The sequence below is a fragment of the Impatiens glandulifera genome, chromosome 1, assembly GCF_907164915.1.
Source record: "Impatiens glandulifera chromosome 1, dImpGla2.1, whole genome shotgun sequence".
Lineage (NCBI taxonomy): Eukaryota > Viridiplantae > Streptophyta > Magnoliopsida > Ericales > Balsaminaceae > Impatiens > Impatiens glandulifera.
The window spans coordinates 159,995,024-160,055,971 of NC_061862.1; the positions used below are offsets into that span (position 1 = coordinate 159,995,024).

Sequence of the window (60,948 nt, forward strand, 5' to 3'; positions counted from 1 at the left end):
TATAAAAATATATAAGAATAAAAAAACTTTCAGTTATCATATTATAATTATCTATTAATTTAATTTAACATTAAATAATGATTATATCAACCGTTATCATATTATAATTATCTATTAATTTAATTTAATATTAAATAATGATTATATCAACCGTTATCATATTATAATTATCTATTAATTTAATTTAACATTAAATAATAATTATATCAACGTATATAACTACAGTTAAACCAATATGTTAAATCAACCCGACTTTTCATTTTCTTCTCCACCAAAATATTTTCTCCTATAAATAATCTTAGATCAACAAGGTTCAATTGAAGAGAGAATAGTCATATCGACTCATAATATTCTCAATTTCTCTATCAATATCATGTTTTTAATAATTGAATTTGCATTATGTTATGTTTCAACAATTCGTTGTTAATTGTTTGGCATTTTTTTCCATGAATTTGATCATTTCAGGCAGCTACAACAACAACATCGGTCTCCAAGCGTGTTAGGTCTCCAAACGTGTTATATATGACTATTCTCTCTTCAATTGAACCTTGTTGATCTAAGATTATTTATAGGAGAAAATATTTGGGTGGAGAAGGAAATGAAAAGTGATTTAATTGTTGTTATATACGTTGATATAATCATTATTTAATGTTAAATTAAATTAATAGATAATTATAATATGATAACTGAATCTATATATATCTAATAACGCTTAATTTGAAATGTTGAGGGTGTACATTACGCTCTCTCCAAAATGATTCTCATATTACAATGTATTTTTTCATATTTCTCTCTTCATTTATGAATTGTTTTTTTTTCCTCAGCAAATATATATTTTCATTAATTCTATTAATTAAGTTTCATCATTAATTATTTTAGATCATTTACTCCTTTGTATATATACTTATATATATATATATATATATATATATATATATATATATATATATATATATATATATATTTTATTAATTATTTTAAAAGTAAATCTAATAATTCTCCTCTAAAATATTATATATATTAATTGAATTTTTATAAAAAAAACTGTAAAAAGAATAAGAGTTTTATTTAATATATTATATTAATTATAAAAAAAATATTTATATTAATTCAATTTAACATTAAATATAAAAATATACAAGAATAAAAAAATTTTAAGTTATCACATTATAATTATCTATTAATTTAATTTAACATTAAATAATGATTATATCAACGTATATAACTACAATTAAACCAATATGTTAAATCAACCCGACTTTTCATTTTCTTCTCCACCCAAATATTTTCTCCTATAAATAATCTTAGATTAACAAAGTTCAATTGAAGAGAGAATAGTCATATCGACTCATAATATTCTCAATTTCTCTATCAATATCATGTTTTCAATAATTGAATTTGTATTATGTTATGTTTCAACAATTCGTTATTAATTGTTTTGCATTTTTTTTCCAGGAATTTGATCATTTCAGGCAGCTACAACAACATCATCGGTCTCCAAGCGTGTTAGGTCTCCAAGCGTGTTATCTCTGTATCGACTCGTAATCTTCTCAATTTCTCTATCAATATAATGTTTTCAATAATTGAATTTGTATTAGGTTATGTTTCAACAATCTGTTGTTTACTATTTTGAAATTTTTATTAGGAATTTGATCGTTTCAGGCACCTGCAACAACGTCATACACATTTCATCTATCTTCTTTTGAATCCAATCGTTTCAGGCAGCTGCAATAACATCCTACGCATTTTATCGATCTTCTTTTGAATCCGATATGGTCAAAATATGAGTAATGATTAAATTTTATGACTAATTAATAAAATAAAATAAAAAAAATTAAATGCATATTATCTCTATATTCTTAGCCTAATATTTTTTACTATTTTTCATTTTTTTTTGAAATATTATTATTATTTGTTATAACATTTAATTAATTTATTTATTATTTACATTATTTTATAATATTTTTTTAATTAATTTATTTATTATTCTCATTATTGTATAATATTTGTCTTGATTATCCTATTTAATATATTCATATTATATTAATAATAATGTGATTTAGTCTGAATTTAATCATAACATGTTGTTAATTCTATCATCATTTATTATTTGGTCATGCGGTGTTATTCTATTTGTTCTTCTCGCTAGATACCTACTGTTTTAAGATAATAACGTGATGGCTATGTATAGGAAAATTTGTAAAGGGGATTTCAAATGCCCGCAAGAAAAATTGGAAGCGAAAGAAGACAAGGATTTGAAATCAAGAGAAAGCCAAAAAAATTCTTTGCCTCCGTGAATTTAGAAAAAAAAAATTTAAAAATTTAAAAATTATTATTTTTTATTTAATTATTTATTTATATTATTTCATAACACAGTCTAATAAGATATTTTATAATAAATTATAAGTAAAATAATATTAATATTTTAATTATATGTATATAAATGTTGGCAAGCTCTCTCCAAAATGATCCATCATATCAAATGTATTTTCTCTTTCTTATATTTATATATATATATATATATATATATATATATTCATTAATTCTTAACAAAATTTCATCATTAATTATTACTTTTTTATATATATACTTTTTTATATATATATATTAATATTTTTTTATTAATTATTTTAATAGTAAACCTAATAATTCTCATCTAAAATATTATATATATTAATTATAAAAAACTGCAAAAATAATAATAAGAGTTTGAGTTATCATATATATTAATTGAGGAGTGATAGAGTGAGGGAATTTAATGAGGGAATTTGGTGAGGGAATGACGTGGCATCACTTCATTGGTTGGAAAATGTAAAAGTAGGAGGAAAGAGAGAAAAGAAAGAAATTATTTGATTTTTTCAGCGAATAAAATTATGTCACGTCATTCCCTCACCAAATTCCCTCACCAAATTCCCTCACCTAATCATTTCTCATATTAATTATATAAGGTAATGACTATGTATAGGAAAATATGTAAAGAGGATTTCAAATGCTCGCAAGAAAAATGGAAGACAAGGATTTGAAATCAAGAGAAAGTCGAAGATTCTTTATCTATGTGAATTTAGAAAAAAATTAAAAATTATTATTTTTTGTTTAATTATTTATTTTTATTATTTCATAACACAGTTTAATAAAATATTTTATAATAAAATTATATTTTAATAAATAATATTTTAATTATATGTACATCAAGCTCTCTCCAAAATGATCTTCGTATATATATATATATATATATATTATACATCATTTCTTAACAATGTTTCATCATTAATTATTCTATGTCGTCAGTTACTTTTTTATATATATACTTATATTATATATATATATATATTTATTAATTATTTTAAAAGTAAACATAATAACTCTCATCTAAAATATTATATATATTAATTATAAAAAACTGCAAGAATAATAAGAGTTTCAGTTATCATATATATTGATTATAAAAAAAATTATTAGTCAATGAAATTTTGATCATTTTATCATAAAATTCGTTTTTAAAAAGATATTTTGATTTTTTTATTGCATTAATTTCTAATTTTGTTCGGTTTGTTTTAGGTACTTTTAAGTCATTGTAGGTCAATGTTTATTATACTTTTGGATGCAAGCTATTGTACTTCTAAATGTTTGTTCACTTAAAATACTTTAATTTTAAAATAATTGTGTTTAGCTCTATATTTATATATTCATATGTATACACTAACTTGGAATAATTAAAATCAAGTATTTTGTTTAATACTCCTATTTTTATTGAAATAATAATGTGTTTTATAAATTTAATTTTATTGTGCAACTTTTATTTTTATGGTAATACTTTTGTTTTTTATACTCCTATTTTTAAAAAAAATGTTAGTAAAAATAAATTCAATAAATATAACATACCATCCATATATATTAATATTTTTTATTAAATATTTCATCTAAATAATTTGATTATTTATAAATAAATTCAACTAAAATAAACCATTCTCATCTAAAAAGTCATCTATAATTATTGAGATTTGTATTAAATATTAATATTAATTATGAAAATTATTTAAAAAATTTAAATTATAAAAAATATACTTTACCGATAATAAATATTATTATAACCTCACATCCATGAAATAAATTATTTTGTTTCATTCTAATTTATAACTAATTAATGAAAATAAAATTAACGAATAATAAACCTTCCATTCATATATATTAATAATTTATCCAAATAATTAACATCAAACAAAACAAATCCCTTCAGTTTATTTCAGTCATAATTCATAACTAATTAATGTAAATATTGTGGAAATTGAATTATAAGAATTTCAACACTAAAAAAAAAAATGAGTTTCATTTTACAAAATTTTAGACAAATTATTTAGGTGATACAAATAAATTCATAAACAATGGATAATTTATTTTTATTTTTATTATTAACTTTATTATTATTATTTTTTGTCATATTTTAACTTTAATGTTATATTGCTGGATGTTCAATATCTACTTTATTTTGGTATTTATATATGTATTTGTCTTTCCATTTGGTAATAAATTTATTTATTTTTCTTGTCACTATTTTATATTTTGGTGATTTGAAATTGAAATAATAAGATGTTTATTGAGAATGTTACTAAACTCTTAGCCTTTTAATATTATACTTTTCATTCTTTACTACTTTTTCATCTATTTCATTTAAAATGAAATTATTTACAGGAACATAAAAAGAGAAATTTCGAACATTAATTTTATTGTTTGAATGTGTAAAACCACTAAATCCTTATTAGATGGATGATGATTTCAATCGTATTTATTGATCTATGTAATTTAATTTGGATAAATTTTGATTGAATCGACACTATGAATAATAGTTTTGTTTGATATTTATAGTCTCAAATTGGTAGGACTCCATTTGGTAATAAATTTATTTATTTTTCTTGTCACTATTTTATATTTTGGTGATTTGAAATTGAAATAATAAGATGTTTATTGAGAAGGTTACTAAACTCTTAGCCTTTTAATATTATACTTTTCATTTTTACTACTTTTTCATCTATTTCAATTTAAATGAAATTATTTACAAGAACATAAAAAGAGAAATTTTGAACATTAATTTTATTGTTTGAATGTGTAAAACCACCAAATTCTTATCAGATGGATGATGATTTCAATCGTATTTATTGATCTATGTAATTTAATTTGGATAAATTTTGATTGAATCGACACTATGAATAATAGTTTTGTTTGATATTTATAGTCTCAAATTGGTAGGACTCCATTTGGTAATAAATTTATTTATTTTTCTTGTCACTATTTTATATTTTGGTGATTTGAAATTAAAATAATAAGATGTTTATTGAGAAGGTTACTAAACTCTTAGTCTTTTAATATTATACTTTTCATTCTTTACTACTTTTTCATCTATTTCATTTAAAATGAAATTATTTACAAGAACATAAAAAGAGAAATTTCGAACATCAATTTTATTGTTTGAATGTGTAAAACCACTAAATCCTTATCAGATGGATGATGATTTCAATCGTATTTATTGATCTATGTAATTTAATTTGGATAAATTTTGATTGAATCGACACTATGAATAAGAGTTTTGTTTGATATTTATAGTCTCAAATTGGTAGGACTTTTAATTGATATTTATAGTCATAAATTTTGAGAAATTAAAACTTCTTATTTCTTGTGTTGTGTCTAATTACGATCCTTACAACCTTAAAAAAATATAGTAATATTTGTCCAATTATCGATATTCATTCCACTTATTATTTTATCTTATATTTTTTTTATGTTTACAACTTAGACTAACTATTATAATATCTATTGATATTAGAATCTAAAAAATAACACAAAGGAATTCATTTGAATGGTAAATTTAATTAGCGTGGACAACTACAAGCATTTAGTGGTCGTTCGACGAACACGACACGGTAATTTATTAAGACGAAAAAAAAACAAAAAATGTAATTTTTTTTAATTTTCATTTTTTTTACATATTTTTTAATTAATATATGCGTTAACTTCCACGGACTTTTTCTAGTAAAATATAATGTTTGTTGAAAAGAAACAAAAATCTTCTTTACTATGACATGCTAAGTATAATATATTTCTACATTAAGTAACTATTGTGGTTAATTAATTACTTTATAATATTACTTGCATTAATTTAATTTAAAATAATTCATAAACTAAATATATATATTGTCTTATTTTCCTTTTCTCATTAAGAAGAAGAAATTATACCTAAGCTCCACTAGTCTCTCGCCATATAGCAAGTTGTCCACGTGGAACATTCTTATTCGTCATCTCCTACACATTTGACGTGTCATTATAAACTTAACAAAACTTCGTCTTCTTCATCTTGCTTTAACCTAATCAATCGTACGCAGAGAGAAAAGTCCTCAGGTTCCAACCTGAGAAACTCATCAGTCGTGGCTTCATCCGGGCAACAATCAAAACAAGGTCTTTCTCGAAGAAAACCATCTTCTCCTACAACCCTTACTTCACCATCCCGAATTATCTACAGGGAAACCCTAAAAAGTTCATCATCATCATCAGATTCAGATCTTAACTTACCTTTCTGGCAACGTACCTGGTTCATAACACTTCTTTTTCTCATGGCATTATCTTTCTTCGCCATCGCCCTTGTCCTTTTCCTCACTCTTGACTCCGATTACACCTCCACCCCTGTCTCCGCCGCTTCTGAAGGCGTTCAGGTATCATTATTATTACTATTTCTACAACCCAGATCTCATTATAATGTTGTTTAAACTCTCTCGATTGATTCACACAGATTACTTATGGATCTGTAATCAAACTTATGCACGAAAAGACTAAATTCCGTCTGCATTCACATGATGTTCCTTATGGTTCTGGTAGTGGGCAGCAGTCTGTTACTGGGTTCTCCACTGTTGAAGATTCTAACAGCTACTGGGTATGTATGTTGATTAATTTGAAAAAAAAACGTAGCTTTTATGCTTATTATGATGTGGTGTATACTAGATTGTAAGGAATGCAGCTGATAAAAGTGCAAAACAAGGAGATTCTATTAAGAGTGGAAGTTCAATTAGATTGCAACATATGAAAACTAGAAAATGGCTTCATAGCCATCTACATGCTTCACCCATATCTGGCAATCTAGAGGTTAGTTTTAGCAAGCAAGAAAATACTGTTTTTGTTTTCCTATTGATGAATGTTGATGATGGATTGGAAGTATGTTACGTATAGGTTAGCTGCTATGGAGGGGAGAATGAATCAGACACTGGTGACTATTGGAAGTGAGAACATCACCATGATCATAATTGATTTGGTTGGGAATGAGTAGTAATAATAATAATACAATCTTCTTCTGTTGCATATTGATTATACAGAGTTGAAATAGAGGGAAATGGTAAGACATGGAGACAAGGTCAAAGGGTGAGACTTCATCATGTTGATACAGGTGGTTACCTACATAGTCATGACAAGAAATACACTAGAATTGCTGGGGGTCAACAAGAGGTAAGTTTTGTTCAAAAACAAATAACTAGAAAATTTCTGAACAATAACTAATAATGTTGATTGTGGTGCAGGTTTGCGGTGTTAAAGAAAAGAAAGCCGATAATGTTTGGTTGGCGGCCGAAGGTGTATATCTACCGGTTGCGGAAACCAAATGAGAATCATCTATATGCAATTCCTAGATTATTTTGGCACAAATTGTTTGTGATTAGCTACTGTAAGTTGTTGGACTATGACTGACTCACTTATGCATCTTTTGAGTTTGTCAATAACTACACTATAGATTGTGAGAGTTTGTTTTAACAACACTAAGTTCTTCTATAATGCATTCATTATTCAATAGTATTATTCTTACAAGAAAACATGCAAACTAATAATATATATGTTCCTTGATTTTGTCTTTAATTTGTATCTTATTAAAACTATAATACTTTTGCCTTTTACTAATGATATATATAATGTTTCTCCTTTGGTTGATTTTTCCATCTTACTTGGTTCTGTCCACTGATTTTCAATAGCTATTAGCAGAGATGTCCATTGCTTTCAGTTTGTTTAGGTGTTGGTTGAAAGTTTATTTTGATTATTTAAAAGAAATTGATGAGTGATGATTTTGAAGGATTGGGATATTTTTTTTTTTGTTAATGTTAATCAAATAAATTTTTATTTTGAAATATAAGATATTTTAATTAATTAATGAACTTATCTATGTTTTTCTGACCTAAACAGTTGGGGGATAATTTTTCAATAAAAATCACTTAAATTTTTTTGTTCTTGTTCTGCCCTTTATTTTGGTTATACACTATTTTATATATATTGTTTAAATATAGTTATTTCAGAATTATTTGATTTTTAAAAAAATTAAATAAATAATATTTATAAGACCCATGCCAAATTTAGGTCCAAAAAGTTAAGATATTTATGTGAGATATGAGGCAGGAGTTTGGGGGCCAACCATACTATAGTACAAACTACAAAGATCTAAAGCATATATAAAAAAACAATATTTTTAACTAAATGAAATGCAATTAAAAGTTGAGAGTTAATGAATATTTTATTTATAGATGTCAATTTAGGGCCGATAAATTTTGACCCGACATGAAAACACGACCCGAGTCGAATACGAAAAATCAAATTAGGGTCATGTATTTTTTGTTCGGGTCAAAACCAGGTCGATTTGTTTAACCTGATTAATAAATATGTTAAAATCGAGTCAACATAAAATGACCCAAAGTAGACCCGATAACTCGTTTGTAAGTTGTTTTTGTTGAGTATTATGTTATTCTTTCTTATCAACTTACTCATTTTCTTTTGTAAAACTTATTATAAAACAGATTTGTGATTTAACTTAATTTTTTTTTTTTGTTGATGTCATTTTATTTTAAAACAAATATGTGAATTAATTATATCAGTTTTGATTTGAGTTAGGTAAATTAAGTCCAACAAGTTATATTCGAAATTAGAGATTTTGACCTAAATTACAAAACAAATTAGATTCAGGTTAATATCGTTCAACTCGTTAATATGTGAACCTGAACTCGCCAACCTGAAATTGACACAAATTGTCACCCATAAGGTCAATTACATATTAAGTTAACGAAATTTGAAATCATCATTTTGTATAATTCTAATAATAAAAATTTTCAAATTGTGATTTTTGAAAGAAGAGATTCAAAATCTCGATTATCCTGTCAATTAGAAGTTAGAACTAATTTATATATATATTTTTCGTTTAAGACTTTTAATAAATATAAATTTCAAAGAATAACAAAATGTACTAATCTATTTAATAAAAAGTAAAACATAGAAACATGTCCTTACTCAAAAGTATTTAGAGATTTTACATTTTCATATATTATATTATATTAAACACTAAAAATATAAATAAATCTCCTTAAATATTACAAAGTAAAATCACACAAATGCTCATTATCCTATATATTAATAATTTTTATTTAAATTATTTAAATATAAAAAATAAATAAATTTGGATAAAAATCCATTGCCACTCACAAAAATCAATAAAATCTTTTTGTCTATATTTCTGGCCTCATATGAATGATAAATATCTAAACTTTGACCTAATCCGTCTCCTGTGGCTACCCATCGAACCTTGCCATCACCCGCTTCGTGCGCCTCTCCGAATCGGCTCATCTATCTCTCCATCGTCGGTTCGTAACCCTTTTTGGCCGATTCTCTCATCTGCAGCTCTTCAATTCCTCACATATCTACCTGGTAAGCTTTCTCGATTCATTCTCCATCGTCAGTTCTGTGTTAATCGTTCCTTTTATTGCCTATGTTTGCAGATGTTCTTTGGAAATTCATATGCAATATTCGATTTTGTGAAAAGGGTCAGAATTATTTGACCTAATTGTGAAAAGGGAAAATGTCTCTGTTACAGAAAAGCGATTTGATCCATATTCGCGAGGTTTGGGATTATAACCTAGAGGAAGAATTTGCTCTGATTCGTGAACTAGTTGATGATTATCCAATCATAGCAATGGATACAGAGTTCCCTGGTATTGTACTTCGTCCAGTTGGTAATTTCAAAAACAGTAACGATTATCATTACCAGACATTGAAAGACAATGTAGATTTGTTAAAATTGATTCAATTAGGTTTAACATTCTCTGACGAGCAAGGTAATTTACCCACCTGTGGCACGGGTAAGAGCTGTGTATGGCAGTTCAATTTCCGCGAATTCAATGTACATGAAGATGTCTACGCCAACGATTCAATTGAGCTGTTGAAACACAGCGGAATCGACTTCACCAAGAACAACGAGAACGGAATAAACTCTAACAGATTCGCGGAGCTCTTGATGTCATCTGGGGTTGTATTGAATGATAATGTGTATTGGGTAACATTCCATAGTGGATACGATTTTGGATATTTGCTTAAGGTTTTGACTTGTCAAAATCTACCCGAAACTCAAGCTGGTTTCTTTGAATTGATAAACATGTATTTTCCAGTTCTGTATGATATTAAGCACTTGATGAAGTTCTGTAATAGTCTTCATGGTGGATTGAACAAGCTGGCTGAGCTATTGGAGGTAGAACGAGTTGGAATTTGTCACCAAGCTGGTTCGGATAGTTTGCTCACGGCTACTACCTTTAGGAAGTTGAAAGAGAACTTCTTTAGCGGTTCGCTTGATATGTATGCGGGTGTTTTGTATGGTTTAGGGGTCGAGAATTGAGTGAAAAGAAAGATTAGTTTATATGAGATATTGTTGAGTATATTTTTTTTTTTACAGTTTACAGTTAAGATTGCATACTTTTGGCAACATTGTCTCTTCTAAATCTTTTATAATATCATCATTCAAAATCCTTGTTTTTGTTAATTGCTACTTGCTAATAGAATACTTCGTTTCTGGTAAAGAATCTCTTTATTGTTTAATAAAGGAAATGAAAGAACAGAAGAGAAGAGGAGAGCCATCCATGTAACAAGAGAATATGTTCCACCTTGAATGTTAGTACTTCATGAACATGCAGATTATGTGGTTAGTTAACACTAACCAATCAATTAATCTTTAATTAATTAGGGTTCTTTCTTTAAATTAGTCCCACATTAACCTGGTTTTGGATTCCTCTAGACTGCTTTTGAGTTTTGACTACAATAATTAGATCATAGTCCATGACCCATCCAGAGAATAAGAGTTTCTTTTTGGTAAGAATCGAATATGAGACATTTAATCTCTTAAGTATGTGTACCGAGTTAACTGATTTAACTGATGTGTGCTCTTACATATTCTCACCTATTTTCACCCGACAATCACGAGCTCAACTTTTCAAGTTTTGTACTCCAATCTATGAGAATAAAAAATTGTGGATTGAACTGAGAATCAAAGGGTAGCTATTATTATTCAAAGTACTAACCTACTACCTCCACTTCATTTTGGACCTCATGTGAGTAATAATAATAGTAACATTGTTCCAAATATGCATAGTTTTCAACTTTCTTTCTAGTCATCAAGTAACAATCATTGCTTTAAAAAATTCCTTCATTTAGTAATTAAAGTTATTACAATTTGGCATAGAACACTAGTATGTATATGAATAAAAATCAAGGAATGCATGATACAAATATCAGGAAATTAATTTATTGATACAATCGATATAGTAAACCAATGCATACACTATGATGTGTAGGGACGGATTTATGTTAGGGACAGCCCACCCTGAAAAAAAAAAATTCTTAAGAGAAATATAACATTACCTCATAATTTTTTAATTTTTTTAATTTATTTCTCTAATTCATAGAAAATAGGTAAGACATATATTTATTCACTTGTTTTATCCATAATTTTCATGTTAATTTTGTAAGCACTCCAATTTTCTGTCTCGGACGATTTGAGTCTAGACCACCCATGATCCAATGAATACGATCATGATTATTATATATATAATCTTTTAAAATAAATAATATAGATCAATGATCATCACATGAATTCATGGGTGTTGCTCCACTTTGACAAATATTTCAAAGGAAATATTTATGCTGGATATGATCTCTAGTTCATTCTTAGTTGGTGGTGCAATGCATTAGGGTTATTGAATGTCAAAATATTGATTGATCATGTTCTCTTTATGGATAGACAATAGAAAGTGGAGGAGCTTGGAAGAGAACCCATCACTCCTTTTAATTGACCTTATTTGACAACAAAAGTTTTTTCTTCCACAATTATAATTTCATTCAAACATAAAAATATTATTTTATTTTCTTTACACTCTGCCAATCCTATACACTTCTTACAAGTTGTCATCAACAAAAACAAAACAAAACAAAAACATTATTTTATTTTCATTTCTCGTGATTCTCCAAGTCAACTGTCCCCATCATCTTACTATATATAAACCCCAAATGTATTGTCTATTTAATCATTAACAAATTGTCTTAATTTTTTTGCTACAATCATGGAAGATGATCAAATTCCGTCAGCCCCTTCAACTCCAATGACCCCGGGAACTCCCGGAGCTCCACTCTTTGGCAAAAACCACCATGGATTCCGACCAGACATGAACAATGGCAAGAAACCTAATTCAATTGCTTCCCTTTTAAAAAACTCCAAATGCTTCAAACCCAATTGGTCAAATGATGTTGAAGAAGGATCTCTCCCATCTCTCTCATGTTCTATCCCATCACCACCCATCTCTCTCTCAAGAAAGGTAACATTTTTAAATTTTATTTTTTTATAAAAGAACAAGAAACATAGTTACATTTGTAATTCTACTAGGTGGGAGCAGAGTTTATAGGAACATTAATACTGATATTCTCCGGTACGGCGACGGCAATAGTGAACCAGAAAAGTGAAGGATCGGAGACATTGATTGGATTGGCGGCTTCAACTGGGTTAGCAGTTATGGTGGTGATTTTGTCGACAGGACATATCTCAGGAGCACATTTAAACCCAGCTGTTACAATTTCATTTGCAGCTTTGAAACATTTTCCATGGAAACATGTACCTATGTATGTATTAGCACAAGTGTTGGCATCGATATGTGCTGCGTTTGCTTTGAAGGGTATTTTTGATCCGGTTATGGCCGGAGGTGTGACTGTTCCGGCGGAAGGGACGACGAATGTTCAAGCTTTTGGTTTGGAGTTCATCATTAGCTTCAATCTTATGTTTGTTGTCACTGCTGTTGCCACCGACACTAGATCTGTGAGTCCTTTTCTTTTCTTTCTACCTAATCATGATACTCTTTTTAATTCTTTATTTAATATATAAGATTCAAATTTCATTTAACAAAAAAAATTATTTTTTTGGGATAATTAGTTGGAGTTTATATTGGGTAAGTTTTATTTAAATAAATCTCTCATTCATTAAAATGGTTGAATCTTCAAAATTGGGCAATTGGAATTTTGGATATTTATTTTTCAAACATTACAATTTGGGTTAATTTATTATATATATATATATTTTTTTTTTATAAAAAAAAATAGATTAATATCACTAATTTAATTATTGAATTTCAGTGAAGTAAAGATTTTGATTATCGATTCATTGAAATTTGATATTGAAAATTTTAAATTCATTGATATTTGTAGTTAATTAGTGATATTAATACTTTTTTTATAAATATCATGTAGACAAACCTTATTTTGTATAATTTTAACAACAAGGAACTACAAAGTTTGAAAAAAAATGTTCTAAATTTTTTGTCCTCCAATAATAAATCTCAATTTTATAATTTGGTAAAAAAAATTAAAAATATTTTATTTAATGAATTGGGTGGTGATATATGAAAAAATATGTAGAATGATTTTTAATTATAGTTTAATTAAAAAAATGACTTAGTTATTTTTTAAGTATATTATTTAAATAAAAAATATTAAAATATAATAGAAAAAGGTATTTTAAAATAAAATATATTTTAATTAATTATTTGAGTTATTATGAAATTTTTAATTAAATAGTGTGATTTAAAATAATCTCAACTAATTCAAATAACAAAATATCTAATATGAAATCTATTAATCAATTAAATAATTATATCATAAAAAAATATTTTTTATTTAAAATATATATATATATATATATATATTACAATTAAATTTAAAAGACAGTATATGTGTATCGAATTATAAAAGTGAATCATTCATGCACATGTACTATGTAAAATACATTCAGTGCATATGTATTATTAAAATTAGATCATTTTTTAATCAATCCAACTGACTTCATCTCTAAATTTGAAATAAAATTACTAAATCTTAACTCCTAGTCCAAATTTCATATATCAATTTTAAGGTAGAGTTGAAAAAAAATTGTCTAATTATGATTCCTTAAATAATATGAATTTTCATTATCACTTATTATCTTCAAATAACCCATATCAAACAAGGCCTAAATTTAATACTAATCAAACTTTATCCATGTGTTAATATTTTTATAATGGAGATCCAGCCTAGGGAAACTCATAATATTATTTAAATATTAAAAATTTGCAAATAATAATAATAATAATGGGTTTGACACAGGTCGGAGAGCTGGCGGGAATCGCGGTGGGAGCCACCGTCATGCTTAACATACTAATTGCTGGGTAATTAATTAATTAATTAATTAATTTAAATTATAATTAATATTTTTAAAAATTATAATGAATTGATTATTAAATTATAGAGGAACAACAGGAGCATCTATGAATCCGGTAAGAACATTGGGACCTGCTATAGCTGCTAATAATTTTAAGGGTTTTTGGATTTACTGTTCTGCTCCTTTTCTCGGAGCTCTCGCCGGAGCCGGTGTTTATTCCGCCGTTAAACTGCCGGAAAATTATAATGACGACGATGATCATCATGCTAATCCAACCGCCGGTCACAGCTTTAGAAGGTCATGAAAATGTAAATAGCAGCCGTCGATCGGATTTATGTATATCAAACTTCATAATAATTAATGTTGCTGCTGCTTACTTAACATTTGATGAATATTTTATATTATTGTCTTCCATGTATTATAAATTCATTAACAATAATATATTGTCACAATATATTTATTAATTAAGATGTTCAATAACAAAATTACTTATCAGATCCTTTTATTTCATAATTAATTTAATTTTCTATAAGGTTAGATCAAAAATTGAATATAAGATATTTAATAATCAGGTTTTTATCCTACTTTATGTTTGGGTTGATCTTTTAACATAATTTATAAACAAGTAGCCAGGGATGGCAATCCGTGATGATTTCTAATATGAATTGTCCCGTTTGGGTTATTTTTTCGATGTTTGATCAGTAGTTGACTGTATGGACGACTCCAGTAATTTAAGTTAGGATAAACTTGAAAAATATTTGGGGATGGGTTTAAGAAAAAATATATATTGAATGATTTTTTTTTTTTTAATAATTGGATAAGCAAATATTGAGTTAAATTAAAAAAAATAAATAAATTAGGGGGCTATGTCACATTTCTATCTTAAAATTTATTATTATTATTTCGGGTGGGCTAAATAGATCTGTTCCTACCGATCTCAATATGATTCTGTCCCAAACACTATTGTACACAACAAAATATACAATATCACATATATTTATTTATTTTTAATATTTTGTAGGAGTTTTAAGTTAATTTCTTTATAATAATATAAAATTTTAATAATATTATTATATATAATATTAAAATATTCGTTTATATAATTTTATAAAATATTTTATTTAAGAGAATATACTATAACGGATTTCCGTAGAAATTCACTAAAAATTTCAAACGAGTAAAAAATATTACCAGACGGAAATGACAGACGTATTATAAACATGTTAAAATCGATTTGAAATAAACTAAAGTAGATTAGATTCACTAATCCGTTAAGTTTTCTTTGTAGATTTTATATATTTTTTTTTACTCAATCATTTATTTTAAATGACAAATTTGAAATAATTTTTATGTTTCAAACTTGCATTGCATAATCTTCAACAGATATTAGTTTAATCTCTTCAACCTTGCATAATTTTTATGTTTCAAATTTGATATTTTAATCTCTTAAACATCGTGATATTTTAATCTCTTAAATATGATTTTAGTTTTACCTTGTATTGCATAATCTTCAACAGATATTAGTTTAATCTCTTCAACCTTGCATAATTTTTATGTTTCAAATTTAATATTTTAATCTCTTAAATATCGTGATATTTTAATCTCTTAAATATGATTTTTTTGTTTTACCACTGACTCTCCCTGTTTGAGAGTTTTCTATTCAAACATTTAGTTCACCATTTTAAAATTTATAGAATTATAATAGAAATTATGATTTAACTTTATTATTATTTTTTTTTATATTATTTTAATCCGAAATAAAGATCTAATATTAATTTTCTCATCACTAAAACCCACTATAAATTCGCATAGTATAATTCAACCAGCAAACTCTATAAAATCCATTCTCATTTGAGTTAAATTTTATTTACAGTAATCTTTTTATTAAAATAGTTAATAAAAAAAGTCACAAATTAAACCTAGAAAACATAATTACTGATGAATGTCACCGATTTTGCTTATTACACATTTGGGGCTCAAATGACCTAAAAATACAACCAATCGTAAAAGACTGTAATTTCACTGCCTAATACTAAATCAAAATTTCAGACAATCTCAACTTTTCCTGATACATCAGATTTCATTTTCGAAGAAATCGGTTTAAAGCAAGAAAGTATAACGGCGGCGAGAAGAATACCGACGAGATCCGCAACAGCGTCTTTGATTGAAGCACCGGCTGAATTGAAGAAACCGAATTCGTCGGCTATCTCTTTCGCGGCGCCGGCGAAGAAGGATGAGATGCAACCGATCCAGATGCTACGACGTCGGAGAAGCGGATAACGAGTTCGTCTGACTAAAAGGGATACGAAGACGGCGATGAAGAAGCCGAAGAGGATATGTTGAAGCTTGTCAAATGCTAACCAATCGTCTCCATTCTCCATTTAAAGGGATTAGTCAAACCCTAGATTTGAAAGATAGAGATTAGAGAAGAGAGAGAGATTATGTATGCCCTTCAATTTCTTTTAAACTTTTATTCCCTTCTTTTATACAAACTTATTTTATTGTTCAATTTAACAAATAAGAAAAATATAATAAAAAGAGATTATATATTATAACTTAAAAATAAGACCCCAATAAAATATATTAGTTAATTAAGTTTTTTTTTTTTTTAAGTATAAGAATGGGTTGAATTATATATTATAACTTAAAAATAAGACCCCAATAAAATATATTATTGTGACAAAGGATTTGTTTACCATCCCTTCCTAATTTTATTTATTGATTTTTTTTTTTTACAATCATCCCTGCACAATACGGTTTTGGGATCCTTACGAGACACTATTATACCATATTTATCTAAAAAATATTATCATAATATTATATAAACGAATATATTGAAAATTCATATTATTATAAATAAATAAATTTAAAATTATTATAAAATATGAATAATAAATAAATATACTAATAATATTATATATTTAATTATATTTATTAGCGTTTATGGCATAATCACGGTGAAATCGGAATGAAGTAAGTGCGGGAACATAAATATCATCCCCGCCCAATGACAAATTCAGAGCCAGATTTTAACGGGTGTTCCAAAATTTATCAAGTATAATTTTATTTTATTATACAATACTTATATAAAAAATAAAAGTATAATTAATAATAATAATAAAGATATAAAATCACGCCGATACTAATAAAATATTTATCCTTTTACAATTCAACTACTACTAGATTAGAGTTAGACAATGGGTTAGCTAAATACGAACCGACACGATCCAACACGATATTTGTACAGAACGATACGATACAATATTATCTCACTCGGGTCTTGAGTTGACACTATACAAGCACGAGACAACACGGTCACGACATGATTATGAGTTTATACGATCGAAACACAGTTACGAGTCGACACGGACACGACACGAGCACGAGTATACACACGAAACGACATAAACACAATTAGTCAAGTGACCTAAGCTACCCACGTTAACATTCTCTAAACCTATTACATTTTTATTCAATTAATAAATTATTTAATTTCATAAATGTAATATTTATAATTAAAATTAAACACATTAAAATATAATATTAAAATAAAATATTAACTTAAATAATATAAATTAAAATAAAATATAAATAAAAAATGAATTATATAAATAAAAATGTGAATAATTCTCTTCGATATTATTTTATTAATTACTTATTAATTTTTTTAATTATTTATAATTTTAATTATTATTAATACATTAAATAATAAATATATTATAATAATTTTAATTTTAATAATATAATAATATATATTTATATATTTTACCCACTTTTCCCACTTTCTCTCCCATTTTTTTTCTTAAACTACCCGTTTTTACATTAACATTATCAAATGACCACGTCTCTCTAAATATATTTACATTTTCATTAAGTTTATAAATTATTTAATTTTATAAATGTAATATATATAATTAAAATTAAATATACTAAAATATTAAAAAAATATATAAATATTAAATAAATTATATGAATAGAAATTTGAGTCTCATAATAATTATCTTACATATTACTTTTATTAATTTACATATTATTTTTAAAATTTTAAATTATTTTAAAATTTTAATTATTATTAAAACATTCAAACAAAATATATGATAATAATTTAACTTTGATAATATAATAATATTTTATAAGTTTTACTAACAATATATAACTTAATATATATAAATAAATAATTAATTAACATGAGTGTCAAGACACGATTGTGTTGACACAATAACAAAATCTAGTCGGAATAACACGAAACACGAATTTAAACACGAGTTAGTACGACACGAATAAACTCGTGGACACGAATAAACTCGTGGACACGAATAACACGACACGAAAGAATCCGTGAATAATAATATTTTGAGTGGATCAAGACACGATACGACACACATAAGATTTAGACACGACACAACACACATAAGATTTAGACACGACACAACACGACACGATTAAGAGTCTAACACGACTTGCCCGAGTCAAATACGAACGTTTATGTACGATGCCCAACTCTACACTCATGTAAGTTAATTTGTGTTTACTTAAATATTTGTTTAACTCATTCTTACTAACATAAATATGATTTTTTTTTGAATTTCTACAAACCCACATTTCTTAGTCTTTTCAGTCTTTTCATTTCTTAGTCTTTTACGATTGTGTTGAATTTCTATAAACGTGTTTGGTTGTTTTATAGAGTCAATTTATATTGGACTCTACATCTTTTACGCACCTCGAAAGGTACATTTAATTTATTTTATTTTAACAAAAAATTACGTAATATTAACTTTCGACACTTTTTTATTTTACTAAAATATTGTTGTTAAATATATATTATTAATGTAGATTAGAACAGTAAGACTACTGGTTACGATGCTGAATAGTTATACCGTCATGGTCATTTTACAAATTTTCTAGTCCACGGCGTCTTATAGTGCCAACATATTGTAGAATGGATCTTCCTATCATCCTCGATTTGTTTATTTGCAGTACCGCTTCTTATCTTGGTAAGTGATTGTCGCTTATTTCAATTTATTTATTCGTACAATATACCTTTTAGACTTATACAATTTTATTAACCATTTTTTTTAAGAAATAAGTGATAATTTTTATGGAATAGAACTAACTATTCTATTTCTAATATGTGTTGATATTTTTTTATTGTAGTTTCTGAATGTGATAGGCTTCGCGTTTATGCCACTTTTATTTAGTCACCCTTAGGATCAATGTTGTGATCTGTTTTTTTTACGGATATTTTATAAAGGACATAAATATTCTGGTTAGTTTCTTTTTTTTAAAATTTAGTTAAGATAATTTTTATGGAATAGAACTAACTATTCTATTTCTAATATGTGTTGATATTTTTTTTATTTTAGTTTCTGAATGTGATAGGCTTCGCATTCGGGTGGTTCAGATTAGAGTTGGGCAATGGGTTAGCTAAATACGAACCGACACAATATTTTTACGGAACGACACGATACGATATTATCTCACTCGGTCTTGGGTTGACACGATACAAGCATGAGACGACACGGTCACGACACGATTATGAGTTTATACGATTGAAACAAAATTACGAGTCGACACAGACACGACACGAGTATAGACACGACACAAGTATAGACACAACATGAGCACGAATATACACACGAAACGACATAAACACAATTAGTCAAATTACCTAAGCTACCCACATTAACATGCTCTAAAGCTATTACATTTTTATTCAATTAATAAATTATTTAATTTCATAAATATAATATTTATAATTAAAATTAAACACACTAAAATTTAATATTAAAATAAAATATTAACTTAAATAATATAAAATAAAATAAAATATAAATAAAAAATAAATTATATGAATAAAAATGTGAGTCTATTAATAATTCTCTTCGATATTATTTTATTAATTACTAATTAATTTTTTAATTATTTATAATTTTAATTATTATTAATACATTAAATAATAAATATATGATAATAATTTTAATTTTAATTTTAATTTTAATTTTAATAATATAATAATATATATTTATAAATTTTACCCACCTTTCCCATTTTCATTCTCAAACTACACACTTTCTCTTCCATTTTCTTTCTCAAATTACCCACTTTTACATTAACATTATTAAATGACCACGTCTCTTTAAATATATTTATAATTTCATTAAATTTATAAATTATTTAATTTTATAAATGTAATATATATAATTAAAATTAAATATACTAAAATATTAAAATAAAATATTAATATTAAATAAATTATATGAATAGAAATTTAAGTCTCATAATAATTTTCTCACATATTACTTTTATTAATTTACATATTATTTTTAAAATTTTAAATTATTTTAAAATTTTAATTATTATTAAAACATTTAAACAAAATATATAATAATAATTTAAATTTAATAATATAATAATATTTCATAAGTTTTACTAATAATATATAATTTAATATATATAAATAAATAATTAATTAATTAATATGAATGTCAAGACACGATTGTGTTGACACGATAACAAAATCTAGTCGGAATAACACGAAACACGAATTTAAATACAAGTTAGTACGACACGAATAAACTCGTGGACACGAATAACACGACACGAAATAGTCTGTGAATCATAATATTTTGAGTGGGTTAAGACACGATACGACACACATAAGATTTAGACACGACACAACACGACACGATTGAGAGTCTAACACGACTTGCCCGAGTCAAATACGAACGTTTATGTACGATGCCCAACTCTATACTAGATGTACAAACAAATGGAGACAATTAGTTCTCCAGGTGTTCATATGTTGAAAATGTTGTAAAATTTGTTCATTTTCAAATGTGACAAAAATATCATTCTCGATGTATACTAAAAATCGTCGTTCATCCACTAATCACCCATTTTATTACGTAAATTAGTTTTGATAATTTTCATCGCAGAAGAGCATATTTCAACAGAAGCAGTCGTTACAAGTAAAACCGATGTTAACTCAATCAATCGGTATACCAATGTAAAAACTCTATGTTTCCTAGTTTCAACGATCTTCTTAGCAAGACTTCTCAAATCTTGAATCATAGAAAATTAATTTCGTACATTTTGAATGTAAGTTTGAAGTTGGTTCTCAAGTACTATACGGTCAATTAACGAAAAATCCTCCGGATAAAGTTTAGCTAGGTAGAGTTCTTACCAATATCAAATTAAGAAAATGAGTCATTTGGATCTAAACAAGCAATGCAAGTAAGTACCTCTATAGTTGATTCCGAAAAACGATTGTTTATCTTTTGAATCATCGTATCAAGAACCTATTATTATATAATAATAAAAACTAATAAAAATGATATTAGAAAACAATAAAATTCAATAGATTATTTGACCACGAGTGATGAAAATTAATATCTTACAAAAAATTTCAACACGATGATGATGAAATTAGTAATAATTTGCCCATTACGTTTGCTTCGACCACGAGTTCTCATATTTTCTTCCATATTCGGTATTGGAATCATATGCTCACTACAAAATTTGTTTACGTCGTCTAAATGTTTCTCCCATCATTCCTCTAAATTTCGGTAACCTATCTTTCATCGCCTTGATCAAACTGGCAACTAGTACCATGTTTTGATCTTTTAATTGTAAAGCAAGTGATAATTCATTTGTGATCCTCAAAAAACATTTCATGTAATGCATCACAAATACAAATTCATAATTTTCAATCTTATCAATCAAACTTCCTGCCATACCACTACTATCATCATTAGTACCATCATCATACACATTTTCTAGCACTTTTAAAACAGAAATCTACGAAGACATCAAACGAATAATAATGATATAATAATGTGAACCCCAACAAGTATCTCCTACTTGTGTTAGATTGATTTCATGGTTCTTTCATTTTCCACTAATAATATCTCCTTTCTCTAAACCTTTTAAGAGTCTATCATGTTCAACTTGTCTGAATTTATCTTTTCTCTTACATGAAACACCAATAATATTCACAATCAGAATAATATACTAGAAAAAATCACACACAATTTGATTAGTTTTAGCAACTGCCACAACAACTAGCTGAAGTTGATGAGAAAAACAATGGACAAACATTGTTGATGTGTTTTCTTCAATATGAGAGCATTCAATCCATTATACTCACATCGCATATTTGAGGCCCCGTCGTATCATTGGCTCTTCAATCTTAATAATAATAATTTTTGTTTCACAAATAATTCATCAATAGCTTTTTTAAAGAAATAGCAGAAGTGTCAGACACATGCACAATAACAAGAAATCTTTCAATAACAAAACTAGATTTGTTCACGTAAAACAACTCCCATTTGCTCTTTGATTGAATTATCTCGACACTCATCAACCATAAAAGAAAATACATTGTCTCCTATATCATTAAGAATGATATTTGTGATTTCATTGATACAAGCTCGTGTTAAATCCTTTTGAATTGTTGGAGACTTCATTTGATTATTTCTTGGGGCATTATCAATTATTGTCTTGGCAACCTCGACATTTCTTTGAGTATACCACTCAATAAACTCTAAAAAGTTACCTTTATTTAAAGATTTTAATGACTCATCATACCCACGGAAAGGTAAACATTGCTTCAAAAGAAAGTGTGTAACATCCAAAGTTGTTGTTAATCGAGTGCAATACGCAACCTCCATTACGCGCCCTTGTGCTAGTAGCAAATGTGATAGACTTTGTCTCTGATTTTGAAAAGTCTCAAGTTGTGTTATTTCATTATTATGAATACTGGATACACCAACAACAACATGCATATTAACTATTTCCATTTCTTTTCTCCAATTATTTATTCCTGAATTAGTAAATGTCTCATCTCTAACTCGACATCCTGTGTGAGAATTTACAAAGAGATAGCACCAAAAACAAAATGCAGCATCTTTTGAAATGCTATACTCTAACCATGTAAATCTTTTAAACCAAGCATCTTGAAAAGCTCCTATGCTATATACCAAATTATTTTTTGAGGATAGTTAAGACTAAATAGTTGACAAGGACCTCTAATCAAATATTCTCTTACAATCTGATCTCTAATAAAAAACCTATGTATATGAAGAATGGATGAATATTAATATAAACCTATAATATTACCACATACCTCAGATCAAATCTGTGTGCCCTCTCCAAGATCGATGACGGAAGATTTCAGATCGGGGCGCAGGGTTGTCAAAAGAGAGTCTGTAAACCTAATTTAATTCTGAATTTATAATTTATATGGTTAAAGGTTTTGAAATTAGCTTCTTATTTATTGAATTTTTTAAATAAGTTCTTAATTTTATTATATATTCAACTTTACCCTTAAATAATTAATTTGTATAAATTATATCTAAACTTTTCAAAAAAAGTAGGGTGCTTAAGCCCATTTTTGCATCCGCCAATGCTCCTGCCCTATCCTCGTCCAGTTTCAAGGAAAAATCGCCTTAAAAGGATAATTCTGATAAAAAATCATAAAACAGGTTATAATTGATATCTAATCAAACACAAAAATATAACCAAATTAATCATTTAAAGAATAACTGTACAAAATACTCATCAACAACATATATAATATATCAATAAAAAGATCAAAATTTAGTTAAATTTTATAAATAACTTAAAATAATTCATTATTATGGGTTAAAGAAACTTTTGCTTTTCAACCCAATGAAGCTCATAACAAAATAAAAAATATATATGTGATGAATGGTTGAACCCTATAAGATCATAAATCATTTTCTTATGACTTATGATAGGAGCACATTCCGAAAAGAAAAAATGATATATATGTCTGTGTATATATATATTTTTTTATCCAAAATGTGACACAATTTTTTAATTTTTTTTATTTACTTTTAATTTAATTCATTTTTTCTATTTCGTAAAATAATAAGTAAAACTTACGATTTTATCATTCATTTTAATAATAAGTTTTAAGTCTATCTCAGTTCTTTGTAAGCCTACACTGGATACTAATGATAGTAATTTGAAACCGCCTCGTGAAAATCGAACTGAATTGTTCCGTTTAGGACGGTTTTCCCCCGAAACTGAACGGGGATAGGACGGGAATGATATTTGTGTCCCCCGATCCGACCCACCCCAATCTCACCCCGATTATGTCCCGAATACTATAAAACATAATTATTTATTTATTCATTATAAATTATAAGAGTGTTAAGTTTATTTTTTTATAATAATATAAAATTTCAATATATTATAATATATATTTTATTAAAAATTCTGTTTATATAATATTATTTTATATTTTTTTTTATTTTTTAAATATTTTATTATCGGTGCCCCGCGGGAATTTTATGAAACTGAACAAAACTTACTATTCGAGGACGGTCTTAAAAAAAAATCCCAAAATAAAAATTGGGCAAACAGTCTCATTGCATCATATTGTGTATACGTCCCAATTATTTGATCCCTTGGACTTCAAAAATATCCACCATTAGTTAAAATGATAGAAATGGAGACGGTATAAAACAATATAATAAAAAAATTACATTATTATTACTTGAAAATTTTGGAAAAGAAATGAATGAAACTTTAAGAAAAAAAAAATGAAGGAAGAACAGAAGAAAAGAGAAAACCCTACCTCCACCTGTTTGACCCGAAGTGGATCCAATTTTTCAGTAACAGCCCAAAGTTTCTTTGAAAGCCCAATACAAATATTCCTTGATTCCAAACTCTTGGACCTATAAAAAAAATGGTTTGTTCTTTTTACTTTTTCAATCCAAACAAAATATGAAAAAATAAAACATCTTAAGAATTAGGCTGGTTTAATATGGGCTTATTGAAAATTTTGAAAAACAAATATTAAAGTATTCAAATAACCTCATACAGATAATTTATGTCATTTTGTGATTTTGTGTTATAATGGTTTATTTGGTTTTGTTTGACTTAGTGTAAGTTGCTTTTATAGAATCGAATATTCCTTGATATGCTATGAAAACACATGTTATTGTATATATTATGGTACATTAGATAATGAGAAATTTAAACTAGATTTTTAATAACCAACATAAACACATTGAAGTAAAAAAGAAAAAAAAAATACACAATAAGCCAAGAAGAAAACAAGGAAGGTTGATCAAATAACCGCAATTTTGTTCAAATTGCTTACAATTTCGTGTGTCTATATTTAAAATAAATGCACTTAATTATATCGTATTATTCACGGGCCAAGCTCTGAGAATTATGTTTCATTCAAAAAAAAAATAATAATTCATGGACACAAAATTAAAAAACAAATGATACTCATAATAATTTTAACAAAATTAAAATATATACCTAAATTAAATATATAATTTAATATCTATCATATCAAAAATTCATAATATATAAAAAAATATTAATATAATTGAGAGAAATTATATTTATTAAATAATTAAATAACTAATAATATTATATTTTTAAAAATTTGAAAATTTTTGGGCTAGAGCCTATGCAATTGGCTATGGTGGGCCTGATTATTCACAATTAATAATTAGAACACACATAAAAAAAACAAAATAATAAAAAAACCTATATATGAGACCCATTTTCAAATAGTCTCAAAAGGTATCCCTAGACTCTAAAACATAAATTCATCATGATGTCCTTGAACATAAATTAAGGGGAAACAATATAAGGATTGTTTTGATTCTAGTTTATATCCTTAATAATAATAAAAAATTGAATTTGGATCATTTTGTTTTAAGTTGGTTGAGAAACACTACAAGGAGCAAAACAAAATTACAAGAATGCTCAATATATTAAAGTTAAGGCTACTTTAATCTCAAACCTTGAGGAAATTATAATATTCCAAGGCCTTGTTTTCTTTGGGTTTTTTAAAAAATTCATCCAAAATCAATTATTCAATCAATCACTTCTTAACAATCACATCACTCATTTCATTAACCAAAATACTAAAATACCCTCTATTTTAATTTATTAATTTTTATTTTATTCATATATATCAATACCCTTTTAATTCTTTTTACCAAAAATAATCATCACCTCCTCAAAATCATCATCTATCATTATTTTTGTCCTCTCTAGATTTAAAAAAAAAAACCAATCCGAACAAGGCCCAAGTGTGAAAATTGGGACTCTGGACCAAATCTATCAAAAGTTGTAATTATTCAACGACCAATATCGACTAACTATAACTGCTTGTTATAAAAATAAAAATAAAGAAATCGGTCTAAAAAACATTCATATATTATCGTATACAACCCAATTCAATATCAATGTGCTTCACAGAATTCCACCTTATACCACAATTAAGACCTCTTTTGTTTATCGACCACCAATAGAGCGATAGAGCTCACAAATTCCAACCCTTTGAAATTGGTGGTCGTTGTCGTTGTTGCTCGACCGCTGAATTGCTAATACTTTTTGTATCAAACTAGGTCTAATTAAGTGAGTGGGCTTCACTTTTAATCCACATGTCACATGGTGTTTGTTGCAACTTCAAAGAACATAGTCTCTATTTATAATTATATATTCTTTATTAGTTTTGATCATATCATGGGTCAGGTGCTTAGTCATTAGATAGAGGTATAACTAGTCAGTCATACATGTGTTTGTCATTTCATGTCTTGCCTTTTTCCCTTTTCCCTTCATTGGTTAACCACACTTGCTTTTTAAAGGAAAGAGAGTTAACCATATTTAAATTGAACTTATTTTTTACACTTTAATTAACCATACTAAGGATTAGGAGATTAATTAATTTTTATTTGTTATTGTTTGTTGAACGATGAATATCAACATTACCCTACATCAATTACACTTACTTCAACTTAAGACGTTTTAAGTGAGAATTGAACTCATGACTTTAGTCTCGTTAAGAGATAAATTAACATTATAAAATTTATTAAATATGTATTCATGTGAGGTGTTATATGGAGAGAGAGGAGCATAAAAGATAACATGTAAAGAAAATGATATTCCAACTTTATTAAAAGTGGGAAGAAAGAGACATTTAAGTAGTGATCATGTTTGGGAAGGTAAAAGAGACTAAGCACCTGATCTTTCTTTCTTTCTCTTTTCTCACTGAGGTTTAGATGATGCTAAAGGCCAACTTCATAGCCACTTACTTTTGAAACATGGGTTTTTATTTCATTTTTTAAGAGTAAAATCATCAGACAACTAAATCTTTTAAAGGGGATTTTGAGGGCCTACTTGAAATGACAAAGCAAGCCAAACCCACAAAGGAATGCATCATCAAGGATTAGTGTGTTTTTTAAGGGAAATTAGTACTAGTTTGTTTATACTCATTATTCATTTGTCCCTTTTTGCCAATTCTTCTTTTTATTATTATTAATGTTGTCATTCTCAAACTCACTTAAACAATCTATAATATATACCCATTTTGGACTTTTTTATAATGGGGAATTTTTAAAGTTATTCAAGTGTAGCTAACTAGTTTCAACTATTTATTAATTTGTGTATATAATTACAATGATCTCCTTATAGTGAAAAGTTAAAACTACAAATTGAAATTGAGTTAACACAAATTAAAAAGACATTATTGAATAAGATTGAGAAATTATCCACATCAAATGCATGATCATTTATACAAATTATAATCTAATAAACCTGCAAAAATATTCTTAAAATATAGGTCACATGTTGAATTCACATTTAAAACCTCTTAAATAAAACTGTGAAAGATGTATAAAAAAATATTTACCAATATTTTGAACACATAGCCTAAAGACAACAAGAGATAGATATTTTCAGCCTTTCTGAGGTCCTGGCTTCGAGCCCGTCAAACGACAAGTTTTGCGTCTGGTTAAGTGTGTTTGCGAGTTATATATTTAACATGCGTGAATTAGTCTCACTTCAAAGGATAAGTGGAATGCTGACGTTCTAAAAAAATGCTGATTTGGTTTTAACCACAATTTAATTGAAAGTTGTTTGTTTTGAGGGGTTTAAACGGACATTTTAAAAGGTTGAGGACCAATTTGAAAATAAAATATAGGTTTCGATATTGTTATTAATTTGCTTTATTATAGAAGTACAAATTAAGCTGATCACCATGTTCATTGAAATATCCTACACATCAGCTTCCATATATTATCCAACAGCTGTCGTGTCGACACTGGTTTTGATGTTTAAGGATGACACGTGGCAAGTTCATATTGGCCAAAGAAGCAGTTGCCCTGCCAATTACATGTACCAACCAGCAGTATTAGTAGCAGTACTATCCCTATCTTTCGTCTAGATAGCTGATTAGCCGCCTTGTTTGAAACCCACTTATTTCATAAAATTGAATTATATATAAGGTGGGTCGATATAGTATACCGTATATTTTTATTCATATCTTATAGCGTACCGTATCGAAAGTTTTGGTATAGAAAAATTTATATATTTATCGTACCTTTATTTCAATAAATACCTTAATTTAATACGATATCGATATTATACTTTTGAAATCGAAAAAACATATTATTTAAAAAAAAAAATCAATTGAGTATGGTAATTATATAAAATTTAGACAAAACTAAAAAAATAATAACTTTTATTATAAAATAAATTTAATTTAATTACAAAAATTTGAATAAATATGATATTTAATTAAGTTAGACTAAAATGAAGGCGACAATAGAGATTCAGAACGGTATATTCTAAAAGAAAAAACCAAACACACATTAAGTGAAATAAAATAATATATAAGATTGGTATATATTGAATAATATTATTGTATAATTATATTTTAATTTAATTTTCAAAATTATATTTCAATAATTGAATTAATATTAAATATGTTTAAGAATAAAATAAAGTTGTTAAAGATAAATAAAATAATAGATATATTGAAAGTTATGTTCATAGTAGAAGAAAATAATTTTATTAAGATTAGTAATGTTTGATATTGCTAAAACTTTTATAACGGCGGCATGAATCTAATTTATGAAATTAAAATTTAAACATAATTATTTATAATATTCAGTATTTTGTGATATGTATTTTAAATATATCAAAAATATCAATAATTTTCTCATTCCTACCTAATTATATGTAACACATGTAATATATATATATATATATATTGTATTTTAATTTTTTTCATGTGAAAATTAAGAAAATAATGTGTAAATTTTTACGAGATTTTTTAAATCATCGTTCGGCGTTTTGTCATCTAATTAGTTTGAATAAGGTTAAATGTTTTCAAGATCATGGAGTTAAAATATTCGATATCTTATTTCTTTTAATAAGATTTTTCTATCAAAATAGTATAGTAGATTTGCAACGAAATTGAATAGTCTTTAAGCATCGATAATTAAATGTAAATATTATCATTATTGGTCAGGTTGGCTCACCAAAATGTCTAATATTCAGCGGAGCGTAACATTTGGAGATTAATTTATTATATGTGCAAAAGTTTTCGTGAACAATCTAGATTCATTGAGAGGATAGTTATTCCATCAGTTTTGGGGACGACATTTGGTATAGTGTTAAAAATCTAATACGACATATCTTGAGTTTGTTTTCTTTGTTATATGTAAAAATAATAATCAAACCAAACAAACCTGTATACAAATTGTACAAAATCTGACATGGTACACTGTACTTCTTTGTACGAATACTAAACTAATCTTTAATATGTGATAGTAAATTAATTGGAGTAATTTTTATTAGAAATATTTAATAATATATTTTTAAATAGTTCATTTATAATAATAAAAAAAATTACATCTAAACACACATTTAAAAAAAAAAGTATAAGAGAAAGTAAAAAAAAATTATAAAACATGAAAATAAAAACGCATTGGAAAACATATTATCGAATTAGTTGATTTTCGAAAATGACATAATTATCTAACCACTCCAATTTTCTCAAACTTTTTTCATAATGTTTAGTTTTCACATGAAAGAGCAAAATAATAATTGCTTAAATTAAATTCACTATCTTATAATTCATCTTTGTAGTAAATATATATTTAAAGAAACAATGGGGCAAAATATTGCTTTATAACATAAACAACAAGAAAAAGCTACTCATAAAAAGAGGATCATGCAAATCTTTCTCGATGCTTATTCTTTCAATTAAAATCAACCCATCATATTTGACTAAGCAATAGACATTCATATTAGTGGAATATATAGTTTGCAAATTCTATCTTATTATTAAATTAATTACCCAAATCTCATATTAGGGTTTTATTTAGTTTGGCTAGGGATTTGAACTTTTTTAATTGCATAAATCCGAGACTATGTCGAATCGTTTTCTTAACATTTATCTTTGCCAGTTGATAAACCCTAAACCGTCGCAATCAAAATAGAAAGGGTGGAACTTCAAATTTATTTTCTTTAGGAGTTAATTAAAAGTTCTGTCGGTTGCCCAACAATAGTGATCGATCTTCAAACATTAAGGGAAATAGTATCCTAACTAGGAGTCTGTTTGATTTAGAAATGGTGTCTTAAATTCGCTAGCAAATTCAAGTTTGTATTAAATTTAACATCAAATTAGCTCGAGAAATTGTGTAAAATAATTAACTAAGACTTAGAAAAATCATTGTGGTAATAAGCTTTTGCAGTTAAAGAATCTCAAATTAAATTCAATAATCAAGTCTCCTACACCTAATTAAGAAGCCCTTTAATTAACAAGTGGAGAATTACCTAACAATTATTATACATCAACTTATAATATATAAATGTCATACTAAATCATTAATTTATTGTGGAAAAGAGAAGGAGATTCTTAATTAACTTATTATTGAAGATTAGTTTCAATTATGGATGATGACTATATATATGGTTCTTAATTTGGTTTTATTTAGTTAATGTGAAAAGTTCATTGATAAAAGTAGAAGATATGACTTAGTGATAGGAATATTTATAATATTCTATCTTCATATTTACAAGTTAAATCTTCAATCAAATCTAAGCTTGTCCCTCCTCCCTGTTATAATTAGGCCTTGTTTGTTTCTATTAAGCCTCCATCTAAAATCATGTATATCTCCTTCCATCATTTGGACCTCCATACCTTTTCATTCTTGGATTTCTTTATATAATTTGATCTCGGATACAATAGATATAATCATTGACGGATGGAACGATCGAGAAATTCGAGTTGAAGTATGCTTAAAAAATTAGGGGTAGGTTAAAAAAAAATGAGAAAATTATGAATAAAATGAGATTGGATAAAGGTAGGTTTTGTCATTTTTTAAAAATCATATTAGATACAAAAATAGTGTACTAAATTAAAAACAAAAATTAAGAAAGTAGAGGTAATGAAAAAAAAATTAAGTTGGTTGAGGTCCTAATTCGCAATTTTTATTTAAAATTATCACATTTTCTGATATTCGTTCAAGAAAGTCAGTGTAACATAGAGATTCGTTCTTCATAAAGATATATAAGTGCGATAATATGTTGAGTAACCTGTTTATATTAATTATTTTCTTAATTTTGTTATATTATGTTTATCCTTTTTAAAATACATGGATAATTTATATGATAATATATATATATATATATATATATATATATATATATATATATATATATATATATATATATATATATATATATATATATTATTAGAAGTGATCACCCTAAATTACTCAAAAAAATTAGGATTATTTTCAAGTTAATAGAATAATTTTCAATGGTGATTGTATTTTAAATATTTTGGACTATAAATCTAAATAATTGTTCCATTTATTTTTGTTGAACTATGCAGTTATAAAAAATTGTCAAAACTTCAATAATGCGTATCATTAATAATAATATTATTATTAAGACATTTTCTGAGTTTCTTTTTAAACCGTTGGTAAAATAGGTCAAGAAATAAATAATTCTTCTCCAGTAAATATAAGCTGCACAACATGTTGTCCAACATATTTGTATCATTATCTTATTTTCATGCTTTTGTGAATTTTTTTTTATTTCCTCATTTTATGTTTTATTGTTATATTTATACTATTCTTGTCATTTTTTAATATAAATATATATTTTAAAAAATCAAAATTTAAACAGTATTGACTATGTTAATTTGAATTAATTTTTGTTTTTAAAATAATAATAATAATAAAGTCAAAAGCATAAGCCCATTAAAAAGGAGAAATATAAAGAAGACAATAAGATTCATTCATTCATACTTATGTAATAAATATAAATATATATTTCAATTTGGCAACTTAATAAGAATTGGTTAGTTCATTCTTTTCATATTATTAAACCCATCTTCTATCTTTTTCTCTTTCTCTCTCCCACTACCTGACTTTCCTATTAGGCTAATAGTACGATAATAACACATTACAACTCTAAAATTCTCCTTTCATACAAATACCACAACCCCCATTAAAACCATACTAGAGAAAACCCATCTCCAAAGTTATCTCCTTTTTTTCAAATGAAGACGCCGGCACCTGAAAAAGACCCATCGGAAAATTCCACCGTCGTCTCACTCTCCGACCTTCCTCCAACAGAAACTCATAAAGACAAAGCACAACTGTTTCTTGATCTAACCCTATCAGCAAACGAATCCAATCAAGATAACTCAAACCCAGAGCTTAATCTCATCGGATGTTTCAACCCAACAGATTCCGGCGCCGGCACCGACCAGCAACAACAACCGAGGATCTTCTCATGCAATTATTGTCAAAGGAGATTTTACAGTTCCCAAGCTCTTGGAGGTCATCAAAACGCACACAAAAGAGAAAGAACTTTGGCTAAAAGAGGTGGGTCGGGTCAGAGATTTGTTGGGTTTGGACAAGAACCATACCCGATTCGTTTCTCTAGTATAGCTTCTCTTCCTTTGCATGGATCTGCTAATATGTCAATTGGTATACAAGCTCATTCTTTGATTCATAAACCGGCGATGGGAAGGCTTGCTCCGGGGAATTACTTCGCCGGAATGGTGGGAGGAACGCCGGTTCCGGCTGCCGGCGCCGCCAGGTTTGAGTCTATTCCGGTGATGGGTAACGGACGTTATGAGTGGTGGGAGAGTGGGGGAGTTGTGAAAGGAAAACAAGATGAATTGCAGAAACTTGATTTGTCTTTGAAATTGTGAGTAGTGATTTCGATTTGTTTAAATTTTTATTTGCTTTCTTTATCTTTGTAATTTTTTAATATTGTCACCTTTTTTTAGTTAGAGAGAAAGATAGATTCATGAATTTTGTAAATGTTTGTTAGAGAAATTGAATCGGTTGAATTTTATTTGTTTTGTTTGGAAGTTTGATTTTAAGTAATTTCACTTCTTATTGTTCTAACACATAATTGAGAATTGAGAATACATTTTTTATTTCAATTAACTTTAAGAAAAAAAAAATTGAGAATAGTTTGTGTTGCTTAATCAAACTAAAACATGATGTTTGGTTTGTTTGAATTATGTATATATTTATAGATCTAATTTATAAATTGCAAATAATATTTGAAGAACTGTTTCACATCATACTTTATTTATTTAAGTGAATAAAATAGTTTAAGGTAATCAAAAATTATTCCACCCTCTTTAATTTATTACATTATTTAATTTATCAATCAACATAATAAATTTACTTTAATTTTTTTTATCAAAATAATTTCCACCTTCTCAAAATTAGTTTTTTCTTACAAATGATTTAAAAAACTTCAATCTTAATTTATGTAATTTATGAGTACCATAATTAAATTTTCAGCTTACTGTAAAACTAGATGATTTGTGATGATTTTTTTTTAAAGTTGAACAAAATCAATTGAGCTTAATTCGTTAATAGTCAAATCATCACCTTACCTAGAAAACATGTTTTCAGCTTAGTTAGGTTTGATTTAAGTTAATTTGAATTTATTATTTAATTATCAATTTACTCATTTATTATATCATTTCACTACTTTGACTGAATTTTAAAGAATAGTATTCAAAATCTTTAATTCATTAAAATTCAATAATTTAATTAGTGATTAAAAGCGGAGTCAGGATTTAAAATTTACCGGGCTAATTTTTTATCAAAAAAATTTATCCAAGCTAATTTGGTAATAATATCAAGGAAACAAACAAAATAAAGCAAGCTTACCGTCAATAATTAATAAACACAAATTATTTTAATTACCCGAGTTACCGCCCGGACAGTCTTATACTTGGATCCGATTCTGTTTGTAATATGAATATTTTATTTATTTATAAATGCACATAAATAATAAATAATAAGTTAACCACGTTTAAAAATATTAAAATAACCTTTTTTTTTTATTCACAATTGGTCATATATTTTATTATATGTGTAATACATTTACCTAAATAATTTTAAATAATTTTAATAGAATTATTTGAAAACAACCCTAACCAGAACAACACCCAACTGAAAAAAAATTAAAAAAAATAGATAATAACCCTATAGTGTTTCAATATTCATTTTCTTATTGTTTAATACCATTGAACAATATACCACATGTATTATTATTTTAATAAAATGTATTATTATAAATGGTCTCAATCAAACTGGCCGTTGTCATGTCATTTTCTACATGGGGTTTCTTTTTATTTTTAAAGAATGAGGTGCATTAGATCTACTTAACATGGGTCCTAAAGATTAGGTTGATGTGTACCACTAATAATCTTAATCATAGTCTATAATTATAAGTTTACAGATATATAGTAATTAACAAACTAAGTACGGCCCATTTCAAAGGTAAAAACAAAATGTCTTCATCATTGAATTAATAATAATAATAATAATAGTAATATTGCAATGCCATTAGGAATCATTTCCATTTATGGTCCACTAATAAACAGAATTATGTATACCATACATAGGATATATTAATATATTATTTGTACATAATTAGTACAATCTATAAATCAATATATTTTCTTTCATAAAGAAACAAAAAAGTTAGGGTATACTTGGGTAAAGATTATTTGAATAATTCATTAGATTATTTAAATAACTCGTTTTTCTTGCTAAATCAATCAATTTATCAATTAAAATACTATTTATTTATATTTTAAACTAATATTTTTACATTAAATACTATTGTAACACTCTGTCAAAACATTAGAGATACAATAAATTTTAACTATTTTCATTTTTTCTATAAAAGTAAGGGAAGATAATTAAACATAATGCACAAATTAAAGGGAAAAGAAATTTTGGCTTGAATTGATCAGCAATGTCTTGATTCGAAATGACTAATAAGAAAAGATTATCTAAAGTTATATGCAATAGTTTAAAATCGTGATACAAACAGTGGACAAAGATAAAAACAAAAACATTGGCCAACAAATGTCTCAACCTAACCAAAGAATACAGCTATCAAATGTAAACTCAACACACAAATAACACGACAGTTACAAAAGGCAGCCTCCGTGTGCAAAGAAGATACGGAAAAAAACACACATAACTTCATCTGTTTGTCACGAGGAGAAGCAAAACCAACAATCAGACAAAAAAAGAGGGGAGAACAGAACATGCATGTGGGTATCAGAAGAATTTTGTAGATTAATATTGTCCACCTTAATAATAATAAACAAGAATGAAATGATGAAATTTGTGGTTTTGCATTTTATGTTCCCCACTTGATGTTGCTTGTTGGTATTCAGGCACATGTACTAAACACCCATAACTAGAAACCTGTTAGTATCAGTCATTGTCATTCCATTCTAAGTTTCCTACTCAAAGGGCATAATTGACTTACAGATGGAACCATCATACCTTTCTTTCTTTCTGTGGTCACAATTTTATGGCAATCTGGAAATAGCCCATTTCAGCCACAACCACCATCCATATCATTCAAGACGTTAACCTATCCGTCCAGCTCCACCCTTTATGTGAACAATCCATGTATGTGAGTGTGGTCCATATCGAGTCAAAGTTTCACACGTTTGTAAGATAACATGGAATATATCTTCATTTTCATAGTGTAACAATCAGAGCTACCCGACAAATAAGATGTGTGTGAACAGAGACACACTATATAGATGCTTTATGTGAAGATCAGCTTCAAAACATACAAAAACATATTCTAATCAATCAGAATTATTCCATACACGCTATCTTAATGAAGAAACAGATGGTTAGCTTTATATTCAAACTTTACCCACTTGATTCGGTTGGCCAAAGTTTGCTCCATGTGGATAAGAAAAAATATCTTTAGACTTTCCAAGGTATACCTCCAAATCTTTCAGTTCAACAACAGATATGTTTGAATGCAAGTTTCTAAATTTACAGAGGTATGATGCTTAGGTGGTTCCCTACACCAGCTGTTACTCAAGTCTCTCAGGGACCAGACCCACAAATCCAACATTTGAAAAAAAATCTAATCCTCCTTACACGCAGAATAATGGGACATATCAATGCCAAATTTCGAAATGATATGTGATTGGATAGAGGGAAGAAGAAAAACATGGTTCATGTTACATCTTTGACCATTATTACTGTGTCAATTTAACTGTGCAGTTGCAACAAATAACTAGAAATCTAGTATATCATAAGTTAAAATAAAAAAAAATTACTGGCCAATTCATTGATCTATATGAATTCAAGTGGAAGCATCAAATTTGACATAATAGTCGCATGTATGTCCACAGAAAATAAAATTCTAAAACTACTACTAAATAATCTCAATGTGTGTGTTCTTCTCCAAGTTAACTCGTTATTCAGTTTATTATATAGGAACAGATCTCAATTTTCCCATTGAATTTTACACTATCTAAGATTACATTTATATTTTCTTTAGTAATATCATTAACCAACTGAGCTATCAAAAAAGACGATATCACTTATTTTTGTAATAACCTGCCTAATTTGATATCTTATGGGATTGAAGTACAGGAATGTATGAAAATCAATAACATAATGGTAGGGATTGATTCTTAGGTGACAAGCCAAGAGTGAAATAAGGGAAATAGACTCTTTATTAATCAATGCATAACTTAACCTTCGCTAAAACAACCTTGTATAGGCTTAGTCCTAATCTATCCTGGAATTGGATTAACTATTACTAAGATAACCTTATTAATGCTTAAAGAGAAATCTAACTACTTATAAGATAAGGCCTAATAACTAATTAAGCTATTGCTTAATTATATCTTTTTGATCTTGGGTAAGTAACAGTGCTTTGGAGGCCAAGATAATAAGCCCATCTTGCTTTTGAGTTTGTACACTCTAAATTACCGATCTTATCACATGATTTACAGAAGCAAGAATTATTAACTTAGATATGACAATCCCATTGAAGAACATATTGAAATGAAGCGGCATGGAGTTCTTTGTCTGTCAAAGTCGATCATTTGATAGGTTAAATGGGATTCAAGAAAGAGGTAAATTGAGATTTCTTTATACCAAGAATGCCTTCCAGTTGTTCAAAGCAACTCAATTCCACTTTCACTAAATGATATTACAATCCTCATTTTCCATTTCCACATATGACATGCAACCTTTATGTATTTTCAATTAGATGATAAAATCATTGTCATCAAATAAACAAATAAAAAAAAGTTAGTGGGATTGAGATCAAACCTAACACGAAAAAACACCTCTACTTCTTCTCAATATAAGACGACCTTATAGAGCCAATCTACAGAACAATATCATTTGTTCTTCATATATTCATGCAAGGAAGTGATGAGATCATCATTTATGCCCCTTTCTTCCATTGAAAATCCTATAACTCATTATCCAATTCCTAGCACAAAATAAATAAAAAAGTAAGTGCTTATTTCCATTTTTCATCCATTTACCAGTTGGAAACAGAATGCAAGAAACTGGAAACTTGATTAAAAAGCTTCTTGCAAGTTTAATCATAACAAACTTGAACTTCACTAATCCAATGAATCATGTTCGATACTCAATTGAAATGTTTTCTTTAAGGATCATAATTTTCTCATGAAGAATTGACACATGATAGGCTTGTTGTTTATTGAAAGAACCATACCTAATAATATGATATTGGTTAAGATCATTACATGAATTCAATACCCGTGAAAGGTTGTAACCGATCTGTTCATGACCACAAACTAAGACTTCCTGAATCTTTATAGCATCTGGTCCTACTAAGCACCCAAACTCCAGCATGTCACTTTTGTGGATTGTCAATAATCAACATGACATGAAGTTTCACATCTTCATTTTCCACCAAATCCTTGAATTTTCATCCAATATCAAACATTGTCACTTCAACTTTTCATCGCATCATTTTCTTCAAGTTTCCTATTCAAACAGATCCAATATTGTTCTTCAGGTCGTTCATCATTAATAAATAAATTGAATTCTGGGTTTTCTGCAAAACAAAAAGAATAGACAAATGATTTATAATATATTCATGAAGGAGTGATCGATCACCCATTTCAAATAACACAATATAAGATTATAAGGTTTTAGCTTTGATCCAAACTCTACTTAATCAACATTCAAGACTATTTCGAAAGATTAAGTTTTTGTAATGAAAGAGAAGAATGTCGCCGACCTGCAACTTGGAATTTGGAGAGAGAAGATGCAGTGAGTGAAGCTTTCCGGCCGGCGAACGGCTTTCACGTTCCGGAGAAGGACATTATCGATTATTCACTTTTTGTTGGTGGGCTTCTTAATTGGCTAAATTAGCCCAATATAACTTTTTGGACCTCAATGGGCATGCTTATTAAAATTTATTTGTAATTTATTTATTTATTTTAATAAAGTTAAATTGTCAAATTAAAACTTCTTTGTGGGGCTAATTATATTTTAAGATTTTTTTTTTTAAAATCATACAATTTTTAAATTCATTATTGATAAAGTTATATAAAACGAGATTTTGTTATTTTAAACGGTAACTTCTTATCTAAATGACAATTATAAACAAATAAAATATTCATTTCACTAATTTAATTATGAAAATTCAGCGAATTTAAGATTTTCACTATCGATTCTTTGAAATTCGGTAGTAAAAACTCTTAATTTACTACAAATCGATAGTTAAATTAGTGATATAAATATTTTATTTATTTATAAATGTCACTTATATTACGAGTTAACTGTGTTTAAAATCGTTAAGACAAAACATGTTTTTGTAAAACTGTAACAATAAATAGACTCAAATTGCGAGGTTTGAAATCTTAATGAGTCTCTAATAAGGAACTTTAATTTGACAATTCGATACTTTATTTTTTTTATTTATAAATTTTACGTAAACAATAAATTAACTGGTTTAAAACGGTTAAGGTAAAACCTTATTTTATTTTTTTTATCATTTTAACCATAAGTCTCAAATTATAAAGTTTGCAAAAATATGTTTTAATTGACCAGATAAGAAGCTCTATCTCTACATTGACCAAAATTATATATATAAATATTTACCTTGTTAACAAGTGACTATGTATCATGATTTACAGACAAAAACAAACTTCTATGATAATTCATTATTATAATAGACAAATACCATAATTTGAAACTTAAAAATAATAAATCTCTTAATCCAATGCATTTCTTAATTACTTACTCCTATAAATACATTAAAACCTTAATTTTAAATCAACTCAATATTATATAGCACGGCACCACCTCCAACTATTATTTTATTATAATAATTACATATAAAATATATAAAAATAAATAAGAGGCACATTTGAGCCTGGAATCACAGATCATCATTCCATAATCTAATTAATTAAAGTCTAAGCCACTTAAAATTATTTTTAATATAAAGTTAAGCATCTCCCCATTTTATAAACATCACACTAATTCAATATTAGCAAACCACTTCTCATCCACTGCATCTAATAATGAAGAATATAATACTTTATCTTTTCACAATATTTTTTTATATAGATTGTTAAAATACTATAGTACAATTAATAATAGATTGACCTTTAATAATAATAAAAATGTTGAACAGTTGGTCCGAAATGGGTAAAAAAAACATTTATAAATCGGGTTAAATATATATTGACAAAATTTTCAGTTAAAAATGGGTGATTTCAAAACTTTAGAGCCTAAGGAATAAAGGTAAAGTGCCCTGCATTATTATAGTTGTACTATATATATATATATATATATATAACAATTATTATTATGATTTGATAACATTATAATTATATATATTATTTATAACAATTAATATTATATTTCATAACTGTCAAATCTTTTGTATTATTATTAAAGGGTCACTAGTGCTTATTTTATCACTATATTTAAATGATTATGAGTACTCTAGGATAGGCACAAAGCACTAAAAAGATAAAAACACTTCAATACTTGAATATTGTGGGTGAATAAAATATTTGTTTGATAAATTTATTGTCCATATTATATTTGACCCATTATTCATAATTTAATCTTTCAATTTCATATACCAAATTTTATAACTTTGAATTTAAAGATTTTTGAATTTAAAGATCCATAAATGTTACAACTTCAAAATAAGTTTGTAATTAAGTTTTGAATGACATGTATTTATTTACATGTAGATGGACCACATGTCACATGTCAATTGAGAAACATAGCGATCCTAACACATTTTTGATAATTCATCAATTTTTGAATTGTATAAAAATAGTGCGTATTCAAAAGTGCAAGATTTATTTAATCATAATGCTTGGCTAGAATAAGGATTATTATTATTTTTAATTAACTAAAATAAAATACCAAATACTATTTTGATTGTTGACTAAGTTCACTCATGTTGGATATGTATTAAATTAATCACTATCAACTTGTAACTTCATATGCTAGTTTAATTGAAAATATTTTTATTAATGAATAAAAGACTCTGGATTGTTTTATTCTAAAAAAAAAAAAATCATTTTAAATTAAAGTTTAAGTTAATTATTTTGGGAAAGTATTAACTTATTTTAAATACAAAACTTAAAAAAAATAAAAATATTAAATTGAAAAACTTAAAATTTACTCAGTTATGATTTATTTAAATATTCAACATAATCGAACATCATTTTATTCACTCTCATTTGTCAAATTACTTAATTTATTAAATTAAATATTAAAATATTTTTTATTTAAAATTATTATTTTTATTCTAACATTATATATTAATATCCTTTCAAACATTTTATAAAAAAAAAAAATCATCTATTCAAAATTATCAATTATTATTATTTTTTAAATAATCCATAATATTTAAAAAAAAATCCAAATCCTATCAATACATTGTAGGATGAATTTAAATTTAATTTTTCATCTTTCATCGTATTAATTTTTAAAGAAAAAAAATAAATAAAAAATAATCAATTATCATTATTTTTTAAATAATTCATAAAATTACAAAATAAGAATCCAACACTTATATAGAATGAATTTAAATTTAATTTTTCTTCTTTTTCTCATATTAATTTTTTTCCTTATATAAAAAAGTTTAAAAAAAACAAGGAAAGAAAGGTCCAAAAACAAACATGAGGAAAATAAAAAAAAGGGGAATCCAACGATTGAGAGGGGCTTTCCAGTAATTACAGCACATCAAAATGGGGTCCTTTCCTTTCCATCATCTTATTATTCTCTGTCCGCCAAAAAGCTAAGACCTTTATTCCTCTTCTTCTTCACCAATCTCCATTTTTTCATCAGCAATTAGTGTTTTGTAAAAGATGGGTATATAGATAACTACAGTCTTACCCATCTTCTTCTTCTTCATCAGTTCAGTTTGCACAATGTTGTGTAGAAAGAGTTCAATCAAGGCAAAAAGTGGTTCAGTTCCTGTACATCTCAACGTTTATGATCTCACACCCATTAATGGCTACGCATACTGGTTAGGTCTCGGCGTTTATCATTCCGGTGTTGAAGGTAAGAATCAGTAAAACCCATCTTGATTTTCTTTAGAAATTCCTAGCTAGTAAAAAATCAGATAGCTTTTACAGATCTGTGGCGGCCAAAAATCGGATCTTTGAACTGATTATGATTGATGGGTAATGATTGTGTCAGTTCATGGAGTAGAGTATGCGTTTGGAGCACATGATTATCCGACGACCGGAATATTTGAAGGGGAACCCAGACAATGCGATGGGTTCACTTTCAGGAAAGCGATTCTAATCGGATGGACCGAGATGGGACCGACCGAGGTCAGGAGAGTCATGGAGGGTTTTGCTGATGTTTACAAAGGAAATGCTTACAATTTGATTACTAAGAATTGTAATCATTTCTGTAATGATGCTTGTCTCCGGTTAACCGGAAACCCAATTCCGAGTTGGGTTAATCGACTCGCCAGAATCGGTGAGTCATTGTTTTTTTAATTTTTTTAATTTTTTTTGTTTAATCAAATTTGACTTTGATTAGGATTAGGATTTAAATATGAGTATATAGAGGATCAAATCTTATCTTATAACCCATTAATGACAATTTTCCTATTAATTAGTGAAATAATAGGGATATGCCTATTTTTTTATTTTTTTGAGTTAATTGAAAATTTATTAGGAGATAATTTTTTATCTTATTTGGATTTTTTAATTAAGGGTTTTTATTTGTAGTGTTAGACAGAATTTATGACTTAATTTGAAAAATTAAATACTTTTTTATAAACAATTTGATAACTTAGAATGACTTATTTTTTCAAAAATAACTTAAGATTAATTGAGTAAGTTATAAATGACATAAGCATAAAAAAGACAATTTTAAAATTTGTAAACAATGGGTAAAATAGTTTTACATTAGTTTATGTTTTATTAAAACCAATTTGCATATCAATTAACTAAAATTAATGTATTTTTATTTGTTTATTAAACATTTTACACTTTTTTCCGGGATTGATCTAATTGAACACTTAGAATTCAATATTCTTGATCATATTTTTACCTCATTGTATTAGGCTTTATTTGTCACTGCATTGTGCCGGTGAGTCTAAACACGAACAAAGTTCGACACCATAGAATCGAGGACAAGGTTTGCGAGCCAGAGAAGAAGAAACTCAGTAGCAACTCAAACAGATTCACTCCCTCGACCACTTCTTCTTCCTCGTCATCTTCTTCATCTCCTCGGACCAAAAAGAATAGGAGCAGACGTTGCGGTGGTGTTGGTCCTCATTCATCGCCTTTGGTTCCTGATCCTCCAATGTCGTAGAAATCAATCCCATCCCGGATCATTTTTTTTCTTGTTTTTTTTGTTTATTATTGGAATTTCATATTGAATTCATTTCTTTATCTTTATGTCTTATAATATGATACTTTTAAGGGTTCAAATCTTGTCATTATAAAAAAAAGTCATTTTTTTTTCTTGCAATCTTGTAATGATCCATTTTGCCAATTATATTCTCTTATTTGCTACAAAATTGTTAAAAAAGATCTTAATATCCAAAGCTGTTTTACCCCATCAGGATGACCCGGTGAAAAAAATCGACCTAAAAGTTACAGGTCAATTTCCACCCGAAGGTGAAGGCCATGATTATAAAAGTCACGGTCAATTCCCACAGGAAGGGGAAGGCCACGACTGTTGAACTAAATCTTGTTTCTATCTGTCTTTCAACTGTTCTTCACAAACCATTGTTCATTTTTCTTCATTCTGTCACCAAACCCTGACTTTGTGGCTATCCTTAATTTTCTATCCATAATTTTTATAATATTAAGCTGCTATGGAAGTCCATATCTAAATAACCCAAAATGGACCCACATGCATTATTTATCAATGGCATCATGATTTAACATTAGAAAATCCCTCAATAATAATGCAGATTATGCTTACATCAATCAATAATACTAATGCAAAAAGTTGCATGAATTATGCCATCTGGTTTAAACATGACTTTGACTGTTTCATCAATTCAAATGAGCTATAGAGAAGAGAAGAAAACCAAAAATAAGTAAGAGATTCGCCAGTTCTGTTTCTCTGTGTATTTTGTATCGATACAGCCCTGCAAACAAATCCATAGCCATCTCGATGATTTTAGTTATTGTGGGGATTAAATTATTTTGTTCAAGGGATTACAACCTGCGTAGTTTGATTCAAGGCAGATAACCGCAGTTCAGAACAGATAATCGAGGCTACTACTGCATCTGCTTTTCCCTCAACCATTCAACAAAATTGTCCAAGATCAAGGGCCAGGCAAGTTCAGGATTGTAATTGTCTAGGATTGGGAAATGAATCTTCAAAATATGTAAAACATTTGAGTCAGATCAACTGAAAAAAATAATAAACAGAAGAAAATAATATTATCACAAGCAAACAGTTACCTCAGAACAAAAACGAAAAAACCCCAACCACTGATCCATATTTATGACCTTGTAATCACTTTGTATCTGCACAAACCGCAAGAATCACATCAAATGAGAATCTTACTTCTCTTTAGTCTTGAACTGTTCTTTGTCTCAAGAACGAAACAAGTAGATTAATACTCACCCTAAGATACTCAACAAAGTAATCAACCTGTGCACGAAACAGATATCCCAGGACTAGGTCAAGTAATTGACAGATGCTTTCTATATCTATACTCTTCTGTTTTTCCTCTGAAAAAGTATTCCACAAAGATTACGACAATAGTTAAAAAGAAAAAATAAGACAATTGAAAATTCACATACCTGTTAGACAGTATCGAAACGCATAAGCATAGAAGTTCTCTAAGGTTAATGGCCTTTTTACCTGGGTTAAAAAGAGAATCATTCTTCACTCATCACAAAAAGATGATTATTAAGCCGTTTTACCTCTTTCTCCAAATCAGGCAGTGCTTTCACTAATTTGGGCAATGTATCAGCCCGAAGTGCTTTCATCCCTTTACGCCATTCCTCCTATAGAAAGAATTGCATATTTACACAATAAGGGCCTATAGCTTGAATTACAGTTTATATTGAAAATAAATTCAAATAATTTAATTGTCAGATTGAAAAGTTTTGAGTCCTAGGATCAGGGCTTTGTATTCCGCTTCATTGTTGGTACATTTGAAAGTCAGTTTGTAGCACTGATTAGTAGTTTCGTTAGTAGGACTAATTAGGATTATTCTGACTCCTCCCTTCCTTGGATTTAGGATATGAGGCTCAGAGACGTATCATATTATCCCAGTTGCAATGATATTAGAATCACAAGTTCTAATAAAAAAAGATACATTGATCAAATAGGAAAATGAAACTTAAGTGACAAGATGTTGCTTTCTTACCAAGGTAAAATATCCCTGTTTTTCAGCATCCATCTTCCTGAATTATTAGTATAAGTCCATCAGCAACATTATTGCAATAAACAACTTAGTAACCCAAAGTAATGGATACTAGAGCTTACCATGCAAACATTAAAATCCTGACATCGGTGTGATTCACTTCCAGATCTGAACAAAGAGCTTCAATTCCTTCAGGTCTGCAAAGATTATTTAGATTACCATAAAAAATAAAACAAAAATACGTATAGATAACAACACTTTCTCATATGCAGAATCAACAAATAGAAAAAGAACAGGCACGAGGCAATGGTAGGTAGGAAGAATATTATTCTTAGGACAAATTAAAGCCAGATATTTCAGCATCAAATCGACACTAGAGAGAATTCTTATAATCAATATAACCATTTGAAAAAAGTTGTTTAGGCACCCATGACTAATCAATCAGCTTGGTCTCAAAACTCAATAAGTTTTCTTGTGGAGAATTGGATTCTCTTTATAATCCACTTCACCCCAAAAAAGCAATAGTGACAACTAACACTAAATATCTAAACATTTTAAAAAAAAGTTTATATGTATTTTATATTCACAAAATCAGTTTAGATTATAATCCAAAAGAAAAAACACACAACCTTTACACTTACTCGATCACACCGGAAGAACTATTTGCATAAGAATTAAACAGTTGATCAATCCGCTCAAGCTCTTTGGAAGCAGCTTTACCAGTAGCTGAAGAATGACAACTTAAAGTTAAACTTTAACATCAATGAAAATTTACTGTAAATAAATCGAGAATGCTATGTTTGGATGTGTATAACTAGAATTCGAATTACAATTCAATTGTTATGTTGGGTATAAATCATAGAATTGCAATTCCAAAGTAATACGGATGAAATGAAACTTAAGAAATCATATACATTCAATTCCAAAGGATTTAGAATTGAACCCTCAATTCCAATTCCATATTACTCTCACCCACATAGAAAATCAGATGTTCATTTCAAATCAAATCAAACCCACAACCACAAGTAGTTGTTTGATCTACTCCTCTTGTAAAAGATACTTACTTTCTTAGGAGTGAAGATTTTGAAGGGGAAGAAGAGGGTTTATACAAGAATCGATTGCAAGAGATGAAATCCATGCAACAAGAATCATTCTTTTGACAGATAAAAAGATGGGTCGCACGATTGGTTAGATATGAATGCATCTAAAGTATAACAATGAACGATGTCGATTTTCCTCGAAAAGAACGATAGATATGCAGTTGATATAAAGTAAAGCGATCATCTAAAAAGACTGTAGACATGGAAGAGAGATTAAAAAGATCACCGGAGCGAATGAGATCGACACCGGTAGAGGAATTAGCAGAGCCTCTCCTTGTAGAAGAGCGCCGCATCTTGAAGAATTCCAGAGCGACGGAGTGAAAGGAAATCCTTTTATTGTTATGGTAGAGGAGACGACGACGACGACGAAGCAAAGCCTCGAGTGAAAGGAAGCCTCGTCGCTCGCTTTAGGAAAGATTTCGCAGGCAGGCTAAGAGGAGAAGAAGAGAAAAAACCTTAAAGTAAATTGGTCTGATTTCTTTTCTTCTTCTTTTTTTCCTATAATTTTTACAAAAGTAATTGAAAGGATTTTTATTTTGAGTGTTTATTAATGTTTGATTAGTCCATTATTATTCTTGTAATAATTCTAATTGTTTTGTTTGTAAAATTAAAAGAAATAATATTTTTTTTCAAAATTTAGTAGTAATTTTAGAAGTTTATTTAGTTATTATATATTAATTTAATATTAATAACATGATTGGAATCTTTTTGTTAAAATAATTTAAATATAACGATACAAACAATACAAAAACAGAAGTGTTTATTTTGTCATAACACATCCGAAACACAACAAGATTAACCACCACTCTTTATTTTACTAAACCTATAACAGAAAACCTTCATTGTCTTCGAAAGATTTTTATTCTTTTTGAAAATGCTCGGGGTTAAAGATTAATAGAGAAAAGTCTGAACTTTTTTTCATAGTAATGTTAATGACATCTAGTCATTAGCCAAAATTATGGGGGTTCAAAATTGGTTCTCTCCCATCAAAGTATCTCGGCTTTCCTCTCGACGCTAAATTCAGTTGCAAGGATATTTGGAATTCTATCATCGAGAAAATGGGAAATAGGTTGGCACTTTGGAATAACAAACTTCTCTCTAAAGGTAGTAGGTTGATCCTCATTAAGAACTCCCTCGCCACAATCCCAACATTCACTATGTCATTTTTCCTTATTCCTGCATCGGTGGTCAGCAAAATGTACACAATCATTAGTAATTTCCTCTAGGGTAACTCCAACTCATCTAAAATCATTCATTTGGTGAGATGGGACACAACGAAGTTTGAAGTTGTTGACGACGGGCTTGGAATCAAGGACTTCTCTCTTTTCAACATTTCACTCCTCTATAAATGGTGGTGGAGATTTTTCAACAAAAACACAAGCCTCTGGAAGAAAGCAATCATTGCCAAGTACGGACTTCGAGATAACGAATGAATGCATCTTTCTGGGAGAAAGGTTATGGATAGAAGCTTATGGGGACGTATCTGTAAAACATGGAAGAATCTCCATCCCCTTCTCATTTTTACGGTTGGTAATGGTAAGAAAATTGACTTTTGGATTGATCTGTGGCACCCTAGCGGAAAATTGTCAGATACTTATCGGGATTTTTTTGAGATCTCTAATAAAAAGGAGGCTAAAGTGATAGACTGTTTTCGTCTCACATTTAACCAAATTGTTTGGAGAATTCTTTTAAATATAAAACTTTCCACCGAAGAGGAAGGGAGACGAGTTCTTCTCATAAATGCTTTTACCAATGTTTCGATTGACCTAGAGACTGACGACAAGTTTTCTCTGTTTGGCTCTCATGATTTTAAAATTAGATACATTTATCATGCGTCTCTCCAAAATACTCAATCTCGATTTCCTTAGAAAAAGGTGTGGAAATAAAAAATTCTATCAAAAATCTCGTTTTTTGGTTGGGAAGCTATTAATGGAGGAGTTTTGACAACTAAAAAACTGAAAAACAAAAGATTTCATCTCGCTAGCAGATTCAACATTTATTTGAAGAGTGAAGAATATATTGATCACATTCTTCTACATTGTGACCTTGCCAAGAGCATGTGGACTTTTCTACATAACCTTCTTCAATTTCAATGGAATACACCATCAAAAATCGTTGATTTTTGGGTCAAATGGATTGAATTGTGTTATAGCAACAAAATCGTGTACGATTGGAAACCAAATCCCCTCATAATGTGGTGAACAATCTGGAAAGAAAGAAATAGAAGAGCTTTTGAAGGGAAAAGTTATGGATACGAGCGTCTCAAATGATTTATGTTACACGCGTTCGCCTCAATCCAAAAAAGAGGGGCTTGTACGGGATGAAAATTTTTTGATCTTGTTGGCATTTAAAACTCTTATGTTGTTTTCTTATTTATTGTTTTGTTTTATACTTTCCTTTTGTAACGTTTGAACGCATCTTGCGTTCATTTTAATAAAAGTTGACATTTTTCAAAAACAATTCTTTCAAAATGTGACTAATCTCTACGGGTTAAGCATATAGTATGTAAATACACTCAACCAATTTAATCAGAACGGACTCAAACTCAAGACCGCAAGTTAAACATATAGCCCGTAAATACTCTCAACCAATTTAACCAGATGGGCTCAAACTCAGGATCTCGGAGAGACTAGGGATATCCATATTTTTTTGTTACTATATAAAAATTTACAATCAACCTAAGTTATGGTGCAAATAATCCTCGCGGGATAAAATATAACTTGTAAATCATCACATAATACCGCAAATATCTCAGAAAATAATCCTCTAAACTTAACTTGTGTAATGGAATATTTTCATTTGTTAATTCTTTGATATTTGTTGAGATATTATTTTGAAAATTCAAACTTGCATCACAATTAACTTAATTTAAAAATAAAAATTACAAGAAAAAGTTTAAAGTAAACTTATACACAATGAATTCCTCTCGTAGAAATTTGCTCTATTAAGCTTGTGCATATTGAAAGAGTAATAAATAAATAGATTTATAATAATTATTAGTATACATGTTGAATTCTCTTAAACTCTAAGAAGATATAAATAATCTCAAATGGACCTCGAGTAAAATAGTTTCAAGAATAAAAAACAGACTTACTCGAGGAAGAAATCCGACACTACCCGACACCATGGTATTCTTCTCCTTTTACCATCACAAACTCGAAGAAAATAATTTACACCGAGTTGCTTCTCATACTAAAAACGTTCCCAACCGTTCCAACAACGCTCACTATAACTGCCAAAACCAACATGAACCATGACAATATCTTCTCCCCATTCGTCAACACAAGCCCACATTTACTCAATCGCAATGCCATCAAAGAAGGAAAGGTAAATCCCAACGAAACTGCAGTTGTCGCACCAGTAAACTTAAAAGCAGTCCAAATATTTGGAATCAAAGTAGAACCAACGTAAATCATCATCAACAGAACCACGGTTAACCCCAATGATCTCTTCCTGCTTTCGGCTAGAGGCTTCGAACCCTCGAAAACCAATCCATCAACCGTCTGTCGTAACGAGAAATGAATGACAGGAAAAACAAGAACCAGATGAAGAATGTAACCGACTCTCACTATGTAGTCTAAGGCTGTGCTGAAACGGATACCTAAATCCATATCAAAGTTCGTCAAAACATCCGCCTCCGTGTTCTTCCCGAAAAGAAGATAACCAGATACCGCGGTTGAAGCGTAGATCAAAACGCAAACGACAGTCGTGATCCTCCCTACTCTGAACATCTTCTGAGGCGTTCTGCCTTCAAGCTCATTATAAATCGGCTGAACATTAAAATGACAGACGTAAGCGTTCGACATGATCGGGATCACCACGAGCAAATCGAGAATCGATTGCTTTGAACCGAAATCAGGCATCATTCTTGGAGTCTCTATAGTTCCTTCAATGAGTTTAATTAACGCGACAGCAGATGCTACCAAGACAAATATAACAGCTAGCCCAACCGATGCAGCTGAGGTCAAGCTTAAGGAATCAATCTTATCGAGAGAACAAAGTGGGGCGAGGAAAATAACCATAATGATGAGAATGACAAGCTTTCGATAATCCCATAAGCCATTTCCTAACCATTGATCGAAAACACCTACATGATGAGGCGAACCTGACATCACGTCGCCCATTATGATCAAGTAAACAACTAAAACGCCTGCATTGTTAACTATTATGCAAATTTCAGACAGAATTCTAGCAGGTCTGCCTAATGTAGCTTGAACAACTTCCCCATATGAGGAAACATTACAATGGACAGTGAACCGGATCAGCCATTCGACGCTAATCTCAGAGAGAAATCCAATCATGACAATCAAAATTAGCCCTAAAGCCATACCTAAAACCTTCATAGTTGCAGGTAATGCCATAATGCCAGCCCCAATTATGGATGTGGTGAGATTAAACACCGCCCCATAAAGACCAGAAGATGCCTTAGCATCACCATGATGAACAGATTCTAAATCATTATTGACTTCATGATCATCTGATGGAAGCAAGTTCAAGGAAGCATCTTTGTTAGATCCAGGCTTACCTGATTCATAATTACCATGCTGAACTTGTAATTCAACGTGAGAAATCTTGGGCAGAATTGAATAACCGCTATCCATATAACTTATCTAGTTGCTTGAGCTTGACCACCAATATACATCAATACAACCCTTCATGAAAATATCAAAAATTTAGCGAAATGCGATAACCTAGACCTCAGAGGTCAACTATGGAGTCGTGTAGATACAGAAATGGAAACGTGGAACTGAATTTAGGGCTCTGCTTTTCCAATTGGTTGATTTTTGACCTATGATTTCTAAATCTGACGATATCATTTTTGAAAACAATATGAGAAGTTCAAATAAGGGTTTAAATTGATACGATAGGATGATTACCATAACGGAAGAGGTGGATTTGAATGAATGATCTTACCTGAAGGAAGATCGCCGGAATGAAGGAAATGAAGTCAGACGACGGCGACGACGACGGCGACGGTGAGTTAAGGAAGCGTCGTCGGTTGAAAATATCCCGGGAAGCAGAAATTGTGGACAAGAGCAAAGAGAAGACCCGCGAGATGTGCACGATGAGATCTATGACGAATTCATCGGACTGCGTTACTGCGTATGAGGGGAAAACATATCAATTTGTCCCTACTTTTCTTTTTATATTCATTTCCCTTTATTATGACCCGACATGAAAATACGATATAAATCGAACACGAAACGAAAAAATCATGTTAAGGATATGTATTTTTGAATTCGGATAGAAATTAGGTCGATATATTTAATTTGATTAATAAATATGTCAAAATCGGATCGACTTTAAATGACCTAAAATAGATCTACCAATCTATTTTAATAATTTTTACATGATTTTTTTAAATGAATTTATAATTTAGCTTCATTTTGTTCGTGTTGATGTTAATTTATTCTGAAATAGATATAGTATATTAATAACATTGAGTTAAATCTTGTTGGGTTCAAGTTGAGTCACATCAATCGAGTCGGATTTAAGTTAATTGCAAATAAATGAGTTAGGTTAAAGATTTTGACCCGAATTAATAAACAAGTCAAGTTCAAGTTAGTATCGCTCAACTCGCTAACTCGACCCGCAAACATTAACTCAATCAAAATTATCACCCCTAAATGAAAGCACAAGTCTATCATATGGATATGATTTCATGTGCTCTACTAAAACTTTTTTTTTATAAAGAGTTATATTTTAATTAATTCAAGTCATGGACATTTAGGAATTGAAGATGAGGAGACTTTAATTTTATTTTTAGAAAATTATGAATGAAACATGTACATGAACATAAGTTTTGCATATTTCTTTTAGAATTAAATAAATAAATAGTGAAACTAAATAATTAAAAAATTGAAAGGTTATGTTATAATTTTAGCATAAAAATATTAATTTCGGTGACTCAACCCTCTAATGTGGATATGCCCCTAATTCAAGTTATGAATTACTATAAAAATAATAATTTACAAATAATACAAAATTAAAGTAATTAAATGAAAATTTATAGATTTAATAATAAGATAAATTTATAAAAATTAAAATTTTAATGTAGAAAATCCAACCATATTATATTTTTAATTATTATAATTTTAAAGACAAACTCATTTAAGTTTGATAACGATAAATGAGATATATATATCTGAATCTGTCGAACAATTCTCTACTAAATAACATAAACAGAATTGAAATTTGACCACAATGAAAAAGTAAATCAATCTTATATTCATTAGAATTGTATATTATCAAAATCTAACTCAAATTCTCTAAGTCTATCTATTTCTTCATTAAGAATTCTAAGAATCCAATTTAAGATTTGTATCATTTGCTACAATAAATTAAGGGGAAAGACTTAGAAAATTTGAGATGGACTTATATAATTTATAATTCTTGTTTTGATAAAAACATGTTTCAAAGGAGTATAACCTGACCTATTTATCAAAATTAAATATATATAGTCATAATGTAGTCAAATATTAACAAAGAAAAATAGTTTAATTATTGAACACTTCTGGTTAATTAATTAGTCCTTCAAAATCTTAATATTTATTGTGTATATAAAATCTTAATAAGAAAAAGTTTCTTTTAAGGAATGGGCGTTCATATTAGATAATAAACACGTCTTTTGTTAAAATGTGCTATAAAATGATAATTTATTCAATTTTTTTAATATGTCCTGATGCCAAGTAATTAATCAGCACATAATTAGACATAACAATAATTATTTAATATATTCTTAAAAAATATTTAATTTATAGTTACCCTCAAAATTATTAACTGTTTCAAATTTAGTATTTATATATATAAGGTAGAAAGATAAATAATAATAATTATTATTTATAAATAGTCCGAATCAGGGGCGGGTTTATGTTAGGGTAAGCACCCACCAACTCTGAAAAAAAGTGACATTATTCTATATTTTTTTTAAAATATTTTAATTTAATTCACTCTTTCCTTCTCTAATTCATAGAAAAGACCTATATTTATTCATTTATTTTATGTATAATATATATTTTTTTAATTTTTTTAGCTCAACCTAACTCAAATTCGGGTCTGAATCTGTGTAATTCTAATTCGGTTATTCCAAATATGCCTTTAAAACCCGATTTATTATTTTTACTAGTATTTTAAAAGAATATAAAATATTATAGACATGATAATAATAAAAATGAGAAACCTTGGTAAAGCTAGGCCTTATCATATTAGAGGAAAAAAGCCTATTTGAATATTGAGTAAACTTCAAGGAAAGAACTTATTGCACGCGTGACTTTTTACACCTTTTTTTATTTCATTCTAGACAACAAAAATCTTCCTTTTTGAAGGTTTGTAATATTATGAGAAAATTTAGTTCTACATTTAATTGATATAACAAATTTTTAAAATTGAACCATCTAGTTATAAAAATAAACAAATTATCGAAAAAACTTTCAATCTTTTTATGGGGGAGTTTGTACTTTGTAGTGGCTAAGTTCCCCAAAATTTATGTGAAAAATAAAAACATGAATCTCAAGTAAGTTTTGTTTATTATGAAATGGTTAGTTATTTTAGAAATTTACTTTCTGATATAAAATTAATTAAAATATATTATTATGAAGATAATAATATAGTAAAACAAAATAAATAAGATATAATAAAAAAATGAAAACATATTTTACATTCAGTCAAGTAATTAACTAAAATTCTATTTTTCAAGAATATGATCAACTTCTTCTCTAAGTAGTAGAATGTAAAATAAAATTCTATATATTATCAATTATTATGGGAGACTATAAATAAAATAGTTCTTAAATAATAGTTTGCATCATAAATTTATAATATATTTTAAATTTAAAATACATTCTTCCTCTATTGTATTTTTATATCATTTTATATAGAGAATATCATCTTATAGGCACACAGATTTCCCCACTCCCCACCAACCTAAGAAATATAAAAAAAAAAATGCATTACTAAAGTTATTTATTCATTAGATTATAATATATACGTTAACATGTTCTTCAACCGACTAAATTACTTTATATTTCTTTCAATTAAACTTTATATAAAATAAAAAATATATTTTTTCGGTTTAAGATATTATCAGAGCAACTAAAGATATAATTCCGAAAAATTTTTATAACAGGAGCCGTAGTAGAAGAAAATTTGTGAAAAGAATGAGAAAGAGATTGACGTGAAATGTGATATTAAGTTATTGGCTAGAAAAATAAAAAAGTATAAAGAGAAGTAAAGAAAATTTTTATTTTTTTTTCACTCAATAAAATTGTGCCATGTTCATGAAAAACTAAAAAACTATAGTCTCATTATTAAGATAAAATTATATAATTAAAACTTAGAGAAAAAGATAAACGAGTTCATAGAATAGAGGAAGACAACCATTTGTTCTAATTTTAAATAAAAAAATCAAACATTAATAATGAGTAGAAACAAGCAATATTACAAATTAAATTATTAACTCCTAATTATTCAAATGTTTAAAAGGTTAATTAGTAACAACGGAATGCTAGAAATGACGCAATCAATAAAGAATAAACACATATTTAACGTAGTTCACCAAAATAAAATTTGGCTACGTCCAACTAGAAGAAAAAATATTATCGATAAAATCATAATATAACATCCGGTTTCCCATGAAACTCTAACATATACAAAACTGAGACGGAAAACAATGCTCTCGAGACAAAAGAGTTTAAACACATAGCCCGTAAACACACTTAACCAGGCGTAGACAGACCCGACATAGCCCGTAAACACACTTAACCAGGCGTAGATAGACCCGACATAGCCCGTAAACACACTTAACCAGACGTAGACAGGCCCGACCAAAGGGTAATGCAACCAATGCAATTGTAGGGCACCCCACTTTTCAGGGGCCCCAAAATTTTAAATTCTTATTATATAATATTATTAATTATATAATATAAAATATTTATTTTACTGTATTATATTATATATTTTTTTATAATACACTAACTTTCTCCCTTTATAATAGTATTTATTTTCTCACTCAATATTATATAATAATATATATTACTTATTTCTCTCTATATTATATAAAATATTATAATATATTAATTTTTTTCTCTTCATATTATATCTAATATAATAATATATTATTTTTTTTCTTTTTCTCTGCATATTATACCTAATATAATAATATATCAATTTTTTTTCTTTTCCATAACCATTTTATATTACTAACCTTAATTATATTGTTTATGTTGTACCCGTTTTTCCATCTATAACATTTAACATTTTTTTTATCATAAATTCAACCATAACCTAATTGTGAAAATCATCTTTGATTTTCCATTTTAATGCTTTTAAATTTATTTTTTTATTTGTTCTTAATCTTATATTTATTTTCAAAATCTCTTCCTTATTTCAAAATATATATAATATTTTTTCATTACAGAAACATCATACAAAATATATCACAAATATTATCAAAAACGTTTCAACATCACCAAAATCATCTCAATACGACCCTAAATATTTTTTACTTTTTTTTTTTGTAATCAATGATCTAGTTATATATTTAATTTGTATATTTAATATGTTTTTAATAAAATGTACTACTATTATATTTATTTTAATTTTGAGGGGCAAAAAAATTTGAATTTGTATTGGGTCTTCCAACTCTCGGGACCGACCCTGGGCGCAAAACTTGTGATCTGACATGCTCGAATTCAAAACCTCTCAAAAAAAAAAAGACTTATATCTATCTTTTGACTCTAAACTAGAATAATATATATTATCACAATTCTATGAGATATATAATTCAACCGTCTCAAATATTTAACCCTCCTCCTCCTCGATCATGATAATAATAATTATTATTTATATATATAAATATAAAATCGAACTTTTAAATTAGAGATATGCATGTGTAATACGTCTTGAATAATAATGGGCCCTGTTTTGCATGCTTAGCTGATTTAATTTACTAGTCAAACATTGCTGCTGTGGCCCGTGGGCGTGCATCATGTCTCTGTACACATATGATTTTATCCTTTTATTTTATACCCACTAAACTATATACATATTTTAAAAATTTAAAAATTACTTTTTTAGGAATTTTAATTTAAAATTTATACTGCATATAAATAATTTTTTATTTGTCATTGATTTAATATAATTACATTACACTATAAACAAATTAACTTAATAAGTATAAATATTTATTAAATTATTTTTAAGAGTTTAGTTCAAAAGAGGTCCATCTCAATAACAAATATTTCAAATAAACATCAATAATAATAATAATAATAATAATAAAAATAATGTGTGAACATTAAGGCCCATACAATGACTAATGCATCTGCTTTGTTGTGATTTGTGCCATCTGTCCCTATGGTGAAGTCAGTCTTGAACAGTCTTTTATTTTATTAATTTTTTTTCATTTTTTGTTTGATTATTTTATTTAAAACAATTATTATCAACTTTATTTAATATATATATATATATATATATATATATATATATATATATTATCTTATTTGAGCAATCTTGGTTCAAATTTAAATATAAATAATATATTTTAAAATGGTTAAATTTTCATTTTTTTTAATTTAACGGTAATAAGAGATGGATACTCAACATTAAGGTCCTGGTTTCGAGTCTCTTAAACGGTAAGTTTTGCGTCTGTTTGCAGGAAACGTGAATTAAGATTATTGGAATTGAAATTTAGAAAAAGTAGTATAGAATTGAAATTCAATTAAAAAAATTATCAGCATTTAACTTTCTAAACTAAAAAAAAATTGTTCGATATGTTAAATTAAAAAAAATTGGTTCGATAGGTTAACTTACTAAATTACAAAGTAAGATTAAATAAAGATATTGCTTTAACATCCTACGTTGAAAAAATTATCAGTTCAATACGTTAAAACATGTTGTAAGTGATAAAATAATAATATTAAATGGTACCTGCTCCAACTCAAAACGTTCAAACAGAATCGAACTCATGACATTTTTGTCTTTTAAGTCGACTCTTACTATTAAGTGGGTTTATAAAATGGTATAATAATAATAATAAAATTGATACATACCCTTAAAAAGAACAAATGTTCAGATAATTGTCAAATCAAAACTTGTTATGAAACAAGATCATTGAACAATTCAAGAATAAGAAGTTTCTTATTATTAAATTTGTGACATAATTTACTTTACATTAGTGTTTTATTCTCTTTATACAAATGAATGATTTTGTTTTTCTTTTTGTACTTGTTTCGTTTAAAGGAATAAAGAGAAGATATAAAGAAGAACAAAGCATACCTAGTTGGGACCCATTACTGGACTAAAATTCCATTGTTAAAGAATAAACGCCTACAAAACGCCCATAATTTTTCATTCTTCCAATCATTCCATTACCATTCTCTTTCTCTCTCAAGACATTTCCACAAACACTTAACATCTTGTTCATGGCTAGACCACAACAACGTTACAAAGGTGTCCGTCAAAGACATTGGGGTTCATGGGTCTCCGAAATTCGTCACCCTCTACTGTAAATTAATGAACTTGATGACTATCAATCAATAAACTTTATGACAATTTAATTAATTTAAAATTTTGTTTGAACAGAAAGACAAGAATATGGCTTGGAACATTTGAGACGGCGGAGGATGCTGCGAGAGCGTACGATGAGGCGGCGAGGATAATATCGGGGTGTAGAGCAAAGACAAATTTCATGTACAATGAAATATCTCATCAGTCAAGTTCAACTAGGTTTCTCTCATCTACTTTGATGGCTAAACTTCATAGATATCAACTCAGATCTCTTGAGATTGTCAAGAAAAACACCGGCGGAGAAATGGCTGGAGGTGGAGGACCGAAGATTGAGGAAGAAGAAGAGATTAAGAGGGTTGATCATGAAGATGATGATTATATAGAAGAGATGATAGAGGAGCTGCTTAATTATGATGGGACTTCAATTGAGTTATGTTCTGTTTAATTAATTATTTATCATCTCTCTCATTACCAAACCTACCAGCTACCTACTTAAATTACCATCATTTAGTGTTAAGAACAATAGATAATTACATGTTTTTCCATTTTCCATTAATAAACAATCTTGGTCTTAAATTAACATTTTTTTTATACTGAATTAATTTGAAGTTATAAATAAAATATTAATACAGGATTTGCAAAAAAAAAATTAAAACTTTAATGAAAATTATATAACCATTTCTTTATATGACTTTAAAAATAAATGAGTCGTAACGATGAGTGAAGAATAAGTCGAACAAACCAATTAAGCACCAATTAAGCAGTATCAAATAATCTCTATCCAAAATTTTAAACGATCTTTAGCGTAAGATTGATAAACTAATGCTAAAATTATATCAAATTATAATTAACCTTATGCAAATATGATTTATGTGCAAAAGAGCCTCCAAATACAACAAGACACGTCAAATTATCCACTCAATAAATCACCTATCATTACATATAAAAATTTAATATATATATATATATACATATATATATATATACATATATATATATATATATATATATATATATATATATATATATAACTAGCATAACTTTTATGCATTTGTATTGTTATAAATAAAATATTAAATATTATATATTTTAAATATTATTTTTTTAATAAACATTCATCACCCTTCTTTTTTATTTCTCAATTGACCTTGTCATATTTAATCTTTTGATCTAATTCTGAACCCTTTTTACGCTTAATTATCTCATATCATATTTACTCATTTCTCATCGTTTAAGTTAACCCAACAATCATCTCTTATTCCCCAATTGATCTTTCGATATTTAGTCTCGTGATTTCACCTCAATAATATTTGTATTCAATCATCTCATTATTACCTTGATCTCTTATCATCATTTCGCTCAACCGACAATCTTATTTATATATTTAACCACTATTATTTTATTTCTCAATTGACCTCTCACAATTAATTTTGTGACATCATTTCGAGCATTATATACTCAACTATCTCATCATATTACTAATCTCTCTTAATTTCGGTTAAACTAACAAATCTCATTCACATATTAATCACAATTATCTTTTGTTCCTCAATCGACTTTTCAATAATTAATCTCGTGACCTCACACTCCAAGCATTTTTTATTCAATCATCTCATAATTACCGACCTCTTACTATCATTTGGTTAACCAACCATCTCCGTTTCACATATTTAATCACCAAATATCTTCTTATTCTTAAGGGTGGATCTACGTTATTAAGGGTGTTCAATATTTGGTCTGAACCAAATATGTGACCAAAATTGAATTCACCAAAATTGAATAAATCAAATTCGAATTTCTTTTTTGGTTTTCGAATAGAATTTCAAACCAATTCGACTTCAAATACGATTTTCTAATTAATTTTCGAATTGGAGTTTCAACTCGAAACCAAATCAAAAACTGAATTCATTTTTTATTATTTATTTTATTATAATATATTTATATAATATATAATAATTCTCTCTCATGTATATTCTCTAAACTTAAGTCGCCCACCTCATCTATATTCTCTAAACATAATCAAATAATTCCTCCAACCTCCAATCTCGAGCCGCCACCTCCATCTCTCATCTCTATTCTTAGATAATTCCTTCATACTTCAACTGCCCACCTCCCGTCAGCCGCCAACCTCAAAAATAAGATTATTAATCTATTTAATCTCGCTATATATTTAATCTATTTAACACGGTGGTCGATCATTGTTAGATTAAATAGTTAATCAATGCATAGTATAAATAAAAATTGTATTGTGTTAAATTAAATCTATACAGATTAAAGAAAACCGGAAAGAAAAGCTATCTGGTAGTTTGAGCAAGTCTGGTATTTTGCAAAGAGTCGATTCCGGTCTTATCTCTAATTCGGCATTCTACCAAATCAGTATTTTATAACTTTGGCTTTTACATAATACGCGTCCGGTATTTTAGAAGATCGGTTTTACATTGAACGAACCTCTCTCTATTCGCCCATCCTCATCCTCCTCACCATCAACTTTGTCTATTTCTTCCTCTATCAAACCCAAAAAAGTTAAATATAAAAAATTAATAGATATATCAAATAGTTAGAAAAAAATCACCTTTTTATCCTTTGCCTCCTTTGTTTCTTTTCGGGCAGTTCCTCAAATAAAATATTCCAAGTATCCATAAACTCTCTTTCAATATAGTCATGATAACATACTTTGTTGAGTCGAAGAAACTTGGAGAGAAGATCACTAAATTCGGCTTTTGAATATCATTCTTCTCAAAGAAACACTTCCACCATGGCTAACTTGAAACTAAGAAGAGTATAGTCAACTTCAACTTTGTCATCATTTTCTTTATTTTTAACAAATTCATCATCTTCATCATATGCATAATAATAATG

At 27.7% G+C, this 60,948-nt stretch overlaps 9 protein-coding genes across 11 annotated transcripts; 6 read left to right on the plus strand and 3 right to left on the minus strand.

Annotated features, from left to right (window-relative positions):
- The first annotated feature begins 6,345 nt into the window (after window positions 1-6,345).
- Window positions 6,346-7,952, plus strand: LOC124918674 (stromal cell-derived factor 2-like protein). The gene is made up of 6 exons (XM_047458709.1): window positions 6,346-6,701; window positions 6,779-6,919; window positions 6,988-7,128; window positions 7,213-7,262; window positions 7,356-7,485; window positions 7,557-7,952. The coding sequence occupies exons 1-6, from the start codon at window positions 6,603-6,605 to the stop codon at window positions 7,638-7,640; spliced, it is 645 nt and encodes a 214-aa protein (XP_047314665.1). The 5' UTR covers window positions 6,346-6,602; the 3' UTR covers window positions 7,641-7,952.
- A 1,575-nt stretch (window positions 7,953-9,527) lies between these two features.
- Window positions 9,528-10,805, plus strand: LOC124918676 (probable CCR4-associated factor 1 homolog 7). The gene is made up of 2 exons (XM_047458710.1): window positions 9,528-9,714; window positions 9,786-10,805. The coding sequence occupies exon 2, from the start codon at window positions 9,866-9,868 to the stop codon at window positions 10,673-10,675; it is 810 nt and encodes a 269-aa protein (XP_047314666.1). The 5' UTR covers window positions 9,528-9,714; window positions 9,786-9,865; the 3' UTR covers window positions 10,676-10,805.
- A 1,575-nt stretch (window positions 10,806-12,380) lies between these two features.
- LOC124918677 (aquaporin NIP6-1) lies at window positions 12,381-14,920 on the plus strand. The gene is made up of 4 exons (XM_047458711.1): window positions 12,381-12,644; window positions 12,713-13,138; window positions 14,458-14,519; window positions 14,600-14,920. Exons 1-4 carry the CDS (start codon window positions 12,393-12,395, stop codon window positions 14,814-14,816), a joined length of 957 nt encoding a protein of 318 aa, XP_047314667.1. The 5' UTR covers window positions 12,381-12,392; the 3' UTR covers window positions 14,817-14,920.
- Window positions 14,921-16,468: 1,548 nt separating this feature from the next.
- Window positions 16,469-16,947, minus strand: LOC124918678. Its single transcript, XM_047458712.1, has one exon. The coding sequence runs from the start codon at window positions 16,891-16,893 to the stop codon at window positions 16,558-16,560; it is 336 nt and encodes a 111-aa protein (XP_047314668.1). The 5' UTR covers window positions 16,894-16,947; the 3' UTR covers window positions 16,469-16,557.
- A 15,768-nt stretch (window positions 16,948-32,715) lies between these two features.
- On the plus strand, window positions 32,716-33,635 carry LOC124918679 (zinc finger protein 1-like). The gene has a single exon (XM_047458714.1). The coding sequence runs from the start codon at window positions 32,865-32,867 to the stop codon at window positions 33,522-33,524; it is 660 nt and encodes a 219-aa protein (XP_047314670.1). The 5' UTR covers window positions 32,716-32,864; the 3' UTR covers window positions 33,525-33,635.
- Window positions 33,636-41,922: 8,287 nt separating this feature from the next.
- Window positions 41,923-43,647, plus strand: LOC124918680 (deSI-like protein At4g17486). 3 transcript variants are annotated; one of them, XM_047458715.1, is made up of 3 exons: window positions 41,923-42,195; window positions 42,334-42,621; window positions 43,214-43,647. In XM_047458715.1, the coding sequence occupies exons 1-3, from the start codon at window positions 42,063-42,065 to the stop codon at window positions 43,462-43,464; spliced, it is 672 nt and encodes a 223-aa protein (XP_047314671.1). In that variant the 5' UTR covers window positions 41,923-42,062; the 3' UTR covers window positions 43,465-43,647. The 3 variants fall into 3 exon arrangements, with proteins under 3 accessions (XP_047314671.1, XP_047314672.1, XP_047314673.1); XM_047458716.1 differs by having other exon boundaries at window positions 42,059-42,195; window positions 42,270-42,621; XM_047458717.1 differs by having other exon boundaries at window positions 42,071-42,195; window positions 42,257-42,621.
- Window positions 43,648-44,037: 390 nt separating this feature from the next.
- LOC124918681 (DCN1-like protein 4) lies at window positions 44,038-47,032 on the minus strand. The gene is made up of 10 exons (XM_047458718.1): window positions 46,811-47,032; window positions 46,126-46,210; window positions 45,607-45,681; window positions 45,488-45,524; window positions 45,039-45,122; window positions 44,916-44,976; window positions 44,737-44,843; window positions 44,571-44,636; window positions 44,329-44,483; window positions 44,038-44,251 (listed from the first exon to the last, which is right to left on the minus strand). Exons 1-9 carry the CDS (start codon window positions 46,875-46,877, stop codon window positions 44,385-44,387), a joined length of 681 nt encoding a protein of 226 aa, XP_047314674.1. The 5' UTR covers window positions 46,878-47,032; the 3' UTR covers window positions 44,038-44,251; window positions 44,329-44,384.
- Window positions 47,033-49,543: 2,511 nt separating this feature from the next.
- Window positions 49,544-51,266, minus strand: LOC124920477 (amino acid transporter AVT6E). The gene has a single exon (XM_047460973.1). It carries the CDS (start codon window positions 51,183-51,185, stop codon window positions 49,755-49,757), a length of 1,431 nt encoding a protein of 476 aa, XP_047316929.1. The 5' UTR covers window positions 51,186-51,266; the 3' UTR covers window positions 49,544-49,754.
- Window positions 51,267-57,953: 6,687 nt separating this feature from the next.
- On the plus strand, window positions 57,954-58,630 carry LOC124918682 (ethylene-responsive transcription factor ERF003-like). Its single transcript, XM_047458719.1, has 2 exons — window positions 57,954-58,087; window positions 58,165-58,630. Exons 1-2 carry the CDS (start codon window positions 58,005-58,007, stop codon window positions 58,532-58,534), a joined length of 453 nt encoding a protein of 150 aa, XP_047314675.1. The 5' UTR covers window positions 57,954-58,004; the 3' UTR covers window positions 58,535-58,630.
- The last annotated feature ends 2,318 nt before the right edge of the window (window positions 58,631-60,948 follow it).

What these genes read in the sequence shown, in the direction of transcription:
- LOC124918674 (XM_047458709.1), top strand. Translation starts at nt 6,603, where the DNA reads ATGGCATTATCTTTCTTCGCCATCGCCCTTGTCCTTTTCCTCACTCTT. An exon ending in CCGCTTCTGAAGGCGTTCAG is followed by an intron (nt 6,702 to 6,778) that starts GTATCATTATTA and finishes TGATTCACACAG; the next exon opens with ATTACTTATGGATCTGTAAT. An exon ending in AAGATTCTAACAGCTACTGG is followed by an intron (nt 6,920 to 6,987) that starts GTATGTATGTTG and finishes GGTGTATACTAG; the next exon opens with ATTGTAAGGAATGCAGCTGA.
- LOC124918676 (XM_047458710.1), top strand. Translation starts at nt 9,866, where the DNA reads ATGTCTCTGTTACAGAAAAGCGATTTGATCCATATTCGCGAGGTTTGG.
- LOC124918677 (XM_047458711.1), top strand. Translation starts at nt 12,393, where the DNA reads ATGGAAGATGATCAAATTCCGTCAGCCCCTTCAACTCCAATGACCCCG. An exon ending in CCATCTCTCTCTCAAGAAAG is followed by an intron (nt 12,645 to 12,712) that starts GTAACATTTTTA and finishes TAATTCTACTAG; the next exon opens with GTGGGAGCAGAGTTTATAGG. An exon ending in CTTAACATACTAATTGCTGG is followed by an intron (nt 14,520 to 14,599) that starts GTAATTAATTAA and finishes ATTAAATTATAG; the next exon opens with AGGAACAACAGGAGCATCTA.
- LOC124918678 (XM_047458712.1), bottom strand. Translation starts at nt 16,893, where the DNA reads ATGGAGAATGGAGACGATTGGTTAGCATTTGACAAGCTTCAACATATC.
- LOC124918679 (XM_047458714.1), top strand. Translation starts at nt 32,865, where the DNA reads ATGAAGACGCCGGCACCTGAAAAAGACCCATCGGAAAATTCCACCGTC.
- LOC124918680 (XM_047458715.1), top strand. Translation starts at nt 42,063, where the DNA reads ATGTTGTGTAGAAAGAGTTCAATCAAGGCAAAAAGTGGTTCAGTTCCT. An exon ending in TTATCATTCCGGTGTTGAAG is followed by an intron (nt 42,196 to 42,333) that starts GTAAGAATCAGT and finishes TGATTGTGTCAG; the next exon opens with TTCATGGAGTAGAGTATGCG. An exon ending in TAATCGACTCGCCAGAATCG is followed by an intron (nt 42,622 to 43,213) that starts GTGAGTCATTGT and finishes TCATTGTATTAG; the next exon opens with GCTTTATTTGTCACTGCATT.
- LOC124918681 (XM_047458718.1), bottom strand. Translation starts at nt 46,877, where the DNA reads ATGCGGCGCTCTTCTACAAGGAGAGGCTCTGCTAATTCCTCTACCGGT. An exon ending in AGGATTTTAATGTTTGCATG is followed by an intron (nt 45,525 to 45,606) that starts GTAAGCTCTAGT and finishes CTAATAATTCAG; the next exon opens with GAAGATGGATGCTGAAAAAC. An exon ending in TGCCTGATTTGGAGAAAGAG is followed by an intron (nt 44,977 to 45,038) that starts GTAAAACGGCTT and finishes TTTTTAACCCAG; the next exon opens with GTAAAAAGGCCATTAACCTT.
- LOC124920477 (XM_047460973.1), bottom strand. Translation starts at nt 51,185, where the DNA reads ATGGATAGCGGTTATTCAATTCTGCCCAAGATTTCTCACGTTGAATTA.
- LOC124918682 (XM_047458719.1), top strand. Translation starts at nt 58,005, where the DNA reads ATGGCTAGACCACAACAACGTTACAAAGGTGTCCGTCAAAGACATTGG. An exon ending in GAAATTCGTCACCCTCTACT is followed by an intron (nt 58,088 to 58,164) that starts GTAAATTAATGA and finishes TTGTTTGAACAG; the next exon opens with AAAGACAAGAATATGGCTTG.